Source organism: Hordeum vulgare, chromosome 1H (assembly GCF_904849725.1).
Source record: "Hordeum vulgare subsp. vulgare chromosome 1H, MorexV3_pseudomolecules_assembly, whole genome shotgun sequence".
In the NCBI taxonomy this organism is placed as follows: domain Eukaryota; kingdom Viridiplantae; phylum Streptophyta; class Magnoliopsida; order Poales; family Poaceae; genus Hordeum; species Hordeum vulgare.
This window is the reverse complement of record NC_058518.1, coordinates 394181578-394253428: the sequence shown is the minus strand read 5'-3', so window position 1 is coordinate 394253428 and position 71851 is coordinate 394181578. Positions and strand designations below refer to the sequence as shown.

Here is a 71851-nt window from a genome sequence, read left to right as displayed (position 1 = left end):
TTCGTGTGTCTGTCTAGTTTGAGAAAACCCAAAAAGATTTTCTTGTTCTTCTTTTCTTGTTGGGAGCTTTCCCGTGTAAATAGTTTTCTTTTTTTTGGGTCAAGGTAGAAGACCATGGTTACAATATTTAGTGGCTCTCGCTTGCATATCTGTTTATCTGTTAAAGAGTCATATTACTTTTTCTTCTCCTTTGTGTTTACCTACAGATTCCAGCGTAGTCCAATGCATGAGCACTCTTATTATTGTTCACATCGTTCGGTCGTGCAAGTGAAAGGCAATAATGACGATATATGATGAAGTGACTGATACGTCCATTTTGCATCATGTTTTCATGTTGATATTTATCGCTTCTTGGGCTGTTATTTCACTTCACGGTACAATTCTTATGCCTTTTCTCTCTTATTTTGCAAGGTTTACATGAAGAGGGAGAATGCCGGCAGCTGGATTTCTGGCTTGAAAGTGGAGCGAAGTTGACAATATATGATGAAGATTTTTTTCCTGATTTATCAAAAATACTCGGTCGAAGAAGTGCCAAGGGGCGCCAGGGGGTGGCCACAAGCCTGCACGACGCGGCCACCCCCCAGGCCACGCCATGGGGGCTTGTGGGCACCCTGTTGGGCCACTTTCCCCCCTCTTCTGCTATATGGAGGGTTTCGTCCAGGAAAAAAAATCAGAGAGGCACTTTTTCGTGGTTTCGCCGCCGCCACGAGGCGGAACTTGAGCAGAACCAATCTAGAGCTCCCGGAGGACGATTCTGCCGGGGAAACTTCCCTCCCGGAGGGGGAAATCATCACCATCGTCATCACCAACACTCCTCTCATCGGAGGGGACTCATCACCATCAGCATCTTCATCAGCATCATCTCATATCCAAACCCTAGTTCATCACTTGTAACCAATCTCCGTCTCGCGACTTCGATTGGTACGTGTAAGGTTGCTAGTAGTGTTGATTACTCTTTGTAGTTGATGCTAGTTGGATTACTTGGTGGAAGAGTTTATGTTCAGATCCTGGATGCTACTCATTACCTCTCTGGTCATGAATATGATTATGCTTTGTGAGTAGTTACTTTGGTTCCTGAGGACATGTGATAAGTCATGCCAATAATAGTCATGTGAATTTGGTATTCGTTCGGTATTTTGATATGTTGTATGTTGTTTTTCCTCTAGTGGTGTTATGTGAACGTCGACTACATAACACTTTACCATTATTTGGGCCTAGTGGAAGGCATTGGGAAGTAGTAAGTAGATGATGGGTTGCTAGAGTGACAGAAGCTTAAACCCTAGTTTATGCGTTGCTTCGTAAGGGGCTGATTTGGATCCACTAGTTTAATGCTATGGTTAGACTTTGTCTTAATTCTTCTTTCATAGTTGCGGATGCTTGCGAGAGGGGTTAATCATAAGTGGGATGCTTGTCCAAGTAAGGGCAGTACCCAAGCGCCGGTCCACCCACATATCAAACTATCAAAGTAACGAACGCGAATCATATGAACATGATGGAAACTAGCATGACAGAAATTCCCGTGTGTCCTCGGGAGCGTTTTTCCTCCTATAAGACTTTGTCCAGGCTTGTCCCTTGCTACAAAAGGGATTGGGACACTTTGCTGCACCGCTTCTACTTTTGTTACTTGTTGCTTGCTACGAATCATCTCACCACACAATCACTTGTTACCGACAATTTCAGTGCTTGCAAATATTTCCTTGCTGAAAACCACTTGTCAGATCCTTCTGCTCCTCGTTGGGTTCGACACTCTTACTTATCTAAAGGACTATGATTGATCCCCTATACTTGTGGGCATCAGTGACTGAGCCTGGAAAAGCTGGTATGAACTCGATCTATTTTGTTTTGGTAAATATGACTAGCTCATTGCTCCTAGTTCAGCTTTGTTGTGAGAGAAACATGTTTGCAATGACAACTTAGAGATCATAGTTTCTGATGCCATGCTTAATTAGCTAGGAGCTTATAATGGTTTGTCTTGGATGCCCACATGAATGTTGAGATGACTATGATGTAGTATGATAGGATGGTATCCTCCTTTGAATGATTCAAGTGGCTTGACTTGGCGCATGTTCACACATGTAGTTGAAACAAAATCAACATAGCCTCTATGATATTCATGTTCATGGTGATTTATGTCCTACTCATGCTTGCAGTCAATGTTAGTTAATCTCAATGCATTTTGATGACTGTTGTCGCTCTCTAGTTGGTCGCTTTCCAGTCTTTTGCGAGCCTTCACTTGTACTAAGGAGGAATACTGCTTGTGCATCCACTTCCATAAACCCAAAGTTGTTCCATATGAGTCCACCATACCTACCTATATGCGGTATCTACCTGCCATTCCAAGTAAATTTGCATGTGCCATTCTCCAAACCTTCAAGAAATAATCTGTTTTGCATGCCCGAACCGCTCATGTGGTGACAGGGGGCTATCAGTATCTTCCATGCTAGGCGTATTATCCTCGATATGTGTTTATTCACTATCATTCACGAGAAAGGGGCCGGTAATTGGAATGCCCAGTTCCATGCTCAAATCGAAAAGATAATTGCAAACAAAACTCCCCCTGGATTGATGTTGGTATGGACGGCACCCGAGGATTCGGCTAGTCGTGGAGTGTGATTGATCTGTGGTGGGGAAGTCAAAACTTTACTTTTTTATTTGGGAACCGCCTATAGCATGTGTAGCGTGGAAGATGGTGAGAATTCTTGGTCATTGTGTTGACAATGAAAGCATGCCACCCAAAATTATTACCTCTGTTTTAAAAGCTTGAGCCCTAGCACCTCTACAAATCAATGCTTCCCTCTGCGAAGGGCCTATCTATTTCTGTTCCTGTTGAGTCATCCTCCTCTTATAAAAGCACCAATTAGAGAGCACCTCTGTCATTTTTATGCTTTGCTTTTAACTGTCTTGAGTATGACTGTGACTGGATCTTCTTTGCCACGAATTACAATGTTTAGTCAGCCCTTGGTCTTTGAAGGTGCTCTGCATTTATGTTTTGCGGTCTCAGAAAGAGCTAGCGAGATACCATCTGTTCGTACTGCTTCATGATTGTTTTGATTGACGTGTTGACGTTTGAGACTTATTATTATTTGATCGCTAGTTGATTATGCCATTGATATGAGTTTACCGTGAGACCTAGATGTCATTTGCTTATGTGGTTTGCTTGTGATCTTGCTGAAATCCTGGTTATGAGTTAGACATAGTTGCAACAACAAGATCAAACAGAGTTCGTCAAAGTTTTTCTTTTGTCTCTTTCAGTTTGTCAACTGAATTGCTTGAGGACAAGCAAGGCTTTAAGCTTGGGGGAGTTGATACGTCTCCATCGTATCTACTTTTCCGAACTCTTTTTCCCTTGTTTTGGACTCTAATTTGCATGATTTGAATGGAACTAACCCGGACTAACGTTGTTTTCAACAAAATTGCCATGGTGTTGTTTTTGCGCAGAAATAAAAGTTCTCGGAATGACCTGAAAATTTACGGAGAATTTTTCTGGAATTTATGAAAAATACTGGCGCAAGAATCAGCGGAGGAAGTGGAGCCGTGAGCCCACAAGCCCACCAGGCGCGGCCCCCCTGGCCGCGCCTGGCAGGCTTGTGGGGCCCACAAAGCTCCACCGCCTCCAATCTCAACTCTATTTAGTCCATCTCGTCCGGAAAAAAATCAGGGAGAAGAGTTCATCGCATTTTATGATACGGAGGCGCCGCCACCTCCTGTTCTTCATCTGGAGGGCACTTCTGGAGTCCGTTCTGGGCTCCGGAGAGGGGAGATCGTCGCCATCGTCATCACCAACCTTCCTTCATCGCCAATTCCATGATGCTCTTCACTGTTCGTGAGTAATCTCATCGTAGGCTTGCTAGACGGTGATGGGTTGGATGAGATCTATCATGTAATTGAGTTAGTTTTGAAGGGGATTGATCCCTAGTATCCACTATGTTCTGAGATTGATGTTGCTACTACTTTGCCATGCTTAATGCTTGTCACTAGGGCCCGAGTGCCATGATTTCAGATCTGAACCTATTATGTTGTCCCCAATATATGTGTGTTCTTGATCCTATCTTGCAAGTTGTAGTCACCTACTATGTGTTATGACCCGGCAACCCCGGAGTGACAATAGCCGGAACCACTCCCGGAGATGACCATAGTATGAGGAGTTCATGTATTCACCAAGTGTTAATGCGTTGGTCTGGTTCTTCAGTAAAAGGAGAACCTTAATATCCCGTAGTTTCCATTAAGACCCCTCTGCCACGGGAGGGATGGACAATAGATGTCATGCAAGTTCTTTTCCCTAAGCACGTATGACTACATACGGAATACATGCCTACATTAGATTGACGAACTAGAGCTAGTTACTTATCTCTCCGTGTTATAACTGTTACATGATGAATAGCATCCGGCATAATCATCCATCACCGATCCAATGCCTATGAGTCTTTTACTACTGGTCCTTGCTACGTTACTTTGCTGCTACTGCTGTCACTGCTGCTACTGTTACTCTATTGCTACTGTTGTTACTTTGCTGCTACTGCTATCGCTGCTGCTACTGTTACTCTGTTGCTACTGCTGTTACTTTGCTGCTATTGGTTACTGTTGCTACTGCTGCTATCATACTACCTTGCTACTAATACTTTGCTGCAGATACTAAATCTTTCAGGTGTGGTTGAATTCACAACTCAACTGCTAATACTTGAGAATGTTCTTTCGCTTCCCCTTGAGTCGAATCAATAAATTTGGGTTGAATACTCTACCCTCGAAAACTGTTGCGATCCCCTATACTTGTGGGTTATCAGGTACCTGTTGAAAAGTAAAAACCATCTCGTCAAAGTAAACGTGTCGGGAAGTGATGACCCGATGTGAGAGAGGATCGTAGCAGCGGTAGCCTTTGGTGTTGGCGGGATGGCCAAGAAAGATGTTGGCCACGGACTGCGGTGCGAGCTTATGAGGAGTAGTGGAAGCGGTGCTAGGGTAGCTCAGGCAACCGAAGATACGGAGCTGAGCATAGTAAGGTGGTGTGCCGAATAAAAGGTGATGAGGTGTAAAGTTGCCGCGAGGGCGACAGGGGCGAATGTTAATGAGAAGTGATGCAGTGGCAAGCGCGTCAGGCCAGAAGCGTGGTGGCACATTGGTGTTAAAGAGGTGGGTGCGGACGTAGTCATTAAGAGTGCGAAGCACGCGCTCAGCGTGACCATTTTGTTGCGAAGTGTACGGCAAGTGAGACGAAAAATCGTGCCGTGGGTGGCGAGAAGGTTGCGAATCACAAGGTTATCAAACTCCTTCCCGTTATTTGTTTGCCACACATGAATGGGGCGTCCAAACTGCATGGAGACATACGAGTAGAATGCGGTGAGAGTGGCAACATCATCCGACTTTCGCCGCAACGGGAAGGTCCACACATTGTGTGAGAAATCGTCAAGGATGATAAGATAATAAAGATAGCACGTGTTACTTGCAATAGGAGAGGTCCAGACATCATTATGAATTAACTCAAACGGGTATGAGGCAACATGCGAGGAAGTGCTAAAAGGAAGACGAACATTTTTGCCGAGACGACAAGCATGACAAGTGTGATCGTCGATCTTATTACACGTGAATGAAAAACTCTGAAGAATATGACGAAGGGTGGTGGTGTTGGTATGACCGAGACGCGTGTGCCAAAGGTCCACTCTGACGAAAAGCGCCATGGAAGCGGCGGCGGAGGAAGTGGGCGAGTGGACCGGGTAGAGCTCGTCGGGGCTGTCACAGCGGTAGAGCACCATCCGGGTACGGGCATCCTTAACAGAAAAACCAAACATGTCAAATTCAATGGTGATAGGATTGTGACGTGTAAGACAATGAACGGAAAAAAGATTTTTAATGATGTCAGGAGAAACTAGGACATTAGAAAGGTGTAATGGTGTGGAGTTAGAGGGAAAAGCAGCATGACCGACATGAGTAATAGGCATGGAGGAACCGTCACCGATAGTAATGCGAGCAGTTGTGTGAACTGGGTGAGCGGTAAGAAGGTTACCGGGGTTGGCGGTCATGTGAGTCGTGGCTTCGGTATCCATGTACCAGTCGCCACCGCCAGGGTACTGTTGCGGCGTTGGAGCGGTGTGGAGTGCCATGAGAAGTGCGGGATCCCACGGTGCCGGCGGGAGAGTCGGGGCCGATGGCAACGGCTGAGGTGGTGGCGCCACGAACCCGCCGGCACCGTAGTGTGCCGCGGGCGGGTACGACTGAGGGGCCTCATGGAACGCCTGATGAGGGGTCGGACGAGCACCGAAGAAACCGGGGACGGGGGCGCGCGGAACATGCACATTGGTTGCAAGCTTGTTGTAATGTTGTATTACTGAGTGGGCCTTGAGATACCTCTCCGTCACACGAAGTGACAAATACCAGTCTTGATGCACGCCAACCCAACAGACACGCTCGGAGATACCTATAGAGCACCTTTATAGTCACCCAGTTACGTTGTGACGTTTGATACACTCAAGGCATTCCTCGAGTGTCCGAGAGTTGCATGATCTCATGGTCATAGGAACACGTACTTGACAAGTAGGAAACAATAGCAATAAACTAATACGATCATATGCTACGTTCATAGTTTTGTGTCTTGTCCATCACATCATTCTTCTAATAATGTGATCCCGTTATTAAACGACATCTCATGTCTATGGCCAGGAAACCTTGACCATCTTTGATCAACGAGCTAGTCCATTAGAGGCTCACTAGGGACAATGTGTTGTCTATGTATCCACACATGTATTTGAGTTTCCAATCAATACAATTCTAGCATGAATATCATGAATAAGGAAATACAATAATAACTAATTTATTATTGTCTCTAGGGCATATTTCCAACATTCACGACAAGGACCATCACCAATGTCTACTAGCGAAAGTTGAGAAGCATCGTCCCAACATCCATGTCATCCGTATCGGATGAATTGTCGAGCAAAAACTTCTCGCACGGGCTCAATTCCATCTCCGGGGGTGGCCCTCCGGTCGCGGTAGATTGGTGGATCCGGGGAGACGGTGCAACGGCTCGATGGAAGAGGGAAGGGGCGCCCTCGCAACGCGATTCCGCCCGCAGATTTTGCCGGAATTACCGGAGGCGGATGGATGGAAACGATGACGGGCGGCGGCGGAAGGGGGTGGAGAAAGGGCGTGAGCTGAAATGTCCCTCTTGCCAACCACTTTCCTAGGATACACGCACCCTAGAGCGCGAGGCGGAAACATGTGTTTTCGCGGGTCGGGGATGGGATTTTTCCGCCCCCCTCAAAAAAAATTACGGGTCGGATGCGTTTGCGGGTATGATCGGGCAGCATTTTCCGCCCGACCTATATTTTAGCGGTTATTTTGCGGGTCGTGACTTTATACGGGGTCTGCTAGAGATGCTCTTAGCAAGGTTTCACGTGATCCAAAAAAAGCATTCACACGTTTTTATGTTTTTTTAAGGTTTTCATTGTTTTTCTTTCGTTTTTGGTCTGTTGGTGTTCTTTCTTTTTATCTTTTTATTTTCAAATGTGTGTCGACTTTTTTCAGTACACTTTGTACATTGTTTGCATACACACTAAACATTTTTATACACATACACCTTTTTTAAATGCATCTTGAATATTTTTTAAATATATGTTTCAACATTTTTTGAATTTATATTTTTATTTTCTTAAATACATGGTGAATAATTTCCAATACATGTGAAAGAAAATTCAAATACGCCTTGACCATTTTTTAGAGCATTTGACGATGATTTTTATTTCAGGCACATGTTGGAACTTTTTTCGAATACATGTTTAATATTTTCATTATGTACATTAAAAATAAATATATGTTGAATTTTTTAACATATGTATTTGAATACATGCTAAAATTCTAGAACAGGTTGAATGTTTTTTGAATACATATTGTCCATTTTCTTATAAACGCTAAACATTTCTTTAAAACAAGTTGAACATTTTCCAAATACATGATGTGAATATTTCAAATAAATATAAATAATTTTCAAATATATTCTGAATATTTTCTTAATACATGTTAATTCCTTTATGGATGTGAAAAATTGTTTGGAATGATATAATTATTTTTTTAAACGGCAAGAGCAAACATATTATGGTCCCCAAATATTTTTCTTTGGATTACACACCAGTTCTCGCTTATTGTGTCGCTGAGTTTTCGTCTTTCTTCACTGAGGTACTTAACCAGACTAGCTGGAAATACAATCTGAGTGGTTCTACCTTTACCCTTTTAGCCGAACAAGAAGAACATACATGAGTAAGCACAGGAGCGGGGCAACCCAACATTTGACCAAAGACACAATTCAGAACCGATGCATATAAAGCAAATCCAAGAGTCCGCACACATGGTATGCGAAATATTGTTGAAAATATTCGAAGGAGTGGTCGTGACATCCAAGCCCCGTGTTTATTCAACCATTATCAAAAGTGTGCATTAAAGCCAACTTGTATATGCATTCGAGAAGCGGTTCAGAAAAAACAGTAGGCAAAAATAATTGCAAAGCTCGTAAAGCACAAAGAGCGTTCGTTGCTTCCGAAGAACTATGAACCATATAATTCAAAATTCACAAGCAGTTGTATATATATAGATGAAAAAGAGTACAGAGTAGAGGTTTACAACAGTTGGATATGACTAGTTTGATGTCCCTGTAAGCACCCTGTCGCACTTTCTCGCCTTTACTCATTAGAGGATACTCCTTAGACAGAAGAGAACTTCAATGAACAACTCTTGTAGTCAATGGTTGTCTTGAGAAGCCACCGACATGTATGTGTGTTTGACACACAAATTATTCCTTGATGGTACATGTATATGTCCCAAGACTGTACTGCCCATGGTTCGATTTATCCGAACAGTAAACCTTATATTATTGATCCTCATAGCTGCCAATGGTATCTTGAGCGCAAAGTTTTGTATTCCAGGTACATACTTTGCTGGAGGCAAGGTGCTGCTATGAGGAGTGTATCCCTATTTCCTATCATGGTACGCGACTGTAATGGGGCACGAGCCCATTTATGCTCCTTGCCGGATACCCTTGGTTTGGGGTTCATGTCACCGACATGTACTTCGGCTGCTAAGGCCGCAGTGTGTTCCTCGGTCCAAAGGGATCGTTCAGTGTTACCATTGACCGTAATAACAACTTTAGCTCCTGGCATCTTCAGCTTGAGGTATGCATAATGGGGGACGACACTAAATTGAGCAAACGTCGTACGACCGAGGAGTGCATGGTACCCGCTAAGGAAAGGGGCGATATCAAAGATCAAATCTTCGCTACAAAAGTTGTCGCGTGAGCCGAACACTACCTCTAGGGTTATCGTGTCTGAACAGCGAGCTTCGACACCAAGAATTACTCCTTTGAATGTGATCTTACTAGGTTTGATTCGTGATGGATCAATACCCATTTTTCGCATTGTATCCTCATAAATAAGATTAAGGCTATTGCCCCCATCCATGAGTACTCGTGTGAGGTGGTACTTGTCAGTGATGGGATTGAGTACCAAGGCTGCTAACCCCCCATCCCCCCATGCCGAATACTGGTGGGGTAGTCTATGCGATCATAGGTGATCAGACATGCCCACCATGGATTGTACTTAGGGGCTACTGGCTCTATGGCATATACGTCCCAAAGGTGTGCTTCCTCTCCTTTTTGGGCAAGTGGGTGACATAGATCATGTTCACCATTTTTATAGCAGGGGGAAACTGCTTTTGGCCCCCTTTTTCGGGTGACGAGGCTCTTCATCGTCCTTGTTGCGCGGGCTTTTGTCCTAATCTTCGGCCATGCTCTTACCTGCCGCTTTGAACACCCAACAATTATGGCTAGTGTGTGTAGCAGGCTTATTTTGAGTGCCATGTAAATAAGCGCCATGTAGCTGACAGGGCTCTCAAGTATTTTGTCGAGCGCGGTCGTCTTGTCCCAATTTACCTTGAAAGGTTTCTTCTTGGGTCAACGCATAGAATTGCTGAATCTGGCATTGACCGATGTGTCATCGGCTTCACCGCCGTTGTGTCGACGCTTGTTTTTGTTGCGTCGTGGCTTTTCATTGCTATCCAAGACTGTAGAATTGTCGGGGTTTGAGGGGGTTATTCCACCGAGCTAGCCAAGTATCCTCACCCGCGCAATGCCAGATCTTGAGGGAAGTGAAGGCGGTTGTTGTCCTCGGCCATTCATGTCCAAGTGTCTGGGTGAGCCATGCATCCCGTATATTGTTGCATAAGGATGTTAATGCCTCAATGTCCGAAAAATCAACAATCAGGTTTTTCTTCGTGAGGAATCTGTTCCAGAATTGTCGGGATGACTCATCGAACTGTTGGATTATGTGGCTTAAGTCAACGGACCCAGGTGGCCAAACATAAGTGCCTTGAAAGTTGTCTCTAAAGGTGTCTTCAAGATCCTCCCAACTCCCGATAGAGTTTTCTAGGAGGCTCTTCAACCAGTAGCTAGTTGGGCCTTTGAGCTTAAGTGGTAAATATTTGATGGCGTGGTGATCATCTCCATGGGCCATGTGGATATTGATGACCCACAAGTGTAGGGGATCTATCATAGTCCTTTCGATAAGTAAGAGTGTCGAACCCAACGAGGAGCAGAAGGATCTGACAAGTGGTTTTCAGCAAGGTATTCTCTGTAAGCACTGAAATTATCGGTAACAGATAGTTGTGTGGTAAGATGATTCGTAGCAAGTAGCAAAGTAACAATAGTAAAAAAGGTGCAGCAATAGTAACAATAGTAACATTGTAGCAAGGGACAAGCCTGGACAAACTCTTATAGGAGGTAAAGCGCTCCCGAGGACACAAGGGAATTTCTGTCAAGCTAGTTTTCGTCATGTTCATATGATTCGCGTTTGCTACTTTGATAGTTTGATATGTGGATGGACCGGTGCTTGGGTGCTGCCCTTACTTGAACAAACATACCACTTATGATTAACCCCTCTCGCAAGCATCCGCAACTACAAAAAAAGAATTAAGACAAGGTCTAACCATAGCATTAAACTAGTGGATCCAAATCAGCCCCTTACGAAGCAACGCATAAACTAGGGTTTAAGCTTCTGTCACTCTAGCAACCCATCATCTACTTACTACTTCCCAATGCCTTCCTCTAGGCCCAAATAATGGTGAAGTGTTATGTAGTCGATGTTCAGATAACACCACTAGAGGAAAAACAACATACAACGCATCAAAATATCGAACGAATACCAAATTCACATGACTACTTATATCATGACTTATCCCATGTCCTCAAGAACAAAAGTGACTACTCACAAAGCATAATTATATTCATGACCAGAGAGGTATTGAGTAGCATCAAGGATCTAAACATATAATCTTACACCGAGTAATCCAACTAGCATCAACTACAAAGAGTAATTAACACTACTAGCAACCTTACAAGTACCAATCGGAGTCGCGAGACGGAGATTGGTTACAAGAGATGAACTAGGGATTGCAGATGATATGGTGCTGATGAAGATGTTGATGGTGATGAGTCCCCTCCGATGAGAGGAGTGTTGGTGATGACTGATACGTCCATTTTGCATCATGCTTTCATGTTGATATTTATCGCTTTATGGGCTGTTATATTACTTCGTGGTAGCATATTTATGCCTTTTCTCTCTTATTTTGCAAGGTTTATTTGAAGAGGGAGAATTCAGGTAGCTGGAATTCTGGACTGGAAAAGGAGCAAATCTGAGTCCTCTATTCTGCACAACTCCAAATGCCCTGAAAATTTACGTGGAATTTTTTGGGATTATATAAAAATACTGGGTGAAAGAAGTACCAGAGGGGAGCTACCAGGGCCCCACAAGCCTGGTAGCCGCCACCCCCCTGGTGGCGGCTATAGGGCTTGTGGGCTCCCTGACAGCCCACTGGCCCCCCTCTTTTGCTATATGAAGGGTTTCGTTCCAAAAAAAATTAAGAGGGAGCTTTTTCGAGGTTTCCCCGCCGCCACGAGGCGAAACTTGAGCAGATCCAATCTAGAGCTCCGGCAGGACGATCCTGTTGGGGACACTTCCCTCCCGGAGGGGGAAATCATCACCATCGTCATCACCAACACTCCTCTTGTCGGAGGGGAGGGATCTTCATCAACATCTTCATCAGCACCATCTCCTCTCCAATCCCTAGTTCATCTCTTGTATCCAATCTCCGTCTCGCGACTCCGATTGATACTTGTAAGGTTGATAGTAGTGTTGATTACTCTTTGTGGTTGATGCTAGTTGGATTACTTGGTGGAAGAGTTTATGTTCAGATCCTTGATGCTATTCATTACACCTCTGATCATGATTATGATTATGCTTTGTGAGTAGTTACTTTTGTTCCTGAGGACATGGGATAAGTCATGTTAATAATAGTCATGTGAATTTGGTATTCGTTCGTTATTTTGATATGTTATATGTTGTCTTTTCCTCTAGTGGTGTTATGTGAACGTCGACTACATAACACTTCACCATACTTGGGCCTAGAGTAAGGCATTGGGGAGTAGTAAGTACATGATGGGTTGCTGGAGTGACAGAAGCTTAAACCCCAGTCTATGTGTTGCTTCGTAAGGGGCTAATTTGGATCCACTAGTTTAATGCTATGGTTAGACGTTGTCTTAATTCTTCTTTCGTAGTTGCGGATGCTTGTGAGAGGGGTTAATCATAAGTGGGATGCTTGTCCAAGTAAGGACAGTACCCAAGCGCCGGTCCACCCACATATCAAACTATCAAAGTAACGAACGCGAATCACATGAACATAATGGAACTAGCATGACAGAAATTCCCGTGTGTCCTCGGGAGCGTTTTTCCTCCTATAAGACTTTGTTCAGGCTTGTCCCTTGCTACAAAAGGGATTGGTCCACTTGCTGCACCATTGCTGCTACTTGTTACTTTTCACTTGCTACGTTTCACCTCGCTACATCATCACTTGTTACCGCTACTTTCAGTGCTTGCAGTTATTACCTTGCTGAAAACCGTTTATTAGAGCCTTCCGCTCCTCGTTGGGTAAGACACTCTTACTTATGAAAAGGACTATGATTGATCCCCTATACTTGTGGGTCATCAAGACTCTTTTCTGGCACCGTTTCCGGGGAGTGAAGCGCCTTTGTTAAGTGGAATTTGGTAAGGAAACAATTATATACTATGCTGAAATTTATTGTCACTTGTCACTATGGAAACTGTTCCTTTGAGGAGTTTGTTCGGGGTATCTTCACCACGAATGGAAGCACGAGGAGTTGTTCCTCGACCTGAGGTACCTACTGAAAATATCTTTTATGAAATTCCTTCGGGTATGCTTGAGAAACCGCTGGCTAATCCTTTTACAGGAGATGGATCTTCACATCCAGACTTGCATCTGATCTATGTAGATAAAGTTTTTGGTTTATTTAATCTTGTAGGTTTGCCCGAGGATGAGGTAAAGAAGAAAGTATTTCCTTTATCTTTGAAGGATAAGGCGTTGACATGGTATAGGCTATGTGATGATACTGGATCATGGGACTACAATCGGTTGAAATTGGAATTTCATCAAAAGTTTTATCCTATGCATTTAGTACATCGTGATCGGAATTATATTTATAACTTTTGGCCTCGTGATAGGGAAAGCATAGCTCAAGCTTGGGGGAGGCTTAAATCAATGCTATATTCATGGCTCAATCATGAGCTCTCGAGAGAAATTATCACTCAAAACTTTTATGCTCGGCTTTCTCATGAAGATCGTACCATGCTTGACACTTCTTGTACCGTTTTTTTATGAAGAAGGATGTTGACCACAAGTGGAATTTATTGGAAAGAATCAAACGTAACTCTGAAGATTGGGAGCTGGAGGAAGGTAAGGAGTCAGGTATGAATTTCCAGTTTGATTGCGTTAAATCTTTTGTTGAGACAAACACTTCTAGAGATTTTAGCGCTAAGTATGGACTTGACTCTGAGATAGTAGCTTCTCTTTGTGAATCTTTTGCTGCTCATGTTGATCTTACCAAAGAGAAGTGGTTTAAGTATCATCCTCCCGTAGAAAGCAACATAGTCAAAACCAATCTAGTTGAGGAGAAAGTCATTGCTTTTAGTGATCCTGTTGTTCCTTGTGCCTACGCTGAGAAACCACCTTACCATGCTAGGAAAAAGGATTATTCTAAAGCTCCAACTGTGATACGTAGGGGTTACATTAGACCACCTGCACCCCCTGAGGAGATTAGAGTTGAACCTAGTGTTGCTATTATCAAAGATCTCTTAGCCGAAGACATATATGGGCATGTTATCAAATTCTGTGAGGACTCCGCTAGAATTGCTAAACCTCACGCGAAAGACAAATACGGACATGTAGTTGGCCTGCCCGTTGTTTCTGTCGAGATAGGAGATCACTGTTACCATGGTTTATGTGATATGGGAGCTAGTGTTAGTGCAATACCCCGTTCCCTATATGATGAAATCAAAGATGAGATTTCACCTGCTGAGCTAGAACCCACTGATGTCACTATTACGCTAGCTAATAGAGACACTATCTGCCCTTTGGGAATTGTGAGAGACGTAGAAGTCCTGTGTGGTAAGATGAAGTATCCTACTGATTTCCTCGTCCTTAGTACTGCACAAGATAGCTTTTGTCCCATCATATTCGGTAGACCCTTTCTCAACACTGCCAATGCTCACATTGATTGCATTAAGCAGACTGTCACTGTTAGTTTCGAGGGTGTGTCTCATGAATTTAACTTCTCCAAGTTTGGAAGACAACCCCACGAAAAATAATCGTCTGGTAGGGATGAAATCATTGCTCTTGCCTCTATTGTCGTACCTCCTACGGATCCTTTAGAGCAATATCTTCTTGAGCATGAAAATGATATGCATAAGGATGAAAGAGATGAGATAGATAAAATTGTCATAGAACAATATCCTATTCTCAAGAATAATCTGCCTATTGAACTGCTTGGGGATCCTCCCCCACCAAAGTGTGATCCTGTGTTCGAGATTAAACAGTTGCCTGATACTCTTAAGTATGCCTATCTTCATGAGAAGGAGATATATCCTGTTATTATTAGTGCTCTCCTCTCAGAGCACGAAGAGAAGAAGTTACTAAAAACTCTGAGGAAGCACCGTGCTGCTATTGGATATACTCTTGATGATCTTAAGGGTATTAGTCCCACTCTATGTCAGCACAAGATTAAAACCGGCCCTGATTCTAAACCAGTTGCTGATTATCAAAGGAGATTAAATCCTAAGATGAAAGAGGTCGTGAGAAAAGAAATATTAAAGCTTCTGGAAGCAGGAATCATTTATCCTGTTGCTCATAGTGATTGGGTAAGTCCAGTTCATTGCGTACCTAAGAAGGGAGGTATCACCGTCGTTCCTAATGATAAGAATGAATTAATCCCACAAAGGATTATTACTGGCTATAGGATGGTGATTGACTTCTGGAAACTGAACAAGGCAACTAGGAAAGACCATTATCCTTTGCCATTTATAGACCAAATGCTAGAAAGTCTATACAAACACACACACTTCTACTTTCTAGACGGTTATTCAGGTTTCTCGCAAATACCTGTTGCACAATCTGATCAGGAGAAAACCACTTTCACCTGCCCCTTCGGTACCTTTGCTTATAGACGTATGCCTTTTGGCTTATGCAATGCACCTGCCACCTTTCAAAGATGTATGATGGCTATATTCTCTGACTTTTGTGAAACGATTGTCGAGGTTTTCATGGATGACTTCTCCGTTTACGGGTCTTCCTTTGATGATTGCCTCAGCAACCTTGATCGAGTCTTATAGAGATGCAAAGATACAAACCTCGTCTTGAATTGGGAGAAGTGCCACTTTATGGTTAATGAAGGCATCGTCTTAGGACAGAAAATCTCTGAAAGAGGCATTGAAGTTGATAAAGCTAAATTTGATGCAATTGAGAAAATGCCTTGCCCCACATATATCAGAAGTATACGAAGTTTCCTAGGTCATGCTGGTTTCTATAGAAGGTTCATTAAAGACTTCTCTAAGATTTCTAGGCCTCTTACCCACCTCTTGCAGAAGGATGTTCCTTTTGTTTTTGATGAGGATTGTGAGGAAGCTTTCGAAATACTTAAGAAGGCTTTGATAACTGCACCTATTGTTCAACCACCTGACTAGAACTTGCCCTTTGAAATCATGTGTGATGCTAGTGATTATGCTGTTGGTGTTGTTCTAGGACAAAGAGTTGACAAGAAGTTGAATGTTATTCACTACGCTAGTAAAACTCTAGACAGTGCCCAAAGAAACTATGCCACTACGGAAAAGGAGTTTTTAGCAGTCGTGTTTGCATGTGAAAAGTTCAGATCTTATATAGTTGACTCCAAAGTCAGTATTCACTCTGATCATGCTGCTATTAAGTACCTTATGGAGAAGAAGGACGCTAAGCCAAGGCTAATCAGATGGGTTCTCCTGCTACAGGAATTTGATTTGCACGTTGTTGACCGAAAGGGTGCTGATAACCCTGTAGCAGATAACTTGTCCAGGCTAGAGAATGTCCTTGATGACCCACGACCTATTGATGACAGCTTTCCTGATGAGCAATGAAATGTCATCGCACTTCACATAGTGCGCCGTGGTATGCTGATTACGCAAATTATATCGTAGCCAAATACATACCACCCAGCTTCACCTATCAGCAAAATAAGAAATTCTTCTTTGATTTGAGACACTACTTTTGGGATGATCCTCACCTTTATAAGGAAGGAGTAGATGGTGTTATTAGACGTTGTGTGCCTGAACATGAACATGGACAGATCTTGCCGAAGTGTCATTCTGAAGCCTACGGAGGCCACCATGCTGGAGATAGAACTGCTCATAAGGTATTGCAATCAGGTTTCTATTGGCCCACTCTCTTCAAGGATGCTCGTAAGTTTGTATTGTCTTGTGACGAATGCCAAAGAATAGGGAACATCAGTAAGCGTCAGGAAATGCCTATGAACTATTCACTTGTCATTGAACCATTCGATGTCTGGGGCTTTGATTATATGGGACCCTTCCCGAGTTACAATGGGTACACTCACATCTTAGTTGCTGTGGATTATGTCACCAAGTGGGTAGAGGCTATCCCCACTAAAAATGCTGATCACCACACCTCCATTAAGATGCTTAAAGAAGTCATTTTCCCAAGATTTGGAGTCCCTAGATATCTGATGACTGATGGTGGTTCACACTTCATTCATGGTGTTTTCCGCAAGATGCTCGCTAAGTATGATGTCAACCATAGAGTTGCATCTCCTTATCATCCTCAGTCTAGTGGTCAAGTGGAGTTGAGTAATAGGGAGATCAAATTGATCCTACAAAAGACTGTCAATAGATCTCGAAAGAATTGGTCTAGCAAACTTGACGATGCACTATGGGCTTATAGGACTGCTTATAAGAATCACATGGGCATGTCGCCGTATAAAATGGTTTACGGTAAGGCCTGTCATTTACCTCTTGAGATGGAACACAAAGCTTATTGGGCAATCAAAGAGCTCAACTTCGATTTCAAACTTGCCAGTGAGAAGCGGTTGTTTGATATCAGCTCATTAGATGAATGGAGAGCCCACGCATATGAGAATGCCAAGTTGTTCAAGGAAAAGGTTAAGAGATGGCACGATAAACGAATGCAGAAACGAGAGTTCAATGTAGGTGATTATGTCCTGCTATACAATTCTCGCTTAAGATTCTTCGCAGGCAAGCTTCTCTCTAAATGGGAAGGTCCTTACGTTATCGAGGAAGTATATCGCTCCGGTGCCATCAAAATCAATAACACAGAAGGAAATTTTCCTAGAGTGGTAAATGGGCAAAGAATCAAGCATTATATCTCCGGTACTCCCATAATTGTTGAGATCAATATCATCAATATCATAACTCCAGAGGAGTACATAAGGGATGTTTATCAGCCTGTTTCAGACTCTGAAAACAAAGAGGTAACTGTTTCGGTAAGTAATTGGACTCCGAAGCTTTTCCAATAGGAAATTTCCTCCGTTTTAGAATTTTTGGAAAATTAGAAAAATAAAAAGCAGTCCGGAGAGCGCACGAGGTGGCCACAAGCTTGGTAGCCGCCACCTACCCCCCTAGCGGCGGCTAGAGGGCTTGTGGGAACCTCGTGTGCCTCCCGGACTCCGTTTTCTTGCGGATCACTCCTTCTGGTCCAGAAAAATCATTATATATACGGCCGAAGGTTTTGATCTCTCTATCGTGCAGTTTTCCTCTGTTTTCGTTTCGAGCCTGTTTCTGTGGCAGATCTAGATCATCATGACTTCCCCAAACGCTCCTAAGGACAAGATCTTCGAGAAGGTCATCAATCCCTACCTCACGGAAGTGCTGAAACACCCTCAATCTATCAAGATGAGCGAGGGGATGTTGCACATCCGTGATGTTGAGGGGCCTAAGAAGACCGGAAGCATGGAGACGAGGCTCGAAGCAATTAATGGAGCAACAAGTCTTCAAGTGCCAAGGGATGGTGGAGCGTGGAGTCAACGCCAACCACATGATGATCACGGAGTTCACCAGCAATCACAAGATGGATGTCATTGACATTGGGAAACACCTCTCCAGGCTCTATGACAGGGTTGACCAACTTCAGGGCCAGATCTATGACCTGCAGAACCAAAACTGTGAGTATGAGTATAGATTTAAATCAATAAGGTTGGCTGCAGATTTGAGGATTCCGGCGACTCGTTCATCTTACCATGATGGAGCACCTATGCCTTGGAAGACGGGGGATCAGACTGCTTCAACAACTCCACCACCATCACCACCAAAGGAAGACAACTAAGCATTGGTATGGGCAATCCCCTTGGCTTCTGCCAAGCTTGGGGGAGTTGCCCTGGTATCGTATCACCCTTATATCTTTTGCTTTTACCTTTATTTTAGTTCTTTCCTTTTCAGTTTTTGTTTCTTCTCTTAGAGGAATAAGTCTTTAGTATTTAGTTTGAGTCTTTTGCCTTGTGTCTCCCCCGATGTATTCGAGCTTGCGAGCTATATAATAAATAGTATTTTAGTCAAGGGCTTTGCTTTGTGTCGTGATCAAAAGTATGAAAAGAACGATAGCATGAAAGATCATGAGATGATCTTATGGAAAGTGATAGCTTCACATATGACACGTATGATGATTGAAACTTGTTGAGAATAAATCAACATAGACCTCAGTCATTGTTGCAATTAATGAGAAGTAATAAGGAAAGAGAGGTTCACATATAAATATATCATCTTAGACACTTTTTACAGTTGTGAGCACTCACCAAACTATTACATGCTTAGGAGTAGATGTTGGACAAGGAAGACAACATAATGAATTGTGTTTGCTTGGTTCCAAACAATGTTATATGATTAGAGATCCCTTAGCATGTGACGATTGCTTCCACCTCATATTAGCCAAAACTCCCGCACCAAGTAGAGATACTACTAGTGCATCCATGAACCTTCAACCCAGTTTTTCCCTAAGAGTCCACCATACCTACCTATGGATTGAATAAGATCCTTCAAGTAAGTTTTCATCGGTGCAAGCAATAAAAATTTCTCTCTAATATGTATGATCTATTAGTGTGTGTAAAATAAGCTTCGTACGAACCTGTGATGAGGAAGACATAAAAGCGACAGACTGCATAATAAAGTTCTTTATCACAGGAGGCAATATAAAGTGACGTTCCTCCGCACTAAGAGGACACGTATTCAAACCTCAAAAGCGCATGACAACCTCTGCTTCCCTCTGCGAAGGGCCTATCTTGTACCTTTACTTTTTGCCCTTGTAAGAGTCATGGTGATCTTCACCAATTCCCTATTTTTGCCTTTGTCTTGGCTACCGTCACATGTTTGGGAAAGATCTATATTCATATATCAACTTGGAGTTGAGTACTTATGCTTTATTATTGTTGACTTTACCCTTGAGATAAATAGTTAGGAGGCAAAACTATAAGCCCCTATCTTCCTCTATGTCCAGCTGAAGCTTTGATACCATGAGTACCACGTGAGTTGTAACAATTGTGGAAAATAAAAGAGATGATTGAGTATGTGGGTTTGCCTTACAAGCTCTTATTTGACTCTTTCTGATGTTATGATAAATTGCAATTGCTTCAATGACTTTGGATTGTTGTTGGTTACTTCTCGGTAAGATTTTTGCTTCATGTTTTCCTTTGTGAAGGAATTATTACTTTCCCATAAGAATCTTTATGATGTATTGTTGTTCTATGTGTGATCATGATGCCCTCATGTCCGTTTTATGTTTTATCGAAACCTTCGTCCCTAAACATGTGGACATGTTTATGGAACTTGGTTTTCGCTTCAGGACAAGCGAGGTCTAAGCTTGGGGGAGTTGATACGTCCATTTTGCATCATGCTTTCATGTTGATATTTATCGCTTTATGGGCTGTTATATTACTTTGTGGTACCACATTTCTGCCTTTTCTCTCTTATTTTGCAAGGTTTATTTGAAGAGGGAGAATTCAGGCAGCTAGAATTCTGGACTGGAAAAGGAGCAAATCTGAGTCCTCTATTATGCACAACTCCAAATGCCCTGAAAATTTATGTGGAATTTTTTGGGATTATATAAAAAATACTGGGCGAAAGAAGTACCAGAGGGGAGCTACCAGGGCCCCACAAAGCCTGGTAGACGCCACCCCCCTGGTGGCGGCTACAGGGCTTGTGGGCTCCCTGACGGCCCACTGCCCCCTCCTCTTTTGCTATATGAAGGGTTTCGTTCCAGAAAAATCAAAAGGGAGCTTTTCCGTGGTTTCACCGCCGCCACGAGGCGGAACTTGAGCAGATTCAATCTAGAGCTCCGGCAGGATGATCCCGCTGGGGAAAATTCCCTCCCGGAGGGGGAAATCGTCGCCATCGTCATCACCAACACTCCTCTCGTCGGAGGGGATGCATCTTCATCAACATCTTCATCAGCACAATCTCCTCTCCAATCCCTAGTTCATCTCTTGTAACCAATCTCCGTCTCGAGACTCCGATTGGTACTTGTAAGGTTGCTAGTAGTGTTGATTACTCTTTGTGGTTGATGCTAGTTGGATTACTTGGTGAAAGAGTTTATGTTCAGATCCTTGATGCTATTCATTACACCTCTGATCATGATTATGATTATGCTTTGTGAGTAGTTACTTTTGTTCCTGAGGACATGGGATAAGTCATGTTAATAATAGTCATGTGAATTTTCTATTCGTTCGGTATTTTGATATGTTGTATGTTGTCGTTTCCTCTAGTGGTGTTATGTGAACGTCGACTACATAGCACTTCACCATACTTGGGCCTAGAGGAAGGCATTGGGGAGTAGTAAGTACATGATGGGTTGCTGGAGTGACACAAGCTTAAACCCAAGTCTATGTGTTGCTTCGTAAGGGGCTGATTTGGATCCACTAGTTTAATGCTATGGTTAGACGTTGTCTTAATTCTTCTTTCGTAGTTGCGGATGCTTGCGAGAGGGGTTAATCATAAGTGGGATGCTTGTACAAGTAAGGGCAGTACCCAAGCGCCGGTCCACCCACATATCAAACTATCAAAGTAACAAACGCGAATCACATGAACATAATGAAACTAGCATGACAGAAATTCCCATGTGTCCTCGGGAGCGTTTTTCCTCCTATAAGACTTTGTTCAGTCTTGTCCTTTATACAAAAGGGATTGGGCCACTTGCTGCACCATTGCTACTACTTGTTACTTGTTACTTTTCACTTGCTACGTTTCACCTCGCTACATCATCACTTGTTACCGCTACTTTCAGTGCTTGCAGTTATTACCTTGCTGAAAACCATTTATCACAGCCTTCCGCTCCTCGTTGGGTTCGACACTCTTACTTATCGAAAGGACTACGATTGATCCCCTATACTTTTTGGACGATGGCGACGATTTCCCCCTCCGGGAGGGAAGTTTCCCGGGCAGGACGACCTTGCCGGAGCTCTAGGTTGGTTCTGCTCAAGTTCCGCCTCGTGGCGGCGGCGATTCCTCCCGAAAGCCTCCTCTTGATTTTTTGTGGAATGAAACCCTCCTTATAGCAAAAGAGGGGAGCCAGAGGGCCAATAGGGAGCCCACAAGCCCCCTAGGCGCGGCTAGGGGGTAGGTCACGCCTAGCAGGCTTGTGGCCTCCTCGTGGCTCCCCTCTCGTACTTCTTCCACCAAGTATTTTTTATAAATTCCAAAATAATTCCTCGTTCATTTTCACGGCTTTTGGAGTTGCGCAGAATAGTTATCTCAAACTTGCTCCTTTTTCACGCCAGAATTCCAGCTGCCGGCATTCTCCCTCTTCATGTAAACCTTGCAAAATAAGAGAGAAAAGGCATAAGTATTGTACCGTGAAGTGTAATAACAGCCCATAAAGCAATAAATATCAACATAAAAGCATGATGCAAAATGGACATATCAACTCCCCCATGCTTAGACTTCGCTTGTCCTCAAGCGGAAACCGAGATCAATAAATATGCCCACATGTTTAGAGAGAGAGGTGTCGACAAAACAAGATACGGACATGCACGCATCATGATCATAATCAGAACAGCAATATCATCATATAATCTCTCATGCTAAAGTGACAATTCCTTCACAAAGTAAAGTATGGATCAAGAACCTTATTGAGAATTAACAACCAATAGCCTTCAGTCACTGAAGCAATTGCAGTTTATCATAACAATGGAAAGAGTCAAATAAGAGCTAGTAAAGCAAATCCACATACTCAATCATCCTTTCGTCTTCTACAATTGCTACAACTCACTTGGTACTCATGAGATCAAAGTTTCAGTCAGACACAAAGAAAGATAGGGGCTTATAATTTCGCCTCCCAACCATTTACCTCAAGGATAATGTCAACAATAATAATTCATGAATACTTACTTCCAAGTTGACATAAGAATATAGATATTTCCCTAGCATATGACGTTAGCCAAGATAAAGGCGAAATAAGGAATTGGTGTCGATCACCATGACTCTTTCAAGGGCAAAAAGGAAAGGTACAAGATAGGCCCTTCGTAGAGGGAAGAAGAGGTTGTCATGCGCTTTTGGGGTTTGGATGTGTGTCCTCTTAGTGTGAAGGAACGTCACTTTATATTGCCTCGTGTGATAAAGAACTTTATTATGCAGTCTGTCGCTTTTATGTCTTCCTCATCACAGATTCGTACAAAGCTTACTTTCCACACACTAATAGATCATACATATTTAGGGAGAAATTTTTATTGCTTGCACCGATGACAACTTACTTGAGGGATCTTATTCAATCCATAGGTAGGTATGGTGGACTCTCATGGCAAAACTGGGTTGAAGGTTTATGGATGCACAAGTAGTATCTCTACTTGGTGCGGAAGTTTTGGTTGATATGGGGTGGAAGCAAGCGTCACATGCTAAGGGATCTCTAGTCATATAATCATTGTTCGGAACCAAGCAAACATAATTCATTATGTTGTCTTCCTTGTCCAACATCTACTTCTAAGCATGCAATAGTTTAGTGAGTGTTCACAATCATAGATGGTGCCAAAGATGATATATTTATATGTGAAGCTCTCTTTCTTTATTACTTCATATTAATTGCAGCAATGACCAAGGTCTACGTTTGTCCACCCACAACAAGTTTCAATCAACATTCTTTTTATATGTGAAGCCATCACTTCCCATAAGATAATTACATGATCTTTCATGCTTTTGTTATTTTATCATTCTTTTCCTTAGATCATGGCATGAAGCAAGGCCCTTAACTAAAACACTCTTTATTATCTGACTCACGAACTCGAATACATCGGGGGTGACACAAAGCAAAACTCAAGCCTAAAACACTAAGAACTTTATTCTACTAGAGAAAGATAAAACCAAAAAGGATCGAACTAAGAAAAGGTAAAGGCAAAAGATGTGATGGTGATACGATACCGGGGCAACTCCCCCAAGCTTGGCACAAGCCAAGGGGATTGGCCATACCCATGCTTAGTTGTCTTCCTTTGGAGGTGATGGTGGTGGAGTTGTTGCAACCTGGGTTTGATCCTCCGTCTTCCAAGGCATAGGTGCTCCATCATGGAAAGATGATCGAGTCTCCGGAATCCTCAAATCTGCAGCCAACCATATTGATTTAAATCTATACTCATGCTCACAGTTTTGGTTCTACAGGTCATTGATCTGGGCTTGGAGGTGATCAATTCTGTCATAGATCCTGGAGAGGTGTTTCCCGATGTCATTGGCATCGATCTTGTGCTTGTTGGTGAACTCCATGATCATCATGTGGTCGGCGTTGAGTCCGCGTTCCACCATCCCTTGGCACTTGAAGACTTGTTGCTCCATTGCTTCGAGCCTCGCCTCCACACTTCTAGTCTTCTTGGGCCCCTCAACATCACGGATGTGCAGCACCCCCTCACGCATATCGATAGATTGAGGGTGTTGCAGCACTCCCGCGAGGTAGGGATTGATGACCTTCTCGAAGAACTTGTCCTTCGAAGCTTTTGGGGAAGCCATAGCAATCTAGATCTGTCTGCACAACAGCTCGAAACGAAAACAGAGGAAATTTGTGTGATACGAGGGACAGACCTTTCGAGGGAATATATAATGATTTTTTCCCGACCAGAAGGAGTACTCCGTAAGAAAACGGAGTCCAGGAGGCACACGAGGTGGTCACAAGCCCCCAGGCGTGGCCAGGGGGTGGCACGCGCCTGGCAGGCTTGTCGCCTCCTCATGCACTTTCCGGACTACTTTAAATTTTTCTATTTTTCTAAAAATTCCAAAACGGAGAAAAATTCCTACTGGAAAAGTTTTGGAGTCGGTTTACTTACCGAATCACATACCTCTTCGTTTTCGGAGTCTGAAACAGGCTGATAAATATCCCTTATGTACTCCTCCGAAGTTATGGTATTGATAATATTGCTTTCAACATTTATGGGAGTACCTGAGAAATAATGCTTGATTCTTTGCCCATTTACCACTCTCGGAAAATTACCTTCCGTGTTGTTGATCTTGATGGCACCGGAACGATATACTTCCTCAACAATGTAAGGATCTTCCCATTTAGAGAGAAGCTTGCCTGCAAAAAATCTTAAACGAGAATTACATAGCAAGACATAATCACCTACATTGAACTCACGTTTTTGTATCCTTTTATCATGCCACCTCTTAACCTTTTCTTTGAACAACTTGGCATTTTCATATGCCTGAGCTCTCCATTCATCAAGCGAGCTAATATCAAATAACCTCTTCTCACCAGTAAGTTTGAAATCAAAGTTAAGCTCTTTGATTGCCCAATAAGCCTTATGCTCTAGCTCAAGAGGTAAATGACACGCTTTACCGTAAACCATTTTGTACGGAGACATCCCCATGGGATTCTTATAAGCAATTCTATAAGCCCACAGTGCATCATCGAGCTTCTTAGACCAATTTTTCCTAGACCTATTAACAGTCTTTTGCGGAATTAGTTTAATCTCTCTATTACTTAGCTCTACTTGACCACACGACTGAGGGCGATAGGGAGATGCAATTCTGTGATTGACATCGTACTTAGCAAGCGTTTTACGGAAAGCACCATGAATAAAATGTGAACCACCATCAGTCGTTAGATATCTAGGGACTCCAAATCTGGGGAAAATAACTTCTTTAAGCATCCTGATAGAGGTGTTGTGATCAGCACTACTAGTTGGGATAGCTTCTACCCACTTAGTAACGTAATCAACAGCAACTAGGATATGAGTATACCCGTTGGATTTTGGAAAAGGTCCCATATAATCAAAGCCCCAAACATCAAATGGTTCAATGACAAGTGAATAATTCATAGGCATTTCCTAACGTTTACTGATATTACCTATTCTTTAACATTCATCACAAGATAGGACAAACTTGCGGGGATCCTTGAAGACAGTGGGCCAATAGAAACATGATTGCAATACCTTGTGTGCAGTTCTATTTCCCGCATGGTGTCCTCCGTAAGCCTCGGAGTGACACTTCTGTAGGATCTGTCCATGTTCATGTTCAGGTACACAACGTCTAATAACACCATCTACTCCTTCCTTATAAAGGTGAGGATCATCCCAAAAGTAATGCCTCAAATCAAAGAAGAATTTCTTCTTTTGCTGGTATGTGAAACTAGGTGGTATATATTTGGCAACGATATAATTTGCATAATCAGCATACCACGGTGTACTACGTGAAGTATTGATGGCATTCAATTGCTCATCAGGAAAACTATCATCAATAGGTTGTGGGTCATCAAGAACATTCTCCAACCTAGACAAGTTATCTTCTACGGTGTTCTCAGCACCCTTTCTATCAACAACATGCAAATCAAATTCTTGTAGCAAGAGAACCCATTTGATAAGTCTAGGTTTAGCATCTTTCTTTTCCATGAGATACTTAATAGCAGCGTGATCAGTGTGAATAGTGACTTTGGAATCAACTATGTAAGATCTGAACTTTTCACACGCAAATACGACTTCTAAAAATTCCTTTTCAGTAGTAGCATAGTTTCTTTGGGCACTGTCTAGAGTTTTACTAGCATAATGAATAACATTCAATTTCTTATCAACTCTTTGTCCTAGGACAGCACCAACAGCATAATCACTAGCATCACACATGATTTCAAATGGTAAGTTCCAATCAGGTGGTTGAACAATAGGCGCGGTTATCAAGGACTTTTAAAGTATTTCGAAGGCTTCCTCACAATGATCGTCAAAAACAAAAGGAATATCCTTTTGCAAGAGATTGGTAAGAGGCCTAGAAATCTTAAAAAAGTCCCTAATGAACCTTCTATAGAAACCAGCATGGCCAAGGAAACTTCTTATACCTTTGATATCTGTAGGGCATGGCATTTTTTCGATCGCATCAACCTTAGCCTTATCGACTTCAATACCTCTTTCAGAAATTTTATGTCCTAAGACGATGCCTTCATTAACCATAAAGTGGCACTTTTCCCAATTCAAGACAAGGTTGGTATCTTTACATCTCTGCAAGACTCGATCAAGGTTGCTGAGGCAATCATCAAAAGAAGACCCATAAACGGAGAAGTCATCCATGAAAACCTCAACAATCTTTTCACAAAAGTCAAAGAATATAGCCATCATACATCTTTGAAAGGTAGCAGGTGCATTACATAAGCCAAAAGGCATACGTCTGTAAGGAAAGGTACCGAAAGGGCAGGTGAAAGTGGTTTTCTCCTGATCAGATTGTGCAACACGTATTTGGGAGAAACCAGAATAACCATCTAGAAAGCAGAAGTGTGTGTGTTTAGACAGTCTTTCTAGCATTTGGTCGATAAAAAGCAAAGGGTAATGATCTTTCCTAGTGGCCTGATACGTCTCAAACGTATCTATAATTTTTGATAGTTTCATGCTGTTATCTTGTCAACTTTGGATGTTTTATATACCTTTTATATCTTTTTTGGGACTAACTTATTAATTCAGTGCCAAGTGCCAGTTCCTATTTTTCTGTGTTTTTTATTCTTTTCATATCTGATTTTGTAACGGAGTCCAAACGGAATAAAATCCCCGAAATGAATTTTTCCAGAATAGAAGAAGATCGGGGGACTTGAGGGCCAAGGCAGGATGCCCACAGGGAGACCACAAGCCCTGACGCCACGGCTAGGGGTGCCACGGCCACCAAGCTTGTGGCCTCCCTGGAGCTCCCTTGCCCTAGCTCTTTGGCCTATAAATTCCCTAAAATCCCAGAAAAATAAGGGCATCCACGAAACCACTTTTCCGCCGCCGCAAGCTTCCGTTTCCGCGAGATCTCATCTGGAGACCCTTCCCGGTGCCCTGTCGGAGGGAACTTTGGAGCTGGAGGGCTTCTACATCAACATCATCGCCTCTCCAATGACTCGTGAGTAGTCTACTTCAGACCTACGGGTCCGTAGTTAGTAGCTAGATGGCTTCTTCTCTCTCTTGGATCTTCAATACAAAGTTCTCCATGATCTTCATGGAGATCTATCCGATGTAATCCTCTTTGGCGGTGTGTTTGTCGAGATCCGATGAATTGTGGATTTGTGATCAGATTATCTATGAATTATATTTGAGTCTTTGCTGATTTCTTATATGCATGATTTGACATCCTTGTAAGTCTCTCCGAGTCTTGGGTTTTTTTTGGCCAACTAGATCTATGATTCTTGCAATGGGAGAAGTGCTTGGTTTTGGATTCATACCGTGTGGTGACCTTGCCCAGTGACAGAAGGGGCAGCAAGGCACGCATCATGTTGTTGCCATTAAGGGTAACAAGATGGGCATTTATCATAGATTTGAGATTGTCCATCTACATCATAGATTTGAGATTGTCCATCTACATCATGTCATCATAGAAAGTATCGGTCTACTTGTTTTGGACGTGATGCCTATAGATATGATCATTTCCATAGATAGCGTCATGACTTTGTGCGGTTCTATCAATTGCTCGACAGTAATTCGTTCACCCACCGTCTACTTGCTTTCATGAGAGAAGCCACTAGTGAACACTACGACCCCCGGGTCTATTCACAAATATCGTCTCCACTTTCACTTTTACTTTGCTTTGTTTACTTTTTGCTTTCAGTTCTTACTTTGCAAACAATCTATAAGGGATTGACAACCCCTTCATAGCGTTGGGTGCAAGCTCTTTGTGTTTGTGCACGTACTTGTGACTTGACGCGATCCTCCTACTGGATTGATACCTTGGTTCTCAAACTGAGGGAAATACTTACCGCTGCAGTGCTACATCACCCTTTCCTCTTCAAGGGAACACCAACGTAAGGCTCCAAGGCCTCGGGGGAATCCTTTGCATATTTGCCAAGGAAATCCCTATAGGCGTAGCCAGCAGCAGAAGGATTTCTGGCACCGTTGCCGGGGAAGGTCTGTTGTTGTCGTAGCAGAAGGATTTCTCGCGCCGATGCCGGGGAGAGATCAAGTCAAGATCTATCCAAGTAAGTGTCACAAACTCATCTCTTGCATTTACTTTGTTTGTCAGTTGCCTCTCGTTTTCCTCTCCCCCACTTCACATTTGCCGTTTTCATTTGCCTTTTGCCTTTTTTTTGTTTGCCTTTTTCATTCGCCCTTTTCTCTCGCTTGCTTTCGGTTCGCTTGTGTGCCATGTGCCTTCAATATGCTTGCATCTTCGCTTGCTGAAAATCTAGTGATATGGATCCTCATCCACTTGCTAATCTCTTTAAGAGATCCACTTATGTGGAACCAATTGCTAGTGAGTTGAGTGCACTTTACTTTCTCTATGGAGTTTTGCTTGAGACGCGTGAATCTGAAAATCGTGATGAAGAAATTTATGAAATGATTCATGAGGGATCCTTGAATAAAAAGCATGATTGCAATGATTTCATTATAAATTCTATTAATGGCAATCATGCTAAAAATATGCAAAACCCTAAGCTTGGGGATGCTAGTTTTGCTATGACCTCTACTTGTTGCAATGATCATGAATGGGGTGATGATTTTTCTTATGATCTTGAAAAAAAATTTAAGCCTCATGATGAATATGATGCTTGCAATAAGATTGAAAGTGGGTTTGGAGAAGTCATGACTTTAGTTGATCATAATCCCACTATTTTTGAAGAGCGTCAACTTTGCATGCGTGTGGATCATGAAAAGAATATCCTATGTGATAGTTACATTGTTGAATTCGAATATGATCCCATATGTAATTGCTATGAGAGAGGAAAATCATGTGGTAGAAACTTTCATGTTGCCAAATCATCTCTCGTTATGTTGAGATTGATATTGTCTCTTTCTTCTTCCTTGCATATGGTAACTATTGGTTGTCTTGACAATCTGTTTTCCTACAAAATGCCTATGCATAGGAAGTATGCTATACTTAGATATGTTTGTCACATGTTTCATGATGCTCTCGTTGTGCTTCAATTCTTGTCTTTTGTGTGAGCATCATTGAATTATCAATGCCTAGCTAAGGGCGTAAAACAATAGCGCTTGTTGGGAGGCAACCCAACGAGTCTATCCTTTTTCTCTCTGTTTTGTGTTTTCCAGACTTTCATAATTCTGTTATGATTGTGTTTTTTGTGTTTCTTTTGCGTTTGTGCCAAGTGAAACCATTATGATTAATCTTGGGAATGATCGTTTGATCATGCTGGAAAAGACAAAAACTTTTTGCTCACGAAAAGAATTTTCATTTTTTCTCTGAGAGATTTTGAGTTGATTCTTTTTGCTGTTGATTTCTATGAAGTATACAGATTGCTACAGACTGGTCTGCTGTTAACAGATTCTGTTTTTGTTGAGTTGGTTGCTTATTTTGATGAAACTATGGATAGTATCGGGGGGTATTAGCCATGGAAGATTGAAAATACAGTAACCCAACATCAACATAAGTATAATTTAAGTTTTCTACAGTACCTAAGAAAGTGGTGATTTGCTTTCTTATACTAATGATATCACGAGTTTTTGTTTAAGTTTCGTGTTGTGAAGTTTTCAAGTTTTGGGTGAAGTTCTTATGGACAAAGAGATAAATAGTGGCAAGAGCTCAAGCTTGGGGATGCCCAAGGCACCCCAAGTTGATTCAAGGATGCGGAAAAAGCCTAAGCTTGGGGATGCCCCGGGAAGGCATCCCCTCTTTCGTCTTCAATCCATCGGTAACGTTACTTGGGGCTATATTTTTATTCACCACATGTTATGTGTTTTGCTTAGAGCGTCTTGTATCGTAGGAGTCTTTTATTTTTGTTGTGTCACAATCTTCCTATCTGCACACCTAGAGAGAGAGACATGCACTCACCGTGATTTTGTCGAGCTTCACTTATATCCTTTGGTTAGACAATTCAGCTCTATGTGTTTCACTTCTATCTTTTAGAGCACGGAAGCGCGTGGTGTGGTAGTTGATCTATGCTATGAAAGTAGTCTCAAAAGGGGTAGTTATCCAAAGGGATATGAAAACTTCCACCTTCATGTACATTGAATAGTTAGAGAAGTTTGATTCATCTCAATTAGTTTTGAGTTGTGGTTGTGGTAATATTGAAGTTAAACTAGTAAGGTGTTGTGGATCTAGAAATACTTGTGTTGAAGTTAGTGATTCCCATAGCATGCACGTATGGTGAACCACTATGTGATGAAGTCTGAGCATGATTAGCCTATTGATTATCATCCTTTGTGTGGCGGTCGGGATCGCGCGATGGTTTATACCTACCAACCCTTCCCCTAGGAGTATGCGTTGAATGCTTTGTTTCGATTACTACTAAAACTTTTGCAACAATTATATGAGTTCTTCCTGACAAATGTTGAGTCCATGGTTTAGATGCACTTTCACCTTCCACCATCATTATCTTCTTTAGTGTCGTGCAACTTTCGCCGGTGCATAAAACCCACCATTAGCCTCCCTCGAAACAGCCACCATACCTACCTACTATGGCTTTTTCAAAGCCATTCCGAGATATATTGCCATGCAACTACCACCATGACATGTGCCACCACTTCTACATTTCCATTGCACGATCATAAGATAGCTAGCATGATGTTTCCATTGATGTCTATGCCATGCTAGATCATTGTCACGGTACACTACCGAAGGCATTCCATATAGAGTCAACATTTCTCTAAGTTTTGAGTTGTAAGTGTGATGATCATCATTGATGGAGCATTGTCCCATGTGAGGAAATAAAAGAGGCCAGCGAAGCCCATTTACAAAAAGAGGCCAAAGATGCCCACCAAAAAAAAGGCCAAAGAGCTCACCAAAAAATGAGAGAAAAAGAGAGAAGGGACAATGCTACTATCTTTCCACACTTGTGCTTATTAAGCACCATGATCTTCATGATTGAGAGTCTCTCATTTTGACACCACCATATAGCTAGTGGGAAATTTTCATTATATAACTTGGCTTGTATATTCCGATGATAGGCTTCCTCAAAATTGCCTTAGGTCTTCGTGAGCAAGCAAGTTGGATGCACACCCACTAGTTTTCTTTAAGAACTTTCACATACTCTTAGCTCTAGTGCATCATTTGTATGGCAATCCCTACTCATTCACGTTGATATCTATTGATGAGCATCTCCATAGCTCGTTGATATGCCTAGTCAATGTGACCATCTTCTCCTTGTTTGCCTTGCAACCTCCACCACACTCCATTCCACTTATAGTGCTAAAACCATGGCTCACGCTCATGTATTGCGTGAGAGTTGAAAAGGTTTGATAAAGTAAAGGTGTGACAACAATTACTTGGCCAATACCGGGGTTGTGCATGATTTAAATTCGTTGTGCAAGGATGATAGAGCATAGCCAGACTATATGATTTTGTAGGGATGACTTTCTTTTGGCCTTGTTATTTTGAAAGTTCATGATTACCTTGCTAGTTTGCTTGAAGTATTATTGTCTCCACGTCAATAGCAAACTATTGTTTTCAATCTAATGGATCTGAACATTCACGTCACATAAGAGGAGTTACAAAGGACATCTATGCTAGGTAGCATGAAAGCATCAAAAATTCATTCTTTATCACTTCCCTACTCGAGGACGAGCAGGAGTTAAGCTTGGGGATGCTTGATACGTCCCAAACGTATCTATAATTTTTGATGGTTTCATGTTGTTATCTTGTCAACTTTGGATGTTTTATATACCTTTTATATCTTTTTTGGGACTAACTTATTAATTCAGTGCCAAGTGCCAGTTCCTATTTTTCTGTGTTTTTTACTCTTTTCATATCTGATTTTGTAACGGAGTCCAAACGGAATAAAATCCACGAAATGATTTTTTCCAGAAGAGAAGAAGATCGGGGGACTTGAGGGCCAAGGCAGGAGGCCCACAGGGAGCCCACAAGCCCTGATGCTGCGGCCACCAGGTTTGTGGCCTGCCTGGAGCTCCCCTGCCCTAGCTCTTTGGCCTATAAATTCCCTAAAATCCCAGAAAAAATAAGGGCGTCCACGAAACCACTTTTCCGCCACCGCAAGCTTCCGTTTCCATGAGATCTCATCTGGAGACGCTTCCCGGTGCCCTGTCGGAGGGGACTTTGGAGCTGGAGGGCTTCTACATCAACATCATCGCCTCTCCAATGACTCGTGAGTAGTCTACTTCAGACCTACGGGTCCGTATTTATTAGCTAGATGGCTTCTTCTCTCTCTTGGATCTTCAATACAAAGTTCTTCATGATCTTCATGGAGATCTATCCGATGTAATCTTCTTTGGAGGTGTGTTTGTCGAGATTCGATGAATTGTCGATTTGTGATCAGATTATCTATGAATTATATTTGAGTCTTTGTTGATTTCTTATATGCATGATTTGATATCCTTGTAAGTCTCTTCGACTCTTGGGTTTTGTTTGACCAACTAGATCTATGATTCTTGCAATGGGAGAAGTGCTTGGTTTTGGGTTCATACCGTGCGGTGACCTTTCCAGTGACAGAAGGGGCAGCAAGGCACGCATCGTCTTGTTGCCATCAAGGGTAACAAGATGGGCTTTTATCATAGATTTGAGATTGTCCATCTACATCATGTCATCTTGCTTAAGGCGTTACTCTATTCTTATGAACTCAATACACTAGATGCATGCTGGATAGCGGTCGACGTGTGGAGTAATAGTAGTAGATGCAGAAAGTATCGGGATACTTGTTTTGGACGTGATGCCTATAGATATGATCATTGCCATAGATAACGTCATGACTTTGCGCGGTTCTATCAATTGCTCGACAGTAATTCGTTCACCCACCGTCTACTTGCTTTCATGAGAGAAGCCACTAGTGAACACTACAGCCCCCGGGTCTATTCACAACTATCCTCTCCACTTTCACTTTTACTTTGCTTTGTTTACTTTTTGCTTTCAGTTCTCACTTTGCAAACAATCTATAAGGGATTGACAACCCCTTCATAGCGTTAGGTGCAAGCTCTTTGTGTTTGTGTAGGTACTTGTGACTTGACGCAATCCTCCTACTGGATTGATACCTTGGTTCTCAAACTGAGGGAAATACTTACCACCGCAGTGCTACATCACCCTTTCCTCTTCAAGGGAACACCAACGCAAGGCTCCAAGGCCTCAGGGGAATCCTTTGCATATTTGCCAAGGAAATCCCTATAGGCATAGCCAGCAGCAGAAGGATTTCTGGCACCGTTGCCAGGGAAGGTCTATTGTTGTCGTAGCATGGCCTTATTCAATTTCCTAAAATCAATCACCATCCTATAGCCAGTAATAATCCTCTGTGGGATCAATTCATCCTTATCATTAGGGACAACGGTAATACCTCCCTTCTTAGGGACGCAATGCACCAGGCACCCAATCACTATGAGCAACATGATAGATAATACATGCTTCCAGGAGCTTTAATATTTATTTTCTTACTACCTCTTTCATCTTAGGATTTAATCTCCGTTGATGATCGGCAACTGGTTTGGAACCAGGATCGGTTTTAATCTTGTGCTCGCATAGAGTGGGACTAATGCCCTTAAGACCATCAAGAGTATATCCAATAGCAGCACGGTGCTTCCTCGGAGTTTTTAGTAACTTCTTTTCTTCATGCTCTGAAAGGCTAGCACTAATTATAACATGATATGTCTCTTTTTCATCGAGATAAGCATACTTAAGAGTATTAGGTAACTGCTTAAGCTCAAACACGGGATCACCCTTTGGTGGGGGTGGATCTCCAAGAAGTTCAACACGCAAATTATTCTTAAGGATAGGATGTTGTTCAAAGATAATTCTATCTATCTCATTCCTTTCATCCATATGCATATCATTTTCATGTTGAAGCAAGTATTCCTCTAAGGGATCAGTAGGAGGCACGGCAATAGAAGTTAAGGCAATAATTTCATCCTTACTAGGAAACTCTTTTTCATGAGGTTGTCTACCAAACTTGGAAAAATTGAACTCATGTAACACACCTTCAAAGCCAACAGTGACAGTTTGCTTCTCACAGTCAATATGAGCATTGACAGTATTGCGGAAAGGTCTGCCAAATATGATGGGAGAAAAGCTATCTTGTGTGGTAGAAAGAACGAGAAAATCAGCAGGATACTTCTTTTCACCACACAAGACTTCGACATCTCTAACAATTCCCAAAGGGCAGATAGTATCTCTATTGGCAAGCTGAATAGTGACATCAATAGGTTCCATCTCAACAGGTGCAATCTCGTCTTTAATTTCATCATATAAAGATTGAGGTATTTCACTAACACTAGCACCCACGTCACATAAACCATGATAACAATGATCTCCTATCTTAACAGAAACAACAGGCCTATGTTTGTCTCTAGCATGTGGTTTAGCAATTCTAGCAGCATCTTCATAGAAGTGAATATCATGGCCATCAACATTGTCGGACAGGAGATCTTTGATAATAGCAATGCTAGGTTCAACTCTAATTTGCTCACGGGGTGTAGGTGTTCTAATGTAGCCCCTACGTATCACAGTTGAAACTTTAGAATGATCCTTTATCCTAACAGGGAAAGGTGGTTTCTCAATGTAAGCACTAGGAACAATAGGATCATTTAAAGCAATGACTTTCTCTTCAACTGGATTGGGTTTAACTACATTGACTTCTAAGGGAGGATGATATTTAAACCACTTCTCTTTAGGGAGATCAATATGAGCAGCAAAAGATTCACACAATGAAGCTACTATCTAAGAGTCAAGTCCATATTTAGCGCTAAGATCACAAAAAGTATTTGTTTCGACAAAGGATTTAACGCAATCAAACTTGAAATTCATACCTGACTCCTTACCTTCATCAAACTCCCAATATTTAGAGTTGCGTTTAATTCTTTCCAATAAATTCCATTTGAAGTCAATATCTCTCTTCATAAAAGAACCGGTACAAGAAGTGTCAAGCATGGTGCGATTATCATGAAAAAGCCGAGCATAGAAGTTCTGAATGATAATTTATCTCGAGAGCTCATGGTTGGGGCATGAATATAACATTGATTTAAGCCTCCCCCAAGCTTGAGCTATACTTTCTCTGTCACGAGGCCAAAAATTATAAATATAATTCCGATCACGATGTACCAAATGCATAGGATAAAACCTTTGATGAAATTCCAATTTCAATCTGTTGTAGTTCCATGATCCAGTATCATCGCATAGCCTATACCATGTCAATGTTCTATCCCTCAAAGATAGGGGAAAGACCTTCTTCTTGACCTCATCCTCGGGCAAACCTGCAAGCTTAAATAAACCACAAACTTCGTCTACATAGATTAGATGCAAGTCGGATGTGATGTTCCATCTCTTGTAAAAGGATTAGCCAACAGTTTCTCAAGCATACCCGAAGGAAATTCATAGCAAATATTTTCAGTAGGTGCAGCAGGTTGAGGAGCAACTCCTTGTGCTTCCTTTAGAGGTGAAGATACCCCGAACAAGCTCCTCAAAGGATTAGTTTCCATAGTAACAAGTGACAATAAATTTCAGCACACTATATAAATGTTTCCTTACCAAATTCGACTTACCAAAGGCGCTTCACTCCCCGGCAACGGTGCCAGAAAAGAGTCTTGATGACCCACAAGTGTAGGGGATCTATCGTAGTCCTTTCGATAAGTAAGAGTGTCGAACCCAACGAGGACTAGAAGGATCTGACAATTGGTTTTCAGCAAGGTATTCTGTGCAAGCACTGAAATTATCGGTAACGGATAGTTTTGTGGTAAGATGATTCGTAGCAAGTAGCAAGTAACAATAGTAACAAAGGTGCATAAAACTGGCCCAATCCCTTTTGTAGCAAGGGACAAGCCTGGACAAGCTCTTATAGGAGGTAAAGCGCTCCCGAGGACACATGAGAATTTTTGTCAAGCTAGTTTTCGTCATGTTCATATGATTCGCGTTCGCTACTTTGATAGTTTGATATGTGGGTGGGCCGGTGCTTGGGTGCTGCCCTTACTTGGAAAAACATCACACTTATGATTAACCCCTCTCGCAAGCATCTGCAACTACGAAAGAAGAATTAAGACAAGATCTAACTATAGCATTAAACTAGTGGATCCAAATCAGCCCCTTACGAAGCAACGCATAAACTAGGGTTTAAGCTTCTGTCACTCTAGCAACCCATCATCTACTTACTACTTCCCAATTCCTTCCTCTAGGCCCAAATAATGGTGAAGTGTTATGTAGTCGACGTTCACATAACACCACTAGAGGAAAAACAACATGCAACGCATCAAAATATCGAACGAATACCAAATTCACATTACTACTTATAGCATGACTTATCCCATGCCCTCGGGAACAAAAGTGACTACTCACAAAGCATAATTATATTCATGACCAGAGAGGTATTGAATAGCATCAAGGATCTGAACATATAATCTTACACCGAGTAATCCAACTAGCATCAACTACAAAGAGTAATTAACACTACTAGCAACCTTACAAGTACCAATCGGAGTCGCGAGACGGAGATTGGTTACAAGATATGAACTAGGGTTTGGAGATGAGATGGTGCTGATGAAGATGTTTATGGTGATGAGTCCCCTCCGATGAGAGGAGTGTTGGTGATGACGATGGCGATGATTTCCCCCTCTGGGAGGGAAGTTTCCCTGGCAGGACGACCCTGTCGGAGCTCTAGATTGGTTTTGCTCAAGTTCTGCCTCGTGGCGGCGGCGATTCCTCCCAAAAGCCTCCTCTTGATTTTTTTTCTGGAACGAAACCCTCCTTATAGAAAAAGAGGGGAGCCAGAGGGCCAACAGGGAGCCCACTAGCCCCCTAGGCGCGGCCAGGGGGGTAGGTCGCGCCTAGCAGGCTTGTGGCCTCCTAGTGCTCCCCTCTGGTACTTCTTCCGCCCAGTATTTTTTATAAATTCCAAAATAATTCCTCGTTGATTTTCACGGCTTTTGGAGTTGGGCAGAATAGTTTTCTCAAACTTGATCCTTTTTCAGGCCAGAATTCCAGCTGCCAGCATTCTCCCTCTTCATGTAAACCTTGCAAAATAAAAGAGAAAAGGCATAAGTATTGTACCGTGAAGTGTAATAACAGCCCATAAAGCGATAAATATGAACATAAAAGCATGATGCAAAATGTACGTATCAGATATGAAGGAGGAAATCCTTGATCTAGACAGCCAGATCTGTTGTCCCGTCGTACTGTTCTATATTTATGGTTTAAACCCTTCAGGGAATTGACACTACATTACCTCATCCGTGAAGCACATTGGCTGAGCGGCTCCCCTTATCCGAGTTGTGTCATGTTGGAGATCGGTCAAGGTTCTTCCGTGTTGCGTGTCATGAACTCCATCATTCTAGTTGGGAAGTGCTTGGTATCTCTTCTGTCTTGAGGGAGTGCGACTTCTGACTCCATAAATACATCTGGTTTGATCTGCTTTAGAATTAATTTTCTGTCGTAGATCATACCTGACTTTGGTTTGAACTGGTTCCTTTTGCTTGTCCCTTCCTCGAGGAGGACGGTCTGGTTGATCATCTTGTACGAGTCTGGGTGGTGCGGGCTCCAAGGCCTCATCTTCGAATTCTAGTAACACACATCGACGTGGGTAACTCTTGGTTTGCCCCTGTCGCTCCTGTCTGTACCCTTCTTCAACAGCCAAGACTTTGGTCCATCTTTCATTAATGGGGTCTTGTTCGGCTTTGAGCTATCTTTGCTTTAGCTTAATGCTCCGAGCAGTGGCAATGAGCTATTGCATGAACACATCCTAATCCAATGGGTCTTCGAGGACAATAAAGTCTTCGGCTCTTAAGCTCTCATCCTCCTCGATCGAAGGGACGTACTTGCTATCTTCGGAGTCGCCGAGATCTATAGGCTGGTTTGTATCCATGTATCCTCGTAAGTCAGGGTATATGCGGGTCTGAAGGTTTTAGGGATTCGATGAGATTTTACGTTTCCTCGGGAACTGGGTTTCCCCTGTGCCTGCATTGCTTTCCTTTCCCTTGCGAGCTTTAGGCTTTTTGCACTGGTGGCAGCGTTTGACAAGTTCATCGCCGCTATTTTTGGCTGGGGTGCCGTCATCGCTTTTACCCGTATCACCTTCGTCCCTGGGGTGTTCACCATATAGACATCGTACGTGGAGGTGGCGGTCCATCGTTCCATTACGGGAGGGTCTGGTGATTGAATAGCCGTGTCCATATCTTCGGCTTCTTAAGAAGAGAAGTCTAACAATCGGTTAGATCTTCGATGGTGACGATGAAGTGGGTGGTTGGTCGGGAATAAAGTTCCCTCCACCTAGATCCAGGGCTGGAAAGATCTTGCGTCAAAGACCGCTCGCCCGAATAGTCACTGGTTCGGGCTTGGGTCTTTGTCTCATTCGGCCATGAGAGATCTGTCAGACTAGCGCTTGGAGCCCTGACGGAACTATATTCCGAGGCTTCCCCATTGCAAGTGTGTTCGGGCGAGGTGACCCTCGTGCCCTCGAATTCCATAGCCAGAACTTGGCCCGAGGCCGAATCAAGATTAAAGTCTATTCTCGACTCGAAGTCTAGAATAGGGTCCAAATTTAAAGCTTTGGATTTTTCGAGGTTTTCGCACGCAGTCGGAACCTCGGAAAATATCAGGTCGCCCCGGGTGTTGGCAACAAATTCCAACTCGGCGAACTTAAACTCTTGACCCGGGTGACCCCATTGATGTGATGATGTGCCGCCTTCAAGTGCGACGTACTGCTGAAAGCATAGGGTTGGCCAGAAACGAAGATATCTCTGGACTTAATGTTGTCGCTGGTGACCAAGCAACCCATCGAGCCTTTTTGGAATCTCGCAGCGAAGCTCTAATTGAAAGAAGCAATGTGGGTGACAAAACCGATCGATCTCGAGTAGGGGGTCCAAACTGTGGATCTAGGGTCAATGGGTAACAAGAGACAATGGAGATGGTGTTTTACCCAGGTTCCCTCTTAATGGAGGTAAAACCCCATGTCCTGCTCTTATTGTTATTGATGAGGTGGTACAAAGTACAGATTTGATCTACTATAAGATTGACGTTGTGGTCTAAACCCTAATTGTAATGAGCTTGATGTGTCCTACGAACTATGACCGCCTGACTTATATAGATGCCAGGAGTGTCAAGGTCTACACAAGGCCGGTTACAACACAGAAGGAATATGCATATTACTACATCTCCTTGGATTACACGCCAAGTCTTCGGAAGAGTCCATCTCGAATCCAACACTTCTGCCAACGAGTGGCCCACGCTTCTGGAGGAAAGAGATAAGATAAGGGTGAGCGAGCCTGCAAGGACGCGTGGCGCGTGTTAGAGACGGTTTATCCCCATAAAAAATCAGTCGGATAATTTTGATTGTTTTGGGATTATTTTCCTATACATCATCTATGAACAAAAGGAATACTTTAAAACCGAGCATTGTGGCTATTTCAAACTAAAGGCATGGCGGCATAGTGGAATCGTCCAATCCGCTACCATAGATAAAAGATAAGAGATCGAGCAATAGAGTTCATGTTGGATCCGGTTGAGAGGTACGGAAACCAGGTCTCTCTAGCTGAATATACCCAAAAGAAGGCGTTTTGATCTGTGACGCCCCTATTCTGGGACACAGGTTACTGATATTCGACGATCTGATGTCGAATGGAGTATCTAAACAAGCTCTCAGAGATGATGCGGAGAGCCTGCATCCGCGCTGCGGCTCCTTACAACAACATGCTAGAAAAAAAATTAATGCCCTAGTTGGAAAGGAGGCGTGCGAGGAAAGGCAGGAAGATTGAGTATGGTCCTCTAAATTCATGAGCATTTTACGGGGGGTTTTAAATTTATGAGCATTTTACGAAACTCCTTGAGAGGTCTTTTTGCTTCAACTAAACGATGATTATTTTAGACAATTTTACTACTAAAGCACATCTAAATATTGCACATCTAAATAATATTTTTTCTGTACCTAATTATTATAGTTGTAGAGACAAGTTTTTTTCAACTATAATTATTTAGATACAGCGAAAATATATCATTAATTTTTTGTACAAAGATTCGTATAAGTATTTTCTTTTCCTTTTAATGTTTTTTTTGCAAAATAAATTGTATTTATTTCTTTTATGCTTGATTAAATCGTTTAAATGTGCAATAACTAGGACACATCTAGTTGTGTCCTAGACAGACCTAAAGCACATCTACATATGTCAAATCTGAAATCTAAATATAAAGGGACTTGGTTGTTACTGGACCGAGGAATAGCCGGACGATGTGCTAGACTGCTAGTCGCTGTGATCTTGCGCAACGCTTTTGCTGACATTATTATCTGCAGCCGGCACTGACACGGAGCACGACCCCATCGAAATAACAACCGGAATTAATGGAAGACAAAGATCCAAATGTTTAATTTTATTTGATCCCCCGATCAGCCGTACGTACACGACCTCAGCTGCAAATGTTACATTCCCCGCCCAACAACGATTCAATCAGCATACAAAGGCACACGCGAGCGACACTAGATGAAGCAGGAAAAAAGAAAACACGCACGGCATGGCGCGACAGTCACCACCACCGGAAGACGAGAAGACGAAGACGAACCCCCTCCGCGTCCAATGGTTTACTTGCCGACGATGAGCGAGACGAGCGCGTCCTTGAAGTGGCCGTGCGCGCTGCCGGCGACGGCGTCCTCGAGCTTGGCCCCGAACTGCTCCTGGTAGGCCGCCCTGATGCCGTCCATGTCCACGTCCGACCGCGTCACCGCCACCCGCGACAGGGCCTCCTTGCCGTGGTGGTCCGCGCCCTCCCTCAGCGCCGCCGCCATCACCTGGCTGAAGTACCTCTCCGGCGTCGCCAGGCACTGCACGGCCTCCCTCAGAGCCTCCTCGCTTCCGAGATCCTGCGTTTTGTTCCACACACAATATAATCGATCAACAACTCCTGTCTTCATCACGCCACGCATCACGGATTTGTAGTACTGGTGATCAACTTCCGTCCGAATCGCGGGCTCGCGGCGTTACCTCCTCGATGTGCTTGCCGTGCAGCTCCTTGTAGTACTTGAAGGTCTGGACGAGGTGAGGCTTGCTCCTGGTGGTGAGGATCCTTACCACCTCGTCGTTCTCCACCAGCTTGCCGCCGTCGGCGCTCTTCACCGCCGCTCCCAGCGCCTTGGCCTCCGCCTTGGCCGTGTCGTCGCTCACCTTGGGCCCTTCGTACCGGTACGCGCTCACCAGCCCCACCAGCAGCTGCACATTCACAAATGAGTCGACCGTACCGACCTCCTCCATGGCCATGCATGGCTCCGAGCTCCAAAGCCATGGATGGCCAGTCGAAATTAAGAAAGGAAGAGCTAGCTTACGCTGCAGTAGGGCTTGTCCTTGGCGCGGTAGGCGACGTCCTCCTCGAGGGAGTGGTGGAAGAGCGCCATGTAGGCCTTGCGCGCGCCGAGGAGCTCCTCGGCGGAGCGGGTGCAGGCGATCTCCACGACGATGGCGGAGGGGTGGGCCTGGTGGAGGACGTGGTGCGCGAGGCGGGCGTCGCGCTCCCACGGGTGCATCGCCCACAGCACCATCAGGTTCTTGAACCGGGAGAACTCGGCGGCCAGGTGCAGCATGTACTCGTCCTCGCACCGCTCCATCACGCCGCCGTGCTCCTTGAACAGCCCCGGGAAGCTCTTCCGGAACCCCGACCGCTTCTCCGGCTGCTTCCGCCAGTTCGCCAGCGCCGCCACCATCGTCCGCTCGTCCACGCCCAGACCCCCCAGACCTTCACCATCCATTTCCAATAATCACAATCAACTATCACAAATCATCACGCACGCAAACAACAATGCTACGAGTATGATCGCTGCACAATGTCCTCCTAGGACTAGGAGTCGTCAGCGATTATCGATGTAATTAACAAACCTGAGAAGGCCTTGGTGAGCGCCTGAACTTCGTCAGCCATTGTCGCCCTGACAAGAATTGCTAGCGAAAGATTAATTTGAGGAGACGGAGACGATGATGGCTACACTGGTCGCCGAGTTCGCTGTGTGCTCAGCCCCTCCTTGTGGACGATCTTTATACTGGGAGACGGTGTGTTTTGGAAAGCAGTTATGGGCAGCGCTGGTATTTCAATTGGGTATAAATGTTCACAGCTAATCCAAGAAAAGGCTAGCTCGTCAATGGTTTACACATGGGTACACATCCACACCGATCCCATCTAATTAATCAAGTGACAACTCACCACGCGATGGGCTGTTGGTGCATAGTATTTGCATCGTGCAACACGGGGTGATCACGGACGATGACACCCATAATATTCAGCTGTGCTGCGCCCTTGTCACGCTGCGGTCACATCAGATATAACTTCTTCGGGTACATTATTTTCCAGGATATAATATCGTTGTGTCCATGGTAATCTGGATTTAAAAAAATGTTAAATATGAAACTAAGGGTAAAATTGGAACTCACTCATTATATTAATAAGTCTTTAAATGTTTCCCTAACAAACTAGACTGCCCTTGTTGAGGGAAATATAATCGTGTGATCAACTTAGGAAGGGCATGTGAGGAATAGTTCAAGAGCAAGTATATTATTTTTTCGGCGATATTGCAAATATTTCAAGGTAGGAGGGATTCAAATAGCTCAGCTAATATTTCCAGCAGATGAGAAATGACAGGCAGTGACGGAGACAGGTGGTGCCAGCCAGGGCCTGGCCCCCCTAACATTAGTGATTTAAGCCAGGAATGAATAGTAATATTTATTTTTGTGTGTTAAAATGGTGTTTTTTGATGGATTGGTCCTTCTTAATAAGGTTTAACTATACTTGGCCCCCTTGTTCTAATTTTCTGGCTCCGCCACTGATGGCAGGAGGGAAAATGATCATTGAGAAACTTGTAGGAGATCTGCAGCACATGATGAAGGTCCCAAGTCGTCATGGTCCACGGAAATGGAAGAACACATCACATGAACAGATCAATTTGCCTCCAAATGGTTGCGTCTACTCAATTCACAGGCCCCTCTAATATTTCTGGATGCTACTGACAAGGAGAGACGCCAGATCCTCATCGGTCGCACCAACTGGTGCCTCCGCAACTGATCTTCGGGAGACGTGGAGTTAATCTCCTGCTGTTATATTTGCATCATCCAGAAAATCTTGTTCGAAAACACTTGGTATACTTCTGGTTTATGGCTACTTTGGCTATGCCTTGGCGCATAAATCTGCCTGTACTGAATGTGATTTCATCGCGATGGAACGGAACCAGGGGATGCGGCCCCTTTCTTTCAAAAAACAAAATGTGTGCTCATAATGTATCCAGAATTCTCATCTCAAATTGATGATCATATATAGTGGCAATGTATAAACCCTACAGTCCACGTTGTCATCCTTATCGTCGCCACCAGCATCGTCATTATCCCCTTCAATCATGCATGGTTGGTTTATGTCTTATTCAATTCAAGGATGTTCATGAACACAACTTGTATATCAAGTTTCTGCTACTAGGTCACATACCAGCAAACCGGACATCATTATACTAGCTTGTTGTCTTTGGCTTCTCTCTAACAAATCAATCAGAGCTTCGTACTATGCCACGAAACCTAAGCTAGTTAGCTGGACAATTAAGGGGTTAGAGAAATGGTTGATGAAACATTTCCACTCACCAATTTAATGCAGTTTTGTAAGTTCACACCACCGCCGTCCATATCTAACAGTGTAAGGATGTGACGTGCGATTATTTCAGCTGAAACTTGTGGCAAAAGAATCGCACGGACTATCAGAAGATGTGAAAACACATGCACCGCCAAGGATATGTAAGACGTAACCCCTAAAAAAGACATCTAGATACAACTGGTGTGGTCCAAAATAACTCATTATCATCGTCCCTGTATGTTGGGCCATATTCTTCAATCATACAGCAAGCCTGTTATTATGCTGGAGGAAACTGGGCGCATGGTGAAGGACAAGATCATTGGTGACTTGCACACAAGCAAATCACCCCTATAATATTGGAGATTTCAGATATGGTCGTTGATTTGTTTGCATAAGCAGCCATTGGGCATTTGCCGCAGTTGTCCATGTATCTTTCGTCAAAGGCCTGGTTAATTATGCGTTTGGTTGGCAGGCAACCAAATGAACTCTTGGCAACGTTGATATATAGTATTAGAAAACCACTGGTCAGATCAGTGTGATCCACGAGAACACTTGTTTTCTCTTATATTCTAAGCAGGCAGTTCTACAGTCAGCTCAACCTTGCCAACTGTCCTTCTAGTCTAGCTTTCTTTTCTGAAATATAAATACCACTACACAGTTGTTTAAATGCAACTTACTTATTTATTTTCCCTCTTCCAAGCAGCCTCCGTTGAAAGAAAGAGTTCAACAAAGCAGGAGAAGAAGATAAAAGCAGAGAGAGTATGGGTTTCACAGAGAAAGCAAAAAAAAAAAGACTTTGAAAATGCTTTGTGAACTGTGGCATGTTCTCAGCTTTTGAACCGGGCGCATGGAACGTGCGGGCATGTCCTCCGTTTTTTCGAAAGGCCCGTGATTGTTCAGATTATCTTGGAGCCCATGACGCGTCTCCTTGTGAACGACGACGGGCTAAAGTATTAAAGCGTGAGGAAACTACGGGTCTTTGCATGGTGGAAACAGTGTGGTTTTGGGGATTTGCTTGGAGCTCTCTTTTGGAAGAGAAACCTTACCGGTTAAGCAATGCCATGTGTTTCCAAGATCATGCTTCCAGGATGAGAATCTCTGGTTTTTTTTATCAATGTTACTACTACTAAACTACTGTACTTTGTTGTTGCACATGGTGATACACCATCTTCCCCAATAGTGGAAGGGTGAGCGCGAGGAAACAGCTAGCTCGGAACTAAAGATAAGAATAGATAAGGGCCATGAGAAATTTATTCATCAAGGCGCCTGTAGCTCAGTGGATAGAGCGTCCGTTTCCTAAGCGGAAAGTCGTAGGTTCGACCCCTACCTGGCGCGTTTTTTCTATTATTTTTTTTGCTTAGTTGGTGCACTATTTTTGAACCATTATTTATTTCCCAACAGGAGAGGATATGAACAAGCATGAATCAGGCAAAGAGGGTGTCAAACGGTAATGATACTCTCCACCATCTTCTACAAGGTAGTATTACTGATTTTCCTTAACTCCCAAGTTCTCCAAATCAGTAGATGGTGGGGGACAAGTCTGAAAATACCCCAAGATGTCAGTAAGATTGACAGTACATTACAGTGAGCAAGTCTGAAAATAGATGAGGCAAGCCTTAACTTAAAAGCAGTATCACTCACGTTTTTCCAGCAATCAAATCCGGTTCCCTCTTCAATGCTGATTAAGTAGGAGTAATGGACATAATGGAACCCCCAAAATGCCCCCTCGTGTGACCTGTACACAACATTAGCCAAGCTGGGTAATGATAATAGCACCATCAAAACCCGAACGGCGAAAGAAAAACGCAATCAAAAAGATGCACGCGAAACACACGAGGAAATATAATTAGGCGAAAAGCTCGTTGCCGGCGAAGCTTTCAACCCTGGCTGCCATGTGTGGCTGGTGCTGCTGCCTCGACCTCGAGTGCATCCATAACATCCCGCCCCTCAGTCTCCTCTTCCTCCACTTCTCCTCGGCTCCATCAACGGGAAGGGAGGGGATAGCAGAACGTGCTCCCTCCATGGCCTCCATCTCGGTCCCGGACCCCGTCCCTTCCCCGACCGAGGACGCAGAGAACATAAGAAAGGCGGTACAAGGTACTGTGATTCAAGTTTAACCAAGATTGTAGGTCCGTGTGCACTATATATATATATATATTTATACGTGAGATACTACGATCACTGAATTGTGTGAAAGATTTGTGAGCTGAGCTCTCCTGGTCAATTCTTTGTGAGATGGCCGCTGTTCGAGCCTGTTTAATCTAGAGAGTGAAGAATTATGTACTGAAATCGAGAAAAATGGACAGGGTGGGGGACGGACGAGAATGCGCTGATCGAGATCCTAGGCCACCGGACGGCGGCGCAGCGCGCGGAGATCGCCGTGGCCTACGAGGGCCTCAACGACAAGACCCTCCTCCGCACGCTCCAAGACGAGCTCTCCGGCCACTTCAAGGTAACTAGTAGTACCTTCACCTCTTCCATGGCGACCTCCTCTCCCTAGGCTTCTTCTTCTTCCCCGGACGGACAGTGAAATCTCCATGTACTGTATGTGCGTTGGTTGGTCTGGTGGTCAGGGCGCCATGACGCTGTGGGCGATGGACCCGGTGGCGCGGGACGCCAAGCTGGCCTACAAGGCCCTGAGGAAGAAGGGCGGCGACCGGCACGCCTGGGTGCTCATCGAGGTGGCCTGCGCGTCGTCGCCGGACCACCTCGTCGCCGTCAGGAAGGCCTACTGCTCCGCCTACGACTCGTCCCTCGAGGAGGACGTCGCCGCCTGCTCGCTCTACAAGGAACCCCTCAAGCAGGCGAGGCCCTTCTCCTCCTCCTTTCCTCACCCGCCGTGGGTTGATTTCTTTGCTCTCGCCGGTCCGGCCAGCTGAGCGCTCGTGTCGTGTGCAGTTCCTGGTGCGGTTGGTGAGCTCGTACCGCTACGCCGGCGACCTCGTCGACGGCGAGCTGGCGAGGGCGGAGGCGGCCGAGCTGCACGGCGCGGTGGCGGCCAAGAAGCAGCCGCTGCACGGGGACGTGGTGCGCATCGTCAGCTCCAGGAGCAAGCCGCAGCTCAAGGCCACGTTCGAGCACTACAAGCGACAGCACGGCAAGCCCATCCACGAGGTTCGACCGCCTCATGCTTATACAGATATACTCCTACAACCAAAGAACTGAACACGAATGAACTTGACTTTTATCTGTTTTTATTTTATTTATGTGCCACAAATTGGCAGGTTCTCGAGGGGAACCGGAATGACCAGCTCTCGGCCATGCTGAAAACTGCGGTTTGGTGCTTGACATCGCCGGAGAAACATTTCGCAGAGGTAACACCCAAAAGACTAAGCATTTGGAATGAGTTGTTTTTTATGCTCCTTGCCTTCTCCAGGTGATCCGGACCTCGATCATAGGGCTCGGCACCGACGAGGAGTCGCTGACCAGAGCCATCGTCTCGCGCGCGGAGGTCGACATGAAGAAAGTCAAGGAGGAATACAAGGTGAGGTACAAGACGACGGTGACCAAGGACGTCGTCGGCGACACTTCCGGGTACTACCAGGGCATCCTGCTCACCCTCATCGGGCCAGAGTAGCCATTGCCAGGATCATGCAAGCTCAGAGGATGATGTTCAATGGCATATTGCTTTAGTACTTTGCTGGTTTGATTGAGCAGAGTGGCACTGCCGTGTGTACAATCTAGAGTGAAGTGTTGGTGTTGTGAAATAAGACCCGTGACAGTTCATTTATTGGTGTATTCAACACTAGCTTGAGACAACGGTACTTCCATCATGATTTGATTTATCCAAAGATACATGGTGCCATGGTATCATAAACTCATTTTATGCACATAGATAGTTGCGGCGATTCGACTCAAGTAACACAGAATGAACGGTAGAGCTACTGAAAATACAGAACCAAACGCACATCCTACTTCATCAGTAGGCGGGTGGGATCTCACTTCTTCCTTGCAAGAGCAGCTGCAATCCCACCAACGATAAGCCCTACTGCAGTTGTGGCGATTCCTATGCCAATCACACCATCTGCACGGAACAGGGTTACCAGTATCTTTAGCCAGCATATATTGCTTGGTTTTGAACTCGGCATAAATAACTCAATAGCATACTGTTGTCACTTCAACAGATAAAGAAATAGTATCTCATAGCGTTCTACTGAGGATTGAGGAACATGTAAAAAAGATCAAACTGCCAATGGACCATAGAAAAGTATGGTTGATTAAACTTATCTTACCTTTAGCAATTTTATCCTCTATTGCCTTCTTCAGAGATGATGCCTGCCGCCAATCAGGTTGAATCTACAAGAAAGAGGTCAAGATAAATTAGAAGGGGAAATTTTAGAAAGGTGGCAATATCCATAAACCGTTATGCAATTATATTCAACTACTCCCTCCGTTCCTAAATATAAGTCTTTTTAGAGATTTTATTAAATGACTACATACAAAATAAAATGAATGAATGTACATTCTAAAATATGTCTATATTCATCCGTATGTAGATTTATAGTGAAACCTCTTCAAAGACTTATATTTAGGAACGGAGGGAGTAGTATGGAATATAAAGATGATGGTCCCAGATTACCCCTTAAACGGTTGAAAGACATATGTACTTATCTTACCCCATGAAGTTTGTTTTGGATATTTTGGTCTAAATTCTAATTATATCCCATGTTTAAAGTGTATATGTCACATAGATAAATATATCTAACTAACATGTCCGGCACAAAAAATGCTACTTCGGAAATAGGCTCAAGCAGAGCCAAATCTTTAAGTGGAATAGCACATAACAAACCAGCAACAAGGATAACCACAATCTTCAACTGCTTAGCTAGATTTAGTCGACAAGGATAAGTGCCGAATCAATAGAAGTATAAAACACATGCAGAACAGTTGAATGAATTCAGTTAAGCAATTAGACAGAAATGCTGTTTGCATAACAGTTAACAAAATAACATAGCCAATTAGCCACATATCAATTGCTTATCAGTCCTACCGCAAAAAAAAAAAATCGAATGTATACCATGACACTGTCAGATCAATGAGAGGGATGGGGTGATTTAAGGACAATTTTTTGGATGGTGCAAATGTAGAAAGATTATTTTCGAGCCTGACTAAGAAATCAACAAACTGAGGTAGCCAAAAATGTCAAGAACTTCTACTTTAGCCACACAAACCTCAGTGGTAGAATCAAATACTTGGTTTATCACTATGTCATCCAGCACAGAAACAGTACTGGTTAATACTTAGTTACAGAAGCAATATTCAAATAAACTCCATATGTGTCATCCATTGGACCAGCACAGAAATAGTACTGGTTGTGTTACACGAGAAAATAAGAAAATGCGTTATCACAAGTTAACAGGACAAAGCTATTTGCGTCAACTGCATGTAAGATATTATTAAATACTCCCTCCGTCCCAAAATTCTTGTCTTAGATTTGTTTAGATATGAATGTATCTAGTCAAGTTTTAGTATTTAGATACATCCATTTCTAGACAAAGCTAAGACAAGAATTTTGGGACGGAGGGAGTACTTGGTTTGCAGTTAACCTGAAACCAGTGAATATTGTTTCCCTTTTACCAGCAGAAAGACCAATTACACATCAAGAAAGTATGCGTTGCATAAGGCAATCAGAAGGTGCAAATATCGCAGGAATACCTCCAAACAGCGGTCCGCAAGTTGCCGGCTTCTTACATAGTTACCATTTCTGTAGTGCCCAACAGCCAACAAATACAGTTTTTCTCTAGTCTGCAGTGGGCTGGTGGTTTTATCAAGAGAAGCTGTACAAGTAGAACAAACAAGTTGATCAAAACAGAGTTGAGAAGAATAGATGGCGAAGTAAGATAATAGGTTGCAAGGAGTAAATTTGAGAAGAATAGATGGTGAAGTAAGATAATACTCCCTCCGTCCCAAAATTCTTGTCTTAGATTTGTCTAGATATGAATGTATCTAGTCACGTTTTAGTATTTAGATACATCCATTTATAGATAAACCTAAGACAATAATTTTGGGACGGAGGGAGTAGGTTAATAAAAAAAGTTAGTTATCTGACCTTCAATCATGCCAATTCCACGGTTCACATCATCAGTCTGCTTGGAATGGACGAGAGCCCAAGATAGCCTCATAATGCTATCATTTTTCTGTTCTTCGGTTGCAGCCTCAGCAACCTCTCTTTCGCATCCCTAGGTACATATAACCATGAAAATCATCGGAATCAGAACTATAAGTCTAGTTGCTCATCAAACATAATAATTAACAAAACAGGATAGTTCGTGAACATTGCAAAAGAACAGAAAGCACATATATACTGAACAAAAGCAACAGCCAAGAATAGCTGACTCAACAGTTCATGTTTGTGAACACTACATATAGAGACAATAGTAACTAACTGAATTTCTCCGAGTTCCGAGTCGAAATTTCATGGTGAGTTAACTATCTGATGACTTTAGTACTAAAACATATATCATTCGGTAATCAGCACTACAAGAGACAAAATGGGAATCCAAGTATCCAACATCCCAACTAGGTAAATCCATGCTACTTACTACCAGTAAATTATGTCACTGAACAAACATGGTAAGGCACCACCGATTCAACAATCACGGCCAGTCTCCCAGCACCAGGACGGCATCAAGCATCTCACGAAGCTTAGCAATAACGATCCACACTCCTTTTCCACATATAATAATTTTGTGCTTTGCATAATATGGTGCGTGCATCCCAGAGTCAATTAACCCCCATCTGCAGCGCAGGACACCACAGCAGCGGAAGATCCGTTAAGCAAAGCGAGGGGCTACGGGGAAAAGGGGGAGGCCCTTACGGCGATGATGTCGCGGTCGCACCAGGGGATGTTGTCGCCGCCGGAGAAGAAGGAGCCCACCGAGTCGAAGAACTTGCTCATCTTCGCCTCCATCGCTCTCGGCCGATCTGCTTGGAGGAGGGGTTTAGACTTTGGGGGGGGGGGGGGGGGGGGGGGGAGGAGGCGGTGGCCGGCGTTGGTGGGTGGACGAGGGTTTCTGGACGCGGAGGGAAGCGGCGTCGTATCTATGGGCCGGGAGGAGAGGACAGGGAGAGAATGCAACTACCGACGGATTCGAGCGCAAGTCAAGTCCGCCGCGTGGATTTGCGTTTGCTTAGCCCGCGAGGCCACGGCTTTTCTTTCTTTTTTTTTTTTTTTTTGCGGGGAGGCCAGGACTTCTCTCGGCTAGTCTCGTGGGTCCCACGTTTTAAGCGGATCTTATGGTGTTTTTTTGTATTTTAATGATCAAGTCGAACGAATAAATCTAAAATATTTTTTAGGAAAACATTTTAAATTAACTGATTCATTTTGCGGCTCGCGTAAACCGCCTCGAGAGAATGCCATGCGTCCCGCTGGATCGACCCACTGCCCAGCCTTATCCCATCGTCTTTATGAGATCTACTGATTTTCTCATTCAAAGTGCGTTATATCGACTAGAGGGGGGTGAATAGAAGATTTTTACAATTTCATCACTAAGCAAATTCCTAGTGAGGAAAGTTCTCAGTCATGAACTGAGTGCAGCGGAAATAGTACACGATCGGGTGTGCAAAAACATCTACACCAAAGTACTCGATGAGATTTCAGAGATTCGGGTTGCACAATTCGCAAGTACAAAGTAAACAGGTGAAGATTAACTCAAGTGAAGATTTTGAGGTGAGGAATTCAAAGAAAGCCTTCAAGCAAATTATTCAAACGGTACAAATGAAAGTCTTCAACATGAAATTGAGAAAATGAGAAGGTTGAGAAAATAGAACCCGTAGCTCGATGAAGACAGTTGTTGATGACCGAGTTCCAACTGTTGTGACAGTTGTACGTTTGGTTTAGAACGTCTTGGTATTGAAACCAAAGGACACACAATCCCGGGACACACAGTCCCTACCGTATTCTCCTTGAACTAAGGACACACAACCCTCGCCCAACACTCATGGTAAGTCTTCAGGGCGATCACACGGCGATCCACAATTGACTGCTGGATGCTCTAGACCATGACGCCTAACCATCTGGAGGATACACAGTCATCAAAGGTAACAAGCGTCGGTTCCACACAGGAACAACTTCTTCAGTGATGCTCAATCACTTGGGTTTTTGGTTTGGGTTTGGGTGTTTGGAGTATTTCCTCACTTGATGATTTTCTCTTGAAGACTCTAAGGAATTTGGGTTGCTCTAAATGACTAGCGTCAGTTTCTCTCGGAGCAGCCAACCCGCAAGTGGTTGTGGGTTGGCTATTTATAGCCTGGGAGCATCCCGACATGATTTGACATAAATGCCCTTTAATAATATGACCGTTGGATGGATAAGATCTATGACAGGTGACGTGTGGCGCGACAACGGTCGGAGCTTCCAACTGTGAAAGTCCTCATGTCTCTCATATTCCTCATTTTGAGGCTTTGGTAGATTTAGGATTGGGTTGAGCATCATGAGGAAATTTGTTCCGTAGTTTTACCTCGACCCCCTTTAACAGTATGGTGTTCCTATGACTCAAGTGTAAAGAAAATGAAACACAAAGAGTAAATCTTCATGCTTCAAAATCTTCAGAGTGTTTTCTTCGGGACACACCGAATTCCTCATCTTCAATATCTTCATGAGGAATATCAATTTCTTCGCGATCAAAGTCTTTAAGGAAAGACCAAAGTCTTCACCCGAAGACATACATTTTTAGGGGTCGATATTCATCGGATAAATCAAACTCCTCAACGACTTATAGAGTTTGTGTACACTCACAAACATATCGGTCTCTTAACCTATAAGTCTTCAAACCACCAAAATCACTAAGGGGCACTAGATGCACTTACAATCTCCCCCTTTTTGGTGGTTGATGACAAATAGGTTAAGTTTTCAACGGGGATAATAATATGAGATATAAGTACTGAGCTTGAGGAATTTGATGTCAAGATACAGAGAAACTCCCGCTGAAGATGTGCATGTTTTGATGAATTTGCTTTGAACAGCAGATACACATTGATGATTTATATCATGGAGATCTCCCCTGTATCTTGCAATTCATGCATGCATTTGAAATATAGTATGAGGAATTTAAAATGCAGGATGAAAAATGGTGTCTAACGAATTTCAGCATACCTGCATTAATTAACTTGAGGAATAAGCATGCGAGGAAAAACGTTCAGAAGAGTCAGAACACCACCGGGCTTAAGTTACAACTCATTACATCAAAAACTTCAGAATAACCAAGAGTTTGTAACTTAATAAAGTTTATAAGCCCATAAATAAATCCCGCTTGAAGACTAACTATCAGATTTCTCCCCCTTTGTCATCAATTGACGAAAAGGGGTGAAACTGAGGACTAACGCCCATGAAGAATTTCACTTATGTGTTGAGGAAGAGGTGCGAGCAGTCTTCGAGTCAGACTTCCTTATTGGGCCTATTGCGGTATGCTCAGGTTCTTCATCAGATTCTGCATTGCAGAATGAAGAAAATGAGCTGTCCACCAAGTCAGGAACTGGAATAGGCTTGAATTTCTTCTTTGGAGGCCACGACCAGTCACAGTCTTGAGTAAATTCCATTTCATCAAGTTCCTTAGGAGTCTTCAGGTGAGACAATATGGCCCAAGTGTGATCAAATACCTCATGAAGATAATAGTGATTTTTATTCACTTCATTTTAAGTTTCTTTGAGGGTTTTCACAATGGAGCCAAACTGGCGTTTTACCCACTTGTGGTTGCGATCGAATTTCTGGTGAAGACTGGGGAGAAGCTCTCTGTTAGTCATCACCCATGGGGCAGTTGGGCTTGGAGGTTTTGCTCTGCCATCTGACTCTTGAGTGGCAGTGTCATCATATGAGGAATAAGAGGCAACCTTTCCTTCATCAATCACAGACTTGCCTTTGCCTTCAACAGGTTCAAAAGTGTTCTTGATGACTTTGAGTGGTGGCAGATAGCCGAGGTGATTCTGAAAGCCGGCTTGGTAGTTGATGGCAGATCTGTTTCTGATGAATCTCATGATCCAAGGTGCATAAATCTTCATCTCAAATGGTGACAAAGCATTGTCAGCCAAAGTCCTCAAGAAGAAATCATGAAGATTCATTTTGTTGCCATGAACGACGTGAAACGGGATATTCTTCATGATCCCAACAACATCTTCTTCCTTAACACGCCCTTTGATTGGTGCGATGGAATATGACAATATTCTGTAAACTATCCTGGGCACATACTTCAATTCCTTCACTAGGAATCTTGTCCTGGGAGGTTGGCCCAGAGCCAAAGGTTTCATGAGGACTTCCATTAGATGATTTGGAAGCTCTGTTTCATCATAGAGTCTAATTGCTTCATCTGAAGGTATTGATATCGGTAAAGCTCGAAGCAATTCAGTGGTTGGAGCTTTGTAGTGGGTGTACTGTGTCATCTAGTCCAAGACCCACGAGTTGACGTCTTTCGGGTCACCACAGATATGCAGTGTGGCATAGAACTGAAGAATAATGTCAGTATTCCAGTCTCCAATAGATGTGCAAAATGGCAATAGCCCTACATCATGAAGAACACTGAGTATTGGGGTGAAGCAAGGAATTTCCTCCATGTCATAATGAGGAATATGTGTGTGAATAAATATCTCCCTTCTCCCACAAAGCACAGAAGCATAGTAGTTTAGTTGAGTTCTGGTCCATAACTTTTTGTGCCTCATGCGAAGCCTATCATAAGGATTTTCGCCTATGAAGAAATGATGTTCATCATAGAAGTCTTGCTTCTGAAACTTTAGCCTCTTTGAGAAGGGCTGATGAGGCTTTGGTTGAAGATTATGATGTTGTTCATTTTGAGAGTTGTGTCCACCACAATTACAGTTTCAGCATTTTGAGGAGAAGCTTGTTCTTCAGCTTGAGGATTTTGCTGATCCGAGGGAGCAAATGCAGTTTTTGGTGCTGCAGTTTCCTTTTCAATTTCTTCAGTTGATGCAGCTAATTCTTGGTCTTGTGTTGATTCCACACGTGAGTTCTTTTCTTTAGAGCCAGTCAGAATCTAGGTAGCTATAGGAGTTTGAGGAATTGGAGCTGTTATTGGCGAGTTTGGGTGAGCCTCTTCCCAGAACTCATTATGGATAACAGGTGTGTTGCATCCATTGTCTTCATCACCCTCCTTTTCTTCAGAAGTCATTGGAGGTGTTGTGACTTGAGGAATTTGATCTGCTTGAAATTCCTCACCCATTGGTGTGGATACAGCAGAGCGATTATCATCCATTTCCTCATCCTATTCTGGAATGGTGTATTCTTCACCAAATGGAACAACCATATATGATGGTGCTACATTGAGGGGAGTAGCATCCATTGGAGCTGATGATGTGGTAGGCATAGTCTTCGGGTGTTTTGCCTCTAAAGACTCTGAAGTAGTTGAAGCCTTTCTCTTCTTGGCTTCTTTTTCAACAACTTTTGTTTTCTTCACGTCTGCTGCAGACGGAAGAGTCACTTTCTTCACCTTTGAAGACTTAGGTGAAGGAACATTTTCATCAGGCATTGCTTTGTCAGTGTGTGTCCTAGCAGATTCTTCAGCTGAAATATTCTGTGTAATTTCATCACCAACTGGTTCTTCATTTTCATCAGCCTCGGTCATTTGCACAATATAGCTTGGTTGAGGATTTGTTGGTTGCTTTGGAGTGGCAACCCTGTTGTTGTATTCATCAATTGCAGAAGTTGCAACTTTGACAAATTTCACTTTGACACCCTTTTGATCAGCAAGAAGACTTGTGTATCTGTCAGTGAGGGTGAAAGAACTTTCTCAGGCGACAAGTTAGGATATTTTGCTTCAGGAATTTCTCCTTTTTAACCTTTGCAAGCCTAGCTTGTTTGGCTTGTTGATCCTTCCATTTTGCTTCATTTATGAATGAGGCAACCATATGACTTACTCCTTGAGGAAGCTTCAAATCATCAATTAGAGTGTTTGGATCCTCATACCAAAGGCCGATGAAGTTCAACAGTACTTTTGGATCCAATGCGAGGGGAATGGTGCTACCAGTTGCTTGTGCAACCCTTTCTTGCTTGTTTTTGATGATGGCTTGAAGAGTTTCATCATCATATTCTTCACTTCCTTCTAATGTAGAAGGAATGTTGACAATCTTGCTTGGACTTGGCCTGGTACCTCTACCAGCAGTCATCTTAGTCTTCAATAGACCAGGTGTCACAGCCCCAGACCTAGAATTGTTTGTCATTGCATCTCATGCATGCATTCCTATTTTTTTTCTTTTGAAAATGAAATGAGGAGTGATCAAGCCTCATCATTTAAATTTTTGTCAAACAAGCAACATAAATATTGCTTCAAATTGATTCAAGGAAATGTCCCTGATTTTCCAATAAAATATTGGGCTGAAATAAAAATGTCAACCAATATTTTTGATCACAGAAAATTTTTATATTTGATTTTTGATTTAATCAAACAACTATTTTAAATGGAATTATATTTTCTATATATAAAATATAGCTTTATAAATACTGAAACTATTTTGTGGTATTGGACAATTATATTTATGCCACATGAAAATATTATAAGGATTTTGCAAAATGATTTGGATTTATTTTCAAATCAACACAAATGTTAGCAAATAGAAAACAGAAAAGAATAAAGAGAAGAGAATAGAAAACCTTACCTGTTACCTGGCCCAGGAAGGAGATGGCCCAGCCCACTGGCCTCTGCGAGTCATCTTGTACCTCTGCCAGAAGGCAGAGGCGAGACGAGGCACGGCGCCGAGCGAGCCAGCTCCTGCTTCGCGCTCGCGGCCACCCATGCATCCATATCCATCTGCGGCCACCACCTAGACCCCCGAGCTCATCCCCATCTCCAGTCTCTCCCCTATCTCTCTGCTTCTCCCTCCCCCATGGATTCCAGCGAGGCCATCGCCGCCGTCAGTCGCAGCCGCAGCCTCCGGCCTCCCCTCGCCTCTCCGAAAAGCCCATAAGGACCGCCGTGTCGCCCTGCTCCTCATTGCCACCGGAATCGGGCCCGGGAGCCTCGGAGCGCCGCCACTGCCGCCATCGTCCTCATCTCCGGCCGCCGGATGCCGTCGTCGATTCGCTGCCAGCAGGGCCTCCTTGAGCGTTCCGAGCCGCCAGTCGAGCCCCGTGAGCCACCGGTTCCATTTCTCCTCTTCTCACAGACGTCCGTCCCCTCTAGCACCAATTCTGAAGAACCCGAGATCCTGCCGCCGCACGAGCTCGTCGCCGGCGCCTCTCCCGACCACCCTAGCCTCTCCTGATGCCCCTGCCAGATCGGCTGCTTTGCTAGCTCGCTGTAGCCGTCAACCGCGTGCAAAATGGGCCTCTGTAGCGCCGTTTAGCTTATGTCCGGCGAGCCTCCGCCGCGCCCGTGGTCGCCGCCGGCCAGGTTCCGGTAGCCCCCGACATGGCCAGCCTATTAGCCTAACTAACCCCCCCCCCCGAGCCACTGACAAAGGGCCCCACTGGTGAGTCAAACCTCACTTAGTGCGGGTCAGCGCGGGATTAGCCCCTGGTCACTGACCAGTGGACCCCACTGGTCAGGTTTGACCTGGCCCAGGCGTAGTTGACTGCTGACGCAATGTTGATGCAGTGCTGACGCAGTAATTGATTTCCTATTATAAAATAAATCCAGGAAATTGCTAAAACTTGTAAAAATCATAGAAATTAAAATATAACTCGGATGAAAATAATTTATATATGAAAAAGTATCAGAAAAATCCAAGGAATCTGATTATGGCATTTTCATGCATGTTTGAAAAAGTTAACAACACCAAATAGGAAAAATGATGAATAGGGTAAATTTAATAAATAGTTTGGAGTTGGAAATTGATACTTATTTGAATTCCACTCCAATTACTATGCTCAAACATTGGTCAATGCAAATCAGTACCTCAAAATACTAACTCCATACATGTTGGAACAATTTGTTTTGAGCTTCAGGTCGAATCAATTAAAAGGGTATCCGGAAAAATAACCGGCTTGAAGTGATGTTTGGATCCTAATTCAAACCAACTTCAATTTAAGAAATGATAGCCACATTAGCCTTGCCACTTTTCATTTCATGACTTGAGCATGCATCATAGTGTTGCATTTCCGTGAAGTAATGTTGTTCTTTCTTGTTTGTCGGTGTTGTGCCCTCTCGGTAAACGATGTTTCCGACGATGTGATCGTTGACATTGATGAAGACTCATTGCTATCTTCAGATGTGTCAGGCAAGCAAACCCCCCTTGAGCATATTGATATAAACCCACCCTCTCGCTCCTGCTCTCTTTTACTACATTAGGACAAACACGATTCAACTGTACATGTTATCGGTAGTTGAACCCATTCCTCTGCATGACCTGATTTTGTCACAGTAAATAGTTGAAACCACTTAGCATGAGTAGCAACTGCTTGAGCCTTGTTGGGCTTACTCATCCATGCTTGTTTACAATGCCTGCTATGCTTAGAGTTGTGTCGGGTTTGATCCATCTGAATGATGTGTCGGAATGGTTGTGTTCATGTCCTACAGTGTGAGAGTAAAGGTGTGAATCTGATTTGGTAAAGGTAGCGATGGGAGGCCATGTAGGAGTACATGGCGGGTTGTCTCATTGGGACCGTCCTTAAGAACTGAGTTCTGTGTATGTTATCCAAGACAAGATACTACCATGCATTGGGCCCTGAAATATGACCCCGCTCGGCTTATTAATTGCCTAGATCTCTGTCCAGGAGTTGCAATTAGTTTCTGGTGTTTGTAGGAAAAGTGTTGGCGGCCGTGTTTAGCTCTGCCCGACGGGGTAGGCTTCACTACGGTAGATACACAGTGGCACGGTGTACCAAGTGGCACCCAAATGGTGGGCTTGGGAACCCTGCGCACATCGTTTGGGGCCGTAGAGGAAACCTCGGCCGGACTTCCTTGCGGGTTCAGTCTCAAATAGGCGATAAACCTGGACTAGGGTCTTGTGTGGTTAATGGTCGTGGCCGACACCCACGCCAGTGCTTCCGCTTGAAGGTTGCCGAGATGCATGACGTGCATATGGTGCTAAGTGGTGGGAGCATGTGTGAAGAAGTATACCCCTGCAGGGTGATTCAATCTGTTCGAATAGCCGCGTCCTCGGTTATGGACTACTTGGAAACATTACGTGGTACATAGACAATTTAAATGGATACTCTAAAACATGCAAGATAAGTGTGAGTGCTATGGAAGGCCTTCTCGTAGGGAATCGAGAGTGGATCCATAGTGGTGTATTGAATTGGTGAATATGTGGACTCGTGTGCGTTATCCCACCTCAAAGAAAGAACTTGTAGTCGTAGTACGGGTTAGCCAAGAGTCAAAGCTGGCTTGCTGCAATCAAACCCCGCAATCCTTTCATTGAAACATGATGCATATGTAGATAGTTCTGATGTAAGACTTGCTGAGTACCTTTGTACTCACGGTTGCTTTATTTATGTTTTTGCAGAGAAGACTTAGACTCATTAAAAGGTTCTACGCGATGTGTTCGATGTTGACCGGAATAGCTTGGGAATCCCAGACAGAGGTCTGGCTCCTTTGGTAGGGTCGTAGTAGCTTTTCAGGCTCTTCCAGCCACTTTTAGTAGATGTCTGTACCCAAACATGATTTGCTTCCGGTTGTTGCTTGTATGACTTGAGTGTCGGGTCACGAGACCCCTGTTTGTAATATCATACTATGTTGACTCTTATGAGTCTTTAATAAATGCTTGAGTCATAGAGTTATGTTGTGATGCCATGTTGTATCTACACATATCGTGCATAATGTGTGTATGTTTGAAATGCATTATATGTGTGGGATTCGACACCTAGTTGTTTGCCTTTAGTAGTACTCTTTACAGGGAAATGCCTCTTTGTGATTCCATCGAGCCTTGGTAGTTTGCTACTGCTCGGAACACATTGATTGACCGGCATGCATTCTTCTTTGCTGCTGTGTCTGTCCCCTCGGGGAAATGTCACGCGGTGTAATGGAGTCCTTGTAGCTTGCTACGACTCGTCTACACACGCTGATGACCGACACCTGCTTTGCTGGGTTATGTATGCCTGTCCCTGTACGGTTGTACCGCTGGGGTTTATAACTAGTCATGTCGGCCCGGGTTCTTTGTCGTTTGAACGCTAGCAACATATTCATATACGTGAGCCAAAAGACGCAAACAATCCCGGCCAAGGTAAGGTGGCAGCCGTGGAATTTACCGTGCGTGAGGCCGCAAAGTGATGTGATGTGTTACAGGCTAGGTTCTTATGACTCAGGATCGGGGTCCCGACACCAGGTGAAGATTTTGAAACTAAGCCTGTGGCTGATGGTACAGAGGAACCTGGATTTTCAGTCTGATGTGACTGCACAGGAGGTGAAGACTTTGGTGCAGTTGAGTACTTGGCAGTTGTTGCTACTTTCACAGCAAGTTGCTCTTTTGAAACTACTGATGAGGCCTTTGGCTTGATACTTGGTTTCTTCAACAGAGCCTTCTTCTGAGGTTTTTCTGTAGCAGAAGCCTCGGCAGCAGAAGAAGTGGCAGTAGTAGCTGCAGCAACAGAGTCCTCATTAAATTTTGTGACAACATCTTTAGCCTTTTTCTGCAGCTTAGAAAAATACTTGTCTTTTTCATCAGGATAATCCTCAATTGTGGTTACGCTTGAAGGATGTGCTGCTTGTTGATCTCCCCGTGGCAACCTTTTGCAAGGAGGTTTGAGGGCAAAGTTCTTGGCATATTTTGGAGTGACATACCTATATTCCTTCCACTCCTTTGCCCATCCGTGTTCAATCTTTTGAAGCCTTATCTTGCATTTTCCATGGTCTCTTTACCATGAATTTCCTCATCACGTGTGCAGTACTCAGCATATATCTCCTCAGGGATCTCAAAGGCAGTGTTCTGTTCCAGCTTCTTGCCACCCTTCTTTTTTCTGTCTTCCTCCATTTTCTTCAGCTGAGGTTTTTGCTGAGGAATTTGTATTCTTGATGAACCTGAGGACACAGGTAATGTTTCTTAAAAACTGCTGCAAATGAGTTAAGTTGATGAGAACCTAGTGATTCATCACCTGACATTTTGTACCTGTGAACAGAGTATAGGTGCAAAGAATTTGGACAGGTCATATGCGTTCTCAGATTTGAGGAAATTGAAAAAAAACTTAAGTTGAGGAATTTGACCAGTGAGTTGAGGAATTTGACTAAGCATTCTGATCTTGGGTTCCAAAGTTGTGCAGATTCAAAAAATTACACAATTGAGGAATCTCATGAAGAATTTAGTGGCTTAGTGAAATTCATAAAGTGTTCTAGACATGGGTGCGCACAGCTGAGAGAATTTCTGAGGAAAAACTGATTTCACAAATTTTAAGAGAATAAAGAGATCAACAAGGGCAGTAAAATAGGATTTTAATTACCCTGTGCGAAGAACACGATGAACTGGAGAAGTAAAAGTACAAGTTCTTTGGTCCAGATTTTCAGTTCCCTAACTCGCGATTGAAGACAGCTCCGGCGCCGGCGGAGGAAGATGTTCCGCAGTCGGCGTGAGTCCGGTGACGGCGAGGTCGAGGCAGTGAAGCTTCTCGTCACCGACGACGAAGATTCTAGCGGTGACGCTAGGTTTTGAGATCGAGCGGAGAAGAAGAGAGGGAGGAAGAGTTTTTGACTGAGGGAGGGTAAGGGGCTATTTATAGCTCAGGTGAAACGGTGTGAAGCAAAAATTTCGGACGGAACTACCCTCGCCCCTTCGTCTCCGCATGACACGTGGTACCCACGATCGAAGCAGTGGACATCGTGGTTATTTGAATGTGAGTAGTGGGTGCGGTTACTGTGGTAATGTATAAACTTTATTTTTGAATTTTGAGGATTTTGTTACAAAGCTCTCAGCTGGCAAGGACCCAGGGAGGATTTTGAACAAGTGTCAAACAGAACGCATATGAAGAATTGAGAATAGACTGGGTTGAGGTTAGCATAGAGGGGAGACGGGTCCGATCACATTCACTTAGAGGAAATACCAACTTGAAGATTTAGCCATAAGTGAATGTTGTTGAGGACATTGAAAGCTTATTACAATATATATAGTCAAATGAAGATCATTACAGAAAGTTTTTTTTAAGAAATTGAAAATTTTGAAGACTTTGAAAATTTTGAGGAATTTGGGAAAAGTCTTAGATTGAAGAATTTGTGAAAAGTCTCGGATTGAAGAATTTCCAACTTAAAGAATTTCAAAGTTGGGTGGTGGCGTGACCCACCGTATAAGAATGATGATTTCAGACGCCGCGTACAATTGTCGTAGGTCCGTGAGAACCAATTTATTCTCACTTAGAGTGATATTCTTCATTGATTGAAGAAAATCGTTACTTTGTGTGTTGCACATATAAGTCATCAATTTTGCATAAGTGTTAGGATGTGTGCATGTTTACAAAACATTTGAAGATTCTACGATATTTAGCTCACACCGCAACTTGCAAAACCTTCTCTCATCCAAGGGCTTTGTGAAGATATCTGCTAGCTGATCATCAGTCTTCACATGGTCGATGATGATATTGCCCTTGAGTACATGGTCACGAAGAAAATGATGACGAATCTGAATGCGCTTGGTCTTCGAGTGTTGTACTGGGTTGTAGGTGATCTTGATTGCACTCTCATTATCGTAGTAGAGGGGCACATTCTTCATGTTGACGTCGTAGTCTCTGAGGGTTTGCTTCATCCATATAAGTTGAGCACAACAAGACCTAGCAGCAATGTATTCAGCTTCAACAGTGAAGAGTGATACGCAGTTCTGCTTCTTTGAGGACCAGCAGACTAATGATCTTCCGAGGAAATGGCATGTGTCTGACGTTGACTTGCGATCCACACGGTCACCAGCAAAATCAGAATTAGAATATCCAACAAGGTGAAGATTTGAGCCCTTGGGGTACCATAATCCTAGTGTTGGTGTGTGAGATAGATATCGAAGAATATGTTTCACAGCCTTATGGTGTGATTCCTTCGATTTTGCTTGAAAACATGCACACATGCAAACACTAAGCATAATATCTGGCCTAGATGCACATAGATACAATAAGAATCCAATCATAGAACGATATACCTGATGATCGAAATCTTTACCATTTTTGTCAGTGCAGAGGTGGCCGTTTATAGGCATAGGAATCTTGACGCCTTTGCATTCATGCATGCCGAATTTGCTCAGAACATCCTTGAGGTATTTCTCCTGATATGAAGATTTCATTGCGTTGTTGATGAATTTGCAGACCAAAGAAGAATTTCAACTCCGCCATCATGGACATTTGATATTCTTCACCCATCATGTAGGCAAATTCAACATTGTAACGTTTGTCAGTACAACCAAAAATAATGTCGTCGACATATATTTGGCACACAAATAGTTCATCATCATAGGATTTTGTGAAAAGAGTAGGATCAAGTGAACCGGGTTTGAAGCCTTTCTTCATGAGGAATTCCTTCAATGTATCATACCACGCCCGAGGGGCTTGCTTGAGACCATAGAGTGCCTTTTTAAGTTTGAAGGCTTTGTTAGGATGCTTCGGGTTTTCAAAACCTGGGGGCTGAGCAACATATACTTCTTCCTCAAGCTTACCATTGAGTAATCCACTTTTCACATCCATTTGATATAGAGTAATATTGTGATGGTTAGCATAAGCAAGTAATATTCGAATAGCTTCAAGTCTAGCAACAGGTGCAAAAGTTTCATCAAAGTCAATTCCTACAACTTGTGTATAGCCTTGGGCTACAAGCCATGCCTTGTTCCTCACAACCTGACCATCCTCATGTTGCTTGTTTCGGTAGATCCACTTGGTGCCAATGATATTGTGCTTGCGAGGATCTGGTCTTTTGACGAGTTCCCATACGTCATTTATCTTGAACTGAAGAAGTTCATCTTGCATGGCTTGAATCCACTCAGGTTCCATGAAGGCTTCAACAACTTTTGAGGGTTCTGTGATAGACATAAAAGAGGAACACACACAAAAGTTAACTAAATGTGAAGCTTTTGAGAAAGTGAGAGGACCTGGCACATTGATGCCATCGAGGATTTTCTCAAGTTCCACTTCATTTGCAATCCTTGGATGAGCTGGTTGAAGACTTTGGTTAGGCTGAGGAATTTGATCTGTAGCATTTTCCTCAGGTACGCCTGTTTAAATTTCATCAGTGTTGGGGATGACTTCTTCAACAAGGGGTTGTTCCTCAGTAGGAATTATATATTCAGTAGCTTTGAGCTTGATGGCTTCCTCGGGAGTCAATTTATCTGGCACATGAGCCAGTTGGTCTCTTTGCGAGCCGTTAGTTTCATCGAACCACAGATCTACAGTTTCAACAAACTTGTTATGATAAGTGTTGAAGACTCTGTAGGTGTGCGAGTCTTTTCCTTAACCAAGCATAAAACCCTCATGTGCTTTAGGTCCAAATTTTGAGCTATGGTGAGGATCTCTAATCTAGCATCTTGCACTGAAGACTTTGAAATAGCTTACATTGGGTGTCTTGTCAGTGAGGAGTTCATATGAGGTTTTCTTGAGGAATTTGTATAGATATACCTTGTTGATGATGTGGCAAGCAGTGTTGATTGCTTCAGGCCAGAAGCGACGAGGAGTCTGATATTCTTCAAGCATAGTCCGTGCCATTTCAACCAGAGTCTTGTTCTTGCATTCAACGATGCCATTCTGTTGAGGAGTATAAGGAGCAGACAATTCGTGAGTAATACCAAGTTCATTAAGATAATCATCAAGACCAGTATTTTTGAATTATGTCCCATTATCACTCCTGATGTGTTTGATCTTGACGCCGAAGTTCGTCGAGGCCCTTGAGGGAAATCGTTTGAAGACTTCTTACACTTCAGTTTTATACAGAATGATGTGTACCCAAGTATAGCGAGAATAGTCATCAACGATGACAAAGCCATATAGAGAGGTTGCATTGGTTAGAGTAGCATAATGAGTAGGTCCAAACCTATCCATATGAAGCAATTCAAACGGACGAGTAGTAGTCATGATAGTCTTCGAGGGGTGTTTGGATCTGGTTATTTTTTCAGACTCACAAGCACTACAGAGATGGTCCTTGAGGAATTTGACAGATTCTATGCCAATGACATACTTCTTCTTCGCTAGTGTGTGCAAATTCCTCATGCCAGCATGACCAAGTCGTCGATGCCATAGCAAGCCTTCTGAGGTTTTTGCTAGTAAACATGTGGTTGGTTGAGGACCTGTGGAAAAATCAGCAATATACAAATCTCCTTTCCTAAAGCCTTCGAAGACTTTGGATTTGTTAGATTCCATGATGACTACACATCTATATTTTCCAAAGATGACAATCATATCAAGATCACAAAGTATTGAGACTGACATGAGGTTAAACCCAAGGGATTCGGCAAGCATGACTTTGTCCATGTGTCGGTCCTTGGAGATAGCCACTTTACCAAGTACCAATACCTTGCTTTTACCTTTATCAACGTAAGTGATTTGCTTCAGTGGTGATGGAGTCAGTGACATATTCATCAATAAGCTTTTATCACCAGACATGTGATTTGTGCAACCACTGTCAAGAACCCACTCTACATTCTTGGGCTTACCATCTCATATGCTTCAGACCTAAAGAATATGATATCAATTTCATTAGATAAGAATTTCATCATAAACAGTAAATTTGAGGACAAGTGAAATGTTATCATTTCATCATTTTTAGCTTGCGTCCAGTCAAGCAATTTCCTCAGGTCTCCAGCAAATTCTTCAGATGATGACTTTCATCTCGAGACCTGACCTGCAGAAGTGATTAGTTCAATTTCTTCACCACCCACATTTGAAGGGGTGGCAAGGAGTTCATCATCCTGCGAGCACCATATGAGAATGGAGGCATTGAAGCTAATGCACTTCTTTTCACAGTAAGGGGGTTAGAGTACTCAAATGAACAGGCACAAAAATTCTTTGAGGACTTATGAACATAATGATTTGAGGAATGACTCTTATAATCATGTCCTTGTAGTTTCCCTGCATATCAGAAGCATTAGTGCGAGTACGAGCATAATATTGACCATTTTAGGAATTTGATCCTCGTGAAAACTTTGGTCCACCTGAGGAATTTGATCTGGGGTTCTGGTTCTTCACTGGTGGTGTCATGAGCACATTCAGCTGAAGATTTTCCAAGCAACTTTTGGGGACCCAGATTTTCCTCACGGGTGGTCCATTCCTGCAGTTAGTTCCTACATATCGAGCAAATACTTCACTAGATTGATTTTTGAACAGTTTATAGTTGGAGTCAAATGACTCATCAAAGGAATAGGACTTTTCACATGCAAAGCCTGTTAGAGTGGATGGATCAATGGAAGGGGCTTTAGCAGCAATCCATGATGTTTTGGGGTACTGCTCAGGTTTCCAATATGATCCATCAACATTCAATTTCCTCTCGAAGGCAATGCCCTCTTTCCTCGGGTTCCTGGTTAGAATCTGTTTTTTTAGCACATCGCAAAGGGTTTGATGCCCTTTGAGACTTTGTATGCGTGTCACATACAATTCCTTCAATCCTGCATTTTCGTCAGTAGCATTTGTGGTCTCCTCAAGTAAAGAATTTGATACCATAGGAATAGTTGAAGAATTTGTAGCGATAGAAGCATTTTATGATTCTGGTGAAGAATTAGCAGTTTCAAGCTCGATGCATTTCAGACATGGTGGAATGAATTCAACCTGAGCGATACTCATCTATTGAGCAAGCAATGAATCATTTTCCATTTGAAGATCATCATGAGACATTATTAACTTCTCAGGATCAAGCTTCCTTTGAAGAAATTCATAGGAAAGTTTCTCATGATCAGCCAAGAGTGTGCCATAATGATCTTGAAGACTATCAAATCTAGATTGAAGACTTTTAACATCTTGAGTGAGGACTTGAGTACGATTCATTTCATCGTTCAACAGGTCATCGCTTTTCTCTAGCAGTTTCTGAAGTTTTTCAATGGCACTTTGTTGCTTAGTGTCAATGTTGGCAAGTTTATAGTAACTGAGTTTTTGATAATCATCAGGTTCACAGTCACTAGAATCAGAGGAGGAAGTGTGGTTTGGTACCTTTGAACCTTTTGACATGAAGCAATAGGTTGGAGCGAAGTCATCAACATATTCATTAGTGTAAATGGTGTTGTCATTTTCTTCAAGGTTGAAGATTGACTTGCTGACGAATGTAGTAGCCAGTGCAAGACTTGCGACACCAGACTCTGACTCCACTTCAGAATCTTCCTCTTCATCACATTCCTTAGATTCTTCTTCAGACTCCATTTCCTTGCCAATGAGTGCCCGAGCCTTTCTAAAACTGGTCTTCTTGTGCGATGAGGACTTTAAAGATGAGGATTTTGAACATTTCTTCTTCTTCGATTCATTAGAACTTTCATCCTTGTATTTCTTATTCCTTGATTCTTTCACCCAACGAGGACAATCAGCAATGTAGTGACCAGATTTCTTGCATTTGTGACAGGTTCTTTTCTTGTAGTCCTCACATGAAGATTCTGATTTCCTCATGTCTTTTCTTGAATATTTTCCGAACTGGCCACGTTTTGTGAACTTCTGGAATTTCCTTACGAGCATAGCAAGTCCCTGTCCCAGTTCTTCAGGGTCACCAAGACTGCAATCAGATTCTTCTTTCAGATGAGGAAATAGCCTTAGCCTTCAGCGCATGAGGTCTTGAGTAGCTTGGTCCATACAGATCTCTCTTTTATTCTTGTTGGAATTCATGAGTATTGAGTCTCTCAAGTATATCAGCAGGATCAAGCATCTTATAGTCTCTTATTTCTTGTATCATCAGAATTAGTGTGTCAAATGATGGGTCAAGAGAATGTAGCAGTTTCTTCACAATTTTATGGTCAGTGATGTCTCTAGCTGCCAGTGCCTGCAGTTCATTTGAGATGTCAGTGAGGCGATCAAAGGTATCTTGGCAGCTTTCATTGTCAAGCGATTGAAGAGATTGCGAAGAACATCGACAGGAGAGTCAGGCTGTGTTGAGACTCCCTCGTTGATTTTGGACAACCTATCCTAGATAAGCTTAGCTGTGCCCAAAGCACTCACTCTCTATACTGACCTTTTCTTAGATGGCCATAGATGATATTCTTCGCTTGCGAGTCAAGTTGCTTGAACTTCTTCACATCAGCGGCAGAGATAGTAGCAGTGATTGAGGGAATACCATTTTCCACAATATACCTGAGATCATTGTCAATGGCTTGAAGATGCATCTCCATCTTGGTCTTCTAGTAGGGGAAGTTCTTTCCTTCAAAGGTAGGACATCCTGCAGTAACCTTGATCATATACATGCAGTCGACATAACTAAAACTCCAGGTGGTTAAAACAAAATCACACAGAACAAGGGAGTACCTTGCTCTGATACCAATTGAAAGTGCGTTATATCGACTAGAGGGGGGTGAATTGGAGATTTTTACAATTTCATCAGTGAGGAAATTCCTAGTGAGGAAAGTCCTCAGTCATGAACTGAGTGCAACAGAAATAGTACAGGATCAGGTGTGTAAAAACGTATATAGCCAAGTACTCGATGAGATTTCAGAGATTCAGTTTGCACAGTTCGCAAGTACAAGGTAAGCAGGTGAAGATTAAATCAAGTGAAGAATTTGAGGTGAGGAATTCAGAGAAAGTCTTCATTCAAATTCTTCAAACAGTACAGATGAAAGTCTTCAACATGCAATTGAGGAAATGAGAAGGTTGAGGAAACAGAACCCGTAGGTCGATGAAGACAGTTGTTGATGACCCAGTTCCAACCGTTATGAAAGTTGTACATCTGGTTTGGAGCGTCTTGGTATTGAAACCAAAGGACACACAGTCCGGGGACAGACAATCCCTACCGTATTATCCTTGAGCAAAGGACACACAATCTTGGCCCAACGCTCGTGGTAATTCTTCAGGGCAGACTTCCAAACCCTCACAAACTCGGTGACCCGGCGATCCACAATTTACTGCTGAATGGTCTAGACCATGACGCCTAACCGTGTGGAGGATAGACAGTCCTCAAAGGTAACAAGCATCGGTTCCACACAGGAACAACTTCTTCAGTGATGCTCAATCACTTGGGTTTTGGTTGGGTTTGGGTGTTTGGGGTATTTCCTCACTTGATGATTTTCTCTCGAAGACTCTGAGGAATTTGGGTTGCTCTAAATGACTAGCGTTAGTTTCTCTCGGAGCAGCCAACCCGCAAGTGGTTGTGGGGGTGTCTATTTATAGCCCGGGAGCATCCCGACATGATTTGACATAAATGTCCTTGAATAATATGACCGTTGGGTGGATAGATCTGTGACAGGTGGCACGTGGCGTGGCAACGGTCGAAACTTTCAACTGTGAAAGTCCTCATGTCTCTCATATTCCTCACTTTGAGGCTTTGGTAGATTTAGGCTTGGGTTGAGCATCATGAGGAAATTCATTCCGTAGTTTTACCTCGACCCCCTTTAACAGTACAGTGTTCCTATGACTCAAGTGTAAATAAAATGAAACAGAAAGAGTAAATCTTCATGCTTCAAAATCTTTAGAGTGTTTTCTTGAGGACACATCGATATCCTCATCTTCAATATCTTCATGAAGAATACCAGTTTCTTCGCAATTTCTTCGCGATCGAAGTCTTCAAGGGAAGACCAAATTCTTCACATGAAGACATACATTTTTAGGGGTCGATATTCATCGGATAAATCAAACTCCTCAGCGACTTATAGAGCTTGTGTACACTCACAAACATATTAGTCTCTTAACCTATAAGTCTTCAAACCACCAAAATCACTAAGGAGCACTAGATGCACTTACACCCATCATCCCCTTTCATTCTGTTATGCACCTCTCTTCGCCATGGCCATGGATAGCTCTAAGCACCGCTGCCCTGCTGCCTCATAAGCTTTAAGTGTTGTTGCCTCACAAACATCAATCGCCCTCTTCCGCCTCATCTTCCACCTCCAGGGCCTTGATACGTCTTAAACGTATCTATAATTTTTGATGGTTTCATGTTGTTATCTTGTCAACTTTGGATGTTTTGTATACCTTTTATATCTTTTTTGGGACTAACTTATTAATTCAGTGCCAAGTGCCACTTCCTGTTTTTTCTGTGTTTTTGACTCTTTTCAGATCTGATTTTGGAACGGAGTCCAAACGGAATAAAATCCCCGAAATAAATTTTTCCAGAACGGAAGAAGATAGGAGGACTTGAGGGCCAAGGCAGGGGGCCCACAGGGAGCCCACAAGCCCTGTTGCCGCAGCCAGGGGGCCCGCGGCAACCAGGCTTGTGGCCTCGCTAGTGCTCCCCTGCCCTAGCTCTTTGGCCTATAAATTCCCTAAAATTGCAGAAAAAATCAGGGATCCACGAAAACACTTTTCCGCTGCCGCAAGCTTCCGTTTCCGCGAGATCTCATCTGGAGACCCTTCCCGGTGCCCTGCCGGAGGGGACTTTGGAGTTGGAGGGCTTCTACAGCAACATCATCACCTCTCCAATGACTCGCGAGTAGTCCACTTCAGACCTACGGGTCCGTAGTTAGTAGCTAGATGGTTCTTCTCTCTCTTGGATCTTCAATACAAAGTTCTCCATGATCTTCATGGAGATCTATCCGATGTAATCCTCTTTGGCGGTGTGTTTGTCGAGATCCGATGAATTGTGGATTTGTGATCAGATTATCTATGAATTATATTTGAGTCTTTGCTGATTTCTTATATGCATGATTTGATATCCTTGTAAGTCTCTCCGAGTCTTGGGTTTTGTTTGGCCAACTAGATCTATGATTCTTGCAATGGGAGAAGTGCTTGGTTTTGGGTTCATACTGCGCGGTGACCTTTCCCAGTGACAGAAGGGGCAGCAAGGCACGCATCGTGTTGTTGCCATCAAGGGTAACAAGATGGGCTTTCATCATAAATTTGAGATTGTCCATCTACATCATGTCATCTTGCTTAAGGCGTTACTCTGTTCTTTTGAACTTAATACACTAGATGCATGCTGGATAGCGGTCGACGTGTGGAGTAATAGTAGTAGATGCAAAAAGTATCGGTCTACTTGTTTTGACGTGATGCCTATAGATATAATCATTGCCATAGATAACGTCACGACTTTGCGCGGTTCTATCAATTGCTCGACAGTAATTCGTTCACCCACCGTCTACTTGCTTTCATGAGAGAAGCCACTAGTGAACACTACGGCCCCCGGGTCTATTCACAACTATCCTCTCCACTTTCACTTTTACTTTGCTTTGTTTACTTTTTGCTTTCAGTTCTCACTTTGCAAACAATCTATAAGGGATTGACAACCCCTTCATAGCGTTAGGTGCAAGCTCTTTGTGTTTGTGCAGGTACTTGTGACTTGACGCGATCCTCCTACTGGATTGATACCTTGGTTCTCAAACTGAGGGAAATACTTACCACCGCAGTGCTACATCACCCTTTCCTCTTCAAGGGAACACCAACGCAAGGCTCCAAGGCCACGGGGAAATCCTTTGCATATTTGCCAAGGAAATCCCTATAGGCGTAACCCGTAGCAGCAGGATTCCTGGCGCCGTTGCCAGGGAAGGTCTGTTGTCGCAGTAGCAGGCCTCCGCCTTGAGGATCTCGCCGCCTCCCTGCTCATCGAGGTGGAGGAGGGCATGATGGGGGTGAAGCGCGTCCTCAGGGAGCACCGCCGCATCGCGTGGTGCGGCACTGGAGCTGAAAAATGGAGCATCGTCGTGGCCGTTTTGGTGTTGTGATGGAGTTT

The 71851-nt window shown here is 43.3% G+C and overlaps 3 protein-coding genes and 1 non-coding gene across 4 annotated transcripts; 2 read left to right on the top strand and 2 right to left on the bottom strand.

Moving 5' to 3' along the window:
* Positions 1 to 41004: 41004 nt before the first annotated feature.
* On the bottom strand, positions 41005 to 42785 carry LOC123439981 (annexin D4). Its single transcript, XM_045116580.1, has 4 exons — positions 42515 to 42785; positions 41968 to 42374; positions 41630 to 41854; positions 41005 to 41508 (listed from the first exon to the last, which is right to left on the bottom strand). The coding sequence occupies exons 1-4, from the start codon at positions 42552 to 42554 to the stop codon at positions 41230 to 41232; spliced, it is 951 nt and encodes a 316-aa protein (XP_044972515.1). The 5' UTR covers positions 42555 to 42785; the 3' UTR covers positions 41005 to 41229.
* Positions 42786 to 45502: 2717 nt separating this feature from the next.
* On the top strand, positions 45503 to 45575 carry TRNAR-CCU. Its single transcript has one exon. It is a non-coding gene; the product is annotated as a tRNA-Arg (tRNA).
* Positions 45576 to 45615: 40 nt separating this feature from the next.
* Positions 45616 to 48031, top strand: LOC123439969 (annexin D3-like). The gene is made up of 6 exons (XM_045116577.1): positions 45616 to 46337; positions 46547 to 46692; positions 46814 to 47044; positions 47139 to 47354; positions 47465 to 47554; positions 47617 to 48031. Exons 1-6 carry the CDS (start codon positions 46133 to 46135, stop codon positions 47815 to 47817), a joined length of 1089 nt encoding a protein of 362 aa, XP_044972512.1. The 5' UTR covers positions 45616 to 46132; the 3' UTR covers positions 47818 to 48031.
* On the bottom strand, positions 47991 to 51321 carry LOC123439990 (mitochondrial fission 1 protein A-like). The gene is made up of 5 exons (XM_045116588.1): positions 51058 to 51321; positions 50290 to 50419; positions 49896 to 50017; positions 48473 to 48536; positions 47991 to 48264 (listed from the first exon to the last, which is right to left on the bottom strand). The coding sequence occupies exons 1-5, from the start codon at positions 51148 to 51150 to the stop codon at positions 48179 to 48181; spliced, it is 495 nt and encodes a 164-aa protein (XP_044972523.1). The 5' UTR covers positions 51151 to 51321; the 3' UTR covers positions 47991 to 48178.
* Positions 51322 to 71851: the final 20530 nt, after the last annotated feature.

Excerpts from the sequence above, each read along its gene's own strand:
- LOC123439990 (XM_045116588.1), bottom strand. The coding sequence starts at position 51,150 with ATGGAGGCGAAGATGAGCAAGTTCTTCGACTCGGTGGGCTCCTTCTTC. Across the intron at positions 50,018-50,289 it reads TGGAATTGGCATGATTGAAG|CTTCTCTTGATAAAACCACC; the intron begins GTCAGATAACTA and ends CTACTTGTACAG. Across the intron at positions 48,265-48,472 it reads AGAGGATAAAATTGCTAAAG|ATGGTGTGATTGGCATAGGA; the intron begins GTAAGATAAGTT and ends TGTTCCGTGCAG.
- LOC123439981 (XM_045116580.1), bottom strand. The coding sequence starts at position 42,554 with ATGGCTGACGAAGTTCAGGCGCTCACCAAGGCCTTCTCAG. Across the intron at positions 41,855-41,967 it reads AGGACAAGCCCTACTGCAGC|CTGCTGGTGGGGCTGGTGAG; the intron begins GTAAGCTAGCTC and ends GTGAATGTGCAG. Across the intron at positions 41,509-41,629 it reads ACGGCAAGCACATCGAGGAG|GATCTCGGAAGCGAGGAGGC; the intron begins GTAACGCCGCGA and ends AACAAAACGCAG.
- LOC123439969 (XM_045116577.1), top strand. The coding sequence starts at position 46,133 with ATGTGTGGCTGGTGCTGCTGCCTCGACCTCGAGTGCATCCATAACATC. Across the intron at positions 46,693-46,813 it reads AGCTCTCCGGCCACTTCAAG|GGCGCCATGACGCTGTGGGC; the intron begins GTAACTAGTAGT and ends TCTGGTGGTCAG. Across the intron at positions 47,555-47,616 it reads CGGAGAAACATTTCGCAGAG|GTGATCCGGACCTCGATCAT; the intron begins GTAACACCCAAA and ends TGCCTTCTCCAG.